Genomic DNA, 72,089 nt, shown 5'->3' on the forward strand with positions numbered 1-72,089 from the left:
CAGACTGGGAGAAATACATTGCCACACATAAATCAGATCAAGGAAATCGTACAAAGACAGAGATCTGATGTAGGAGTGTTTAGGAACACAGTCGAGATTCACCCACGCACAGGCTACATGGCTTCCCAAGTCATGTCCCAGAAATAGGTTAGGTGGTTGATAAGATTTGAGTAATTATTTTCTTCTCTTCTCGGTTTTTCTGAATTTCCCTTTCATTTAGCAAGTTTCAGGAAACCTTAGATTCCACGGTTTTTGTCTCACCAGGTATATTTTAGGTTTAGGGCAGGGAGCAACTGGGAATTTTTGCTTTGTATCACGATACCCCTTACAGAAGTGAGTTCTTAACAGATATTTAAAAACTAAATGCACAAGGATTGGCTAAAACGTGGAGATCCAGTCCGTGTGGGAGATTTGGGCGCTAGCACCTTAGCACCTCGCACTTCTTCGTTCCACAGTTCTCCGTATCCTCTAGCCCAGTGCTATCTGCATAATTCATTGCATCCGGTCAGCCCAAATTACACGCAAGAATTCGTTCCAGACTCGCGCGTCAGCTTTGACTCCGCGTCCGCACGTCCCGGACCAGCACGGGAACGCCCCCGCTCCGCCCCACCCCGCCCCGCCGCTTGTTGTGTTGTCATCACGTGCCCGGGGCGGGCCTTGACGTCAGAGGAGGGGCGGGACTGCGCAGGCGCAGAAAAGGGGGCGGGGGACTCGGCTTGTTGTGTTGCCGCCCGAGAACCGGAGACGCTCTTAGCTGTGGCCGCAGCTCTTCCAGCCGCCCGACAATGTCGTCTCATTTGGTTGAGCCACCGCCGCCCCTGCACAACAACAACAACAAATGCGAGGAAGGGGAACAGGCGTTGCCTCCGCCAGCCGGCCTCAACAGTGAGTGCAGGGCCGACGGACTCGGTGGAGGGATGGGGGAGGAGGAGCTGCTCCGGCCGCGGCTGCCTGCGCCGCGCGGGGGGCGGGAGGAGAAGGCCTCCCATTGGTCCAGGTTGAGGATGTTAGGGTGACTGACAGCTTCCGTCTCCTGTCAGGAGGAGGCGCTCGGGTCTTCCTCTCGGCCTGTGGGTCTCCCTCCCGTGGTCTTGGGCTGGGGCTGCTGGAGGCCACAGTCGCGGGGCGAGCTGACAGGGGTCGCCTAGACCCCGAGTGCCGGCCCTGAAGTGGAGCTTGCGGGGCGGGGAGGGGGCGGACCGTGGGGGCGGAGCGGGCCGCTGGGGGACGTGGGCCGGGCTGGGGACGTGCAGCGGGGACGCCGGGGGATGGACGCGGCTGGCGGGCGGAGCGCGGGCGGCCGGGACGTGCAGCCGAGCAGGTGTGCGGGGCCAGTCGGCCCTCCCGCGCGGCGGGGCTCGGGGCCGCGACCTGAGCCCGCGGGCGGCGTCCCTTTGTTGCCACACGCGGGTCAGGAAAACCATTTGGTAATTCAGTGGTTACTGGAGTCACGTGTGGCGCTGAGGAGGCCCTGCTCCTGCTTTTTCTTTTTTCCTTTTTGAGCTTTCCCCCAAGTTGCCTAAGTGATTTTATTCTTGTTTCAAACGGTGGGTTGTGTACTCAGCAACCTGTTTAAGAACATCCTTGTGACCACCCAAGGTTGCACCCATCACGGAGTCTGGACAGTGGATTTTTAGAAACGGAATTTTCGTGGGCAGGATGGAGTGTCCACCGACTACAGTTGTTTTCCCTAACATTCTGGCGCTCAGACGTCCTGTCCTAACAGTGTTCCTGGTTGTCGTGAGAGCGCCTACTCTTGGAAGGTCTTGCCCACACTTTCTGTAATTCCTCTCTTATGAAAGAGGTAGCATGGGGCCAGGCGGAATTGTTCAGAAAGCACTTGGGTGCTTAAAGGTCATGCAGGCAGTTGTTTTCATAAGAGGAAGGTGCTTCAAACATGGCCTAACCATTTAGGGAAGAGAGTTCCTGTTCTCACAGGGTGGCGGCAGAATTGGGATATTTTAAGATGCTTTCATTATTTATTTCTGCTGCACCCTCCTTTGATGAAATTATTCCCTAAATGTTGACTTGTCAAAAAAAGCTTAAGTATCTGTGTTTTAGAATAAGATATTCTTACTGTTTGACACAGTAAATAAGAGTCGATTTGTGTATCTTTAAATGTTACTTGTATTACGTATTAATGTGGGACTTTACCCATTTTTAGCATACTTTTCTTAGGTGTATTTTAGAATGAGAAGAGACTTAAGAGATAAATGTCCCTGTTATTTACTAGTAAAGATACAAAGGTCTTTCCCAAGTCCAGAGGTGGGAGCCCTGTTCCCACTTTGATCCAATCTGGTGCTCTTTCCTGGACACATCTCTTAAATAGGCCTGAGTGTGTATTTTATTCTTTCAGCCTATCATTCTGCCTCATGTACAGAGAGGCCAACCTGTTTTATTTCTTTTAGTATTTTATTTCTTTTCTTTTTCTTTTTTTTTTTTAGAGAGAGAATTTTAATATTTATTTTTTAGTTCTCGGCGAACACAACATCTTTGTTTGTATGTGGTGCTGAGGATCGAACCCGGGCCGCACGCATGCCAGGCGAGCGCGCTACCACTTGAGCCACATCCCCAGCCCAGTATTTTATTTCTTAATTTTGCTCAGTGTTTTCTTGTGAGTTAGGAATTTGGTCAGTACATGTTCATGATTTCACAGAAAGCAAAGGGCTTTTAACTTTCCTTTGACCATTTAACCAAAAAGGGGTGGTGGTAGTGAACTGTATATATGTTTGTTTTGGTGTCTGGCAGACCTGTGAGGTGCTTGATATCTTTGGCCAATCAGTTCCTGCTATGTTTTTGTTAGTTCTTACAGAAGTGGAAGGACACAGCCTGCATGTGATATCTACCAGATGTTGCTTTGGGAAATTTGCTAGGTGAAAATGTTTTATTTGGGATAGGCTGAACTTTCAAAAGTTTCTAAACAGCTTTTTGATAATGCCTTATTTAATTACTGTCTTGTCTTGCCTCTTTGTTTGCTTTTTAAGCTCATTATACAACACTGGACTGAACAAAACAAGAAACCTTATTGATTCCTTAAAGGGATTTTTAGTCACTGGGGAAAACAACTTGTTCCGGCGTCTAATACTATCTGAATTGCTGATAAGTTCTAGTACTTTGCTGGGTAAAGTTGCACAACTGAAAAACAGAAGATGAAACTCCATAGATTGTCTCTGGTTTGGGATTTTATCTTTAGTTCAGGGGTCAAAGCAGAGTTTGAATAGCAAATTATTGAAATATTTGAAATAGTGAAACCTTTCTCTGATTTTTTTTTTTCTTTTCTTTTTTTTGGCCACTCTAGGGGGACTGTTTGCTTTTATTTCAAATTAGAGGGCAAATATCCAGACTATTTCTAAAGTTGAAAGGTCATTTTCAGTTGTTTGTTCTATTCTTAAGAAAGCTACCAAATTCCTTAAGAATATTTGAATAAGACTTTTATATCATAAGAGTCAACATGGCTTATAAGGAAAATTAACATAGGAGTGTAATTCTTACTACTTGAAGGGGAGGAAAACAGCCTTTTTTTTTCTTTTTAAATCTCTTCAACTGCAATGTTCTTGCTCCCCAGGTATGGCAGGAGGGCTCTTAAGACTGTGACACATGACATACCACTGCCTTGTAATAGTGTTTTGAATAAATAAGTCACTGGTGTGTAAGCACCTATTTGTGCAAAAAAGTCAACATATTTTTTAGAAGAATGCCAGTGACTGTTGAAGGCCTGGTCTGGATTCTAGCACCAGATTCCTGAAACAAAGTCTTTGAGGAAAGAAGATAAATATGAAGTATGTTGTCCCTGTTGAAGGTACCAGTTATACACAGCCTCGAAAAGTTGGGGGGAAATGAGGAGAAATACTCTTCCTTCTGTACCTCCCCAACCCTCAAGAGGATTCAACTGGTGATTATGAAATCATAGGAGTGAATGTCATCACAGTTATTGGATCAGCCTTCATGATCTCTCTGAGCAGTTCCCAAGAACTTAAACTAGAAAATGTCATTGTGTCTATGTACAAACTGGCATAAAGGAACAGCTTGTAAATAGTTTTTTAAAATAACAGAGAAAACATCTAGTTCTTATTTTAGAGCTTGCGTATTAGGAAGATAAGTCACTCTGAATTTGTTTTCTACTTGTATTACTTGGACAGCACAATGCTCACATCTTGCCCTGCTTCCTTTCCAAGTGAAAGGGGACTTTGTGAAGGACTGGTAAAGTTAGAACATTAGGAAATTCCTAGGCTGGAAATGGAAATTACCCTCCAAAATGTCTATTGAAGCCCCAGTTACAATAATAAATATTAAAAAGAATTATTTGGGTAATGGTTACCCATTGCCATTGGATAGTGGTTAAAATATGATGCATTTTTATAATAGGTGAGGTGCAATGCATTGGTCAGAATGGTGAATGTCCACAAGTATTGATATTGGAAGACATCTCCAAAGTTTTAGGTGAAAAACGTTACTTACAGAAATGTCCATATAGTACAATTCTATTTGTTTATAAATACAAAGACAAGCCAGGCAAGGTGGCACACGTCTGTAATCCCAGCCACTTGTGAGACTGAGGCAGGAGGATAAGTTTGAGGCCAGCCCTTGCAACTTATTGAGACCTTGTCTCAAAAAATATAAAGGACTAGGAATGTAGCTCCGTGGTAGGGCACCCCTGGATTCACTCCCTAGGGCCAAAACAAAAAGTCTTTCAACAACTGTATTTCAAAAAACTTCAGAAGTCTCCCTTTAAAACCAGTTTGCATGTTTTCCTTTGGGAGTAGGAACAGGAGATTTTGAGGAGAAGCATTAATTCTTTCATTTTATACTGATGTTTATATTTTCCAAGAACACATTTTTTTTACAATCAGAAATTATTTAAAAAGAAACAGAATATAATTATTGTAGCGACATGTACATAGTACTTACAGGGATCCTTATCTTTCTATTCACTTTATTCAATAATCCTAACTACTCTGTGAGGCAGATACTACTATTATCCCTATTTTACTGAGGAAACTGAGACACAAAGAGGTTAAGAAACTGGTCCAGGGGGTGAAAGCACTGAGTGATAAGTGGGGATCTGGCTTGGTCTGTTTTAACCACTGTCCTAACATTTGCCACATAAAAACAGTCTGCCTTAAGCAGAAGTGCTGTGAGTGCTCTCCAGAGTATTAAGGCCACCGTGCATTACTTTCCCTAAACTTTTCTAGCTGGGTCTCTCCAAGGTCCCTAAAACAAATGCTATATTAATAATGGCTTATGTATTTTTAGTGCAGAAAATATGATTCACATATTGGTTTGGAAGTTCTTTGGAAAGTAAGGGCCAGAAAACTTGGCACTATTGCTGCCTTTTTTTCCCTTTGATCAGATGTACATCAAGTACAGAGTAATTGTGTTTTAGGGAAGACCGACTTCCATACAGACCCATCTGGAACTACTGGGTCCTTAGTTCTGTTTCTGCAGGAGGTAGCTCTGGGCTTTTGTTTATTTTACACATTGGGCTTCTGTACAAGAAGAACTGTTTTTATTGGTTTCAAAAGAAGTTTGAAAATTCTAGAAGCAATGGGAATAGGAAAAAGTTTGTTTAGTATATACCAGTTTCTCCATCTCTAGTGTATGTCTGTCTCTCTATCTCTCTTTATCTCTTTCTCTCCCCCTCCTTCCCAAAAATATTTTGCAGAGCTCTAAATTTTAAGGGACTCCAAATATTCAATTATCTCTCAGCTTTGCAACTTGTGTTTGTTACTCTTGTTTGGTGGCATTGTCCTGGGTGATGAATCTGGGACTGTGATTGCTTCTGGGGCTGCCTTTGATGGAAAGGACAGGCTAACTTTATTTAGCAAACACTGTTCTGAGAACATACTTTATAGATTCAAACTCTTTTTCCCTAGCATGTGCATGAGCTTCTGTTTACTAGGCACCTTATATTACTATGGTAGTCCTCCAGGCAGCTCATGGAGGTGGGTCCTAGGCAGTGTTACCTCTGGGAGGAAGCTGAAGGCAGAAAGGAAGGTTGTACACAGAGGGTGGGAGGTAGGGTCAGACTTCCAGCCAGCCAGGTATGCCTGAGCTCTCCTTTCTCTTGTAAGGAGGATAGTGAACTCACCCTCCATCAGGTATAGTCATGGCCTTATTTAGAGTGTATTTTAGGTTTTGACTTGTTTTAGTGACTATTCTGATTGATGGAACTCTGCATTTAGCCCCGAGAGTCTTCAGCACTTCTGTGGGGAGTTCAGAGGAATGGCCCTACCAACCTGCTGGGTTATATTTTCTAAAACAAAGTTTATTGTAAGGAAGGGAAGTTATGAAAACACTCTTCTCTTTTTGTTGTAACGTTGGTTTATTGGGTACTGTTATCGATTCTTATTAAAATTCAAGCACTAATAGTTCTGCAGACTCATTGGGGTAGTAAAAACTTTTCAGGACCTATGCAGATTACAAGTGCCTCTCCTCCCCTTTTCGTAAGGCTCCACCCTCTTTGACTAATTACCCCCCACAAATCCACCATCTCTAGCCCTGTGCAGTGGCTTCTGCTTCCAAACCAGCAGGGCTTAATGAAAACCCTAGAAAGTAGGAACTTGTGGGAGAGAAAAGAGAGAGTCACATTCACCAGGTATGTTTGATACATAAAAAAGAAGACAGAATAAAAGAGGAAAGGAAGAAACAAATATAGGGACTAGAGCTAAAACTTTTTTCCTCCCAGAATTTTTTGTCATTTTCACCTGATTTTGTTAAGAACCAGCTGCATTATTTTTATGCTCTAAATTTGTACATAAATTAAAATTTTTTCTTTTCTTTTTAAAAAATATTTATTTTTTAGTTGTAGTTGGACACAGTACCTTTATTTGTTTTTATATGGTGCTGAGGATTGAACCCAGGGCCTCGAACTTGCTAGGCGAGTGAACTACCACTGAGCCACAACGCCAGCCCCCAAATTTTTCCTTGAATATAGATTTCTTCTGTAGCAGCTTCATTATTGTTTGTGGTAGTTAGTTGTTAAACCTATTTTGGTGAACTGTATGACTTTTCTAAGTCATATATTTATTATTTAATTTGTGATGCAGATACTAAATAACTGAGGCAGGCTAAGAAGATTGTGTGTGTGTGTGTGTGTGTGTGTGAGAGAGAGAGAGAGAGAGAAACTAAAATATTAAAGGCAAGTAGCCTGTCTAGTAATGAAGTAGCTATTTATTTTTTGAAAAGCAGCTTCTTTTTTTCAGGAAATTGTTGATTGTGTGTAGACCAAACTGTAAGCAGGGTGAAAATTATTTTTAGAAAACTTGTTTTCTAAAAAGTTAGTTTTAGATTTCCAGCTTCTTCTAAATTAGTCATTTGCAATTAACCAATTGCATTTGCTGCTTCAGGAACAGAACAATATAGATTTTGACTTTATTGCACATTGTTTACTTTCTTCAGAATACTTTTGCATTCGCTTTAAAGCAAGTCAGAATTCTTATCTGAATTCGCCATATTAGCATCCGTGCACATGACGGATTTCAGTCTTGCTGTGGTTAACTTATCTGACTTGTCCAACAGGTTCCTGGGTGGAGCTACCCATGAATAGCAGCAATGGCAATGATAATGGCAATGGGAAGAATGGGGGGCTGGAACATGTACCTTCTTCCTCTTCCATCCACAATGGAGACATGGAAAAGATTCTTTTGGATGCACAGCATGAATCAGGACAGAGCAGTTCAAGAGGCAGTTCTCACTGTGACAGGTAAGTGAGATCCATATTTTGATGTAATTCAGGAGACAGGTGGGTTACAGGGCTAATTCCCATGAGAAAAAATTTATTTGCTTAAATGTTCAATTAACAAAATATACCTCCGTATGTATTTAAATCAAAGAGCTAATAGACAGTCATTTGAGGGCCCTCTGGTTTTCTCCAGATTCAGTAATTTTTATTATTTAGATTTTTTTTCATTTTATTAATTTTTTTGGTACTGGAGATTGACTCAGGGGCACTTGGCCGCTGAGCCACATCCCCAACCCTATTTTGTATTTTATTTAGAGACAGGCTCTCACTGAGTTGCTTAGCGCCTTGCTTTTGCTGAGACTGGCTTTGAACTAGCGATTCTCCTGCCTCAGCCTCCTGAGCCACTGGGATTACAGGTGTGCGCCACCCCACCCGGCGCCCCAATTATTTTATTTCTACATGTTTATCAGTTTAAAATTCAATAGCATAAATGTTAATTTGTAAAATAAATCTAACTTCCTCCCAGTTTCCTTTGCCCTGTGTCCTTTCCCCAAGTTGCATTGTGCTTGACTTGCCTCTGTAGAAGTCTGTCTCCCCATAGGAGGGTCACATGGCTCTTCCTTGCACCCTTGTCAGTAAGGATGCTGGCATGCAGCAGACACTCATAAATGATTGACTCACAGGATCTGCAAGTCGGTTCAGGTTCTGGCAATATTTGCACAGTGGAAGCACTAACCTCTGTCTGTAAAGAAAGTTCATTTTGAAGACCTTCTGTTCCTCAGGAGAAGTTTTACTTCAGATTTCATTTTTCTGTGTTTTATGTGGGGAAGCGAATTCCACTGATTAAGGATTGCTTGTGGTGACAGAGTAAGCATTGAGAGAGGTGTATGAGTGGAATGAAATCAAGTTATTAGTTTGACACCTCTCTGAGCTTTTCCTTTCCAGAGGGACTAAGTATTAAATGATATGTAAAGATTCTTTTTTTTTTTTTTTTTTAACTAGGCATTAAACCAGAAGCACTTTACCTCTTAGCCACATCCCCACCCCTTTTTTATTTTTTATTTTTAGATAGGATTTCACTAAGTTGCCAAGGCTGGCCTCAAACTTGGCAGTCCTCCTGCCTCAGCCTCTCAAATATTTAAAACCTCTTAGTGCAGTGGCAGCACACTGTTAGCATTCTGGAGTACTGGATAATTTTCTGGTTAATTAATAGTTAACTAATACTAAGCATGTCCAAAATGCAGACGCACAGGAGGAGGAATAAGGGAACATTTAAAAATATAAACAGTGACTTTCTTCAGAGGACAGAATTATGGATGTTTTTCCTAACATTTTTGTATCTTATAGAAATTGTGTATATAGCACCTATTAGTGTTTATCAGGAAAACATGTCAAAAAAGAGAGAAATGAATTAAATCTGCTAGACCTTCCTGCACATCTTATGATCCACTCATGTTAGCAAGGCACCAGCGGGCAGGCTTATTGACCGTGCAGCACACTGAGCACCCACTTTGTCCCTGCATCGTCTCTGACTTGTCCCCATGATTCTTAGAGCCAGGGATGTCTCTTGTCATAAGCAGAACAAGAGCACATTCTGAGCAGTTTGTCACTGATTCCAGTAGCAATAGTATTAGTCTGTCTTTCAGAATGAAGATTTATGTTATGGAATTTGTTGAAGGATTTCTAAAGTTTTCTGTTTAGATTTGTGAAGGTTTCTGCTTAATATGGCCTATTTTACTATATCTTCAAGTACATGAACCTTGAATAGTGATACCACTGTCTCCATTAATCTGTTGTTCACATGGTTCAGGGAAAAATCACCTGCTTATTTGTCTGGTAATCTTCTTTCATTTTGTTTGCAGTTATACATATGATGGAATATGAATACATTTTCCCAAGGTTGTATTTAAAGTTTAGGTTTCTAAATATGTGAAAAGAGGTACGGCGTATGCTTTTGAACACTTTCTTATTACTTAGCTTGCATACTCCAGGCTCTGGGTTACTGTCATCTGACAAAGGAGGCCTAGTACTTTAGCTCAGTAATATCTTACTCACTTGGCTGTTTAAAAACATTTCAAAATTAATGTCATTTGAATTGACATGCAACTCTATGTTTGAAGTTGTTGGGAAATGTTTCTTATAGGTGAAAGAGTTAGGATTGTAGAATATTAGTCCCAGAGCTGATTTGTATTTATAAATTATTCTGAAGATATATTTTTGTCCCTAACAGTGGTTGTTAGAAGAAAACCCCTGTATATATTGCTTTTTCTCCACCCAATTATAGAGACTTTTAAGCTTAACTACTTACTAAATTCATCAGGGCTCTTTTAAAAATACCAGTGCAAAACCCCATCCTTAGAGCTGCTGATTCAGTTGTAAGGGGTGAGGCAGAGATTTGGGATATTTTACAACCTCCCAGCTTCTCCATAGGGGCTATGGTTGAAGCCTTATTGTATTCCAAATTGTTAGGAGTAGCAAACAGTTGACCAGGGGAGAGCTAGTATTTCTGGGAGCGAGATTGGTGCTTGTGGGAGCAGTGCAGAGGTAGAGTGGTGCTGCAGTAGGATTCCTGCCTTGTCACTCTGCCTGTCTTGATTTGGTCCCAGCTATATGTAAAGATGGCCCCTAACTTGATGCCAACATTGTTATAAGAACAAATACAGTAAACTGAGGACAAGAATACCTCATTCTGTTTGTTTCCTGTGCTATTGCTGACATTTCTTATTTAAGAGAAAAGTTTTTTAAGTTTATGTGATATGTTTGTTTGACATAGAACCATCTTTTTTCCTTTTCCTATCATTTAAGAATTTCCTATGTTGACTGTACTGGTCTTAAGATACCTAGGCCTAATAAGTCATTTCTGGTGGTCTTATTTTTCTTTTTAGAAAAAGGAAAAAGAAGGTTTATGGCTTTGCTAGCAAAAGAGAAACCCAGGGGACTCCTTTCCCAAAGTCTTTGACTCTCTCAGTAGGGACAGGGGGGCTTTATTTATTTATTTATTTATTTATTTATTTATTTTTGTGATTGCGTAATTATTATTATTTTTATTTGTTTTACTTAGTTACACTCAACAGTATAATGATCTTGACATATCATACATTTGAATCAAATGGGTTATAATTTCTCATTTTTCTGAGTGTACAGGTTGCAGAATTGCATTGGTCATGCAGTCATGTATATACTCACAGTAATAATAATGTCTATTTTATTCTGCTGTCCTTCCATTCCCCACTTCCTCTCCCCTCCCCTCCCATCACTTCTCTCTACCCAATCTAATGTGACCCACCTCTTTTTATTTTTTTCCCTCACATCGTCATATCTGTATTCTGTATGACAAAGGGGGGTCTTGGTCTCCTTCCCTCTTCCATGCAATTCCCTTTCTCTCTCCCTTTCCCTCCCATCTCTCTTCCCTGTCTAGAGGTAATCTTCTCATGCTCTTCCTCCCTACCCCATTTTGAGTCACTTCCCTTATATCAGAGAAGACATTCGGCATTTGTTTTTTGGGATTGGCTAACTTCACTTAGCATAATATGCTCTAATGCCATCCATTTTGAAGGGGTTTTTAAAGGAACTTCAAGGGTTATATTCCAGGTGTGCTCCGGTAGGAAGCCCCCTGATGGCATGTTAGGATTCACTTGTTAATTTGGGAAATATTCACTTCCCAGATCCTCAGCAGGCCTCTCTTATGTGTAGTTTGTGTGTTCCAAGGCAGTTAACTAGGGAAAGAAAAGATAACACTGTCTCCCCAATCTTGTTAGGGAGGGGGAGAGGGGAGAAGAGAGGAAAAATCTTTTTTTTTTTTTTTTTTTAAATAAGCCTTAGCACAATGAGTGCTACATTCAGAAGGTGAAGGTAATACTGTTTTATTTCCCCACTGTCAATTTCTACCTTCCATTTCTATGGAAAACTGGGAGATGACATCTCCAAGTTATTTCCTGCTGAGAGAGGGCGAAGTTGGAGGGAAGTGACCTAGAGTTCTTGTTTTCTGTCAGGAGGGGCATGGACAGTTATGGGTATTCAGCATCACAGCAGTCCAGAGGAACATGGTGGGAGTTGGCAGGTGACTGGACAAGGTATATATAGGGCAAGGTTTATGCTGGGACAACAATAAACAAGACAGCAAAGCATTACTTTTTTGATAAACACTTAACATGAAAACAATTAGTATTTTAACCAGTCTCTAGAATGCAGGACAGCCTGTGTCTCTAGAGTCCTTTGTGATAGTTAAATATTAGGCACTCTCTTGAGTACCCTTCCTTTACAGTCTCCAGCTTTACTTTTGTTAGGGCTGACACAAGTGTACGTCTTAAATTATATTAAAAAAAATTTTTTTCCCCCTTTTAAATGTCCATGTAGGACTGTGCTCAGGCTGTACTCTCCTGCCAGGTGTTTAAGACCAAGCTGGTCAAAACTGACCTTGTTCCTATATAGTCTTAGGAGTCAGCTGATGTTCCTCAGAGATCACTCTTGGGGACATGTGTGAAGCCTCCTGGCTCCTTCAGGTTTCCTCTATCAGTGGTGCCATGTGCCAGGATGGGTCAGGTCAGGGTCTTGATGACCACATATGTGGCTTCTCTTGGAAGCTTTCTCACTAACATCTCCGTACAGTGACCTTATACACAATGCCCTTGGTGACTTTAGTAGTTAATGTCTGTTCCTTTGAGCAAGGTAACAGTCTATTTTTCACCTCTATTTTATTTGAGTGTTTTTTTTTTTTGTTTGTTTGTTTTTTTGGTACTAGGGTTCAAATCCAGGACCTTGCCCATGCTAGGAAGTGCTCTACCACTGAGATACACCTTCAGACCTGTTTTATTTTTCATGGGATGGGAACACAATGTGTCTATTGAAAATTCCGGTGGCTCATTGTAGTTACACAGTATCATTGATAAAACTAAGAAATGGACTTAGCACATTATATTCATCAATTGTAACAAGTATACTTTGTGATCATGTGTTTTGCCTAAGAATTCATGTGTAGATTTTGTAGTTCTGGGAATATATTTTGTACTAGCATAAAGGTTTGTGTTCAGATATAAGTTTATATGGTTCACTCTGAAATATCTCAGAGCATGTATTTTTGAAATAAATAGAATAATGTTTCTTAAACCTTTCAGTTTCTGTTACATTCTGAAGAATTATTAGAGATGCCAAAGAGCTTTTGCATCTAGATTGTATATTTGGATATTTACTGTTTTAGAAATTTACAAATGGGGCTGGTGGTGAAGCTCAGTGGTAGAGCACAATTGAGAGCCTAAATCCAATCCTCTCACCACCTCCCCCTGAAAAAGAAATTAGGACAAAATTTAGAATATGTAGTTATTCATTGAAAAAATAATAAATTTATTACATTTGAACATAAGTAACTTTTTGAGTAAAAAATAGCTTTATCATAACAAAAATTAGTAAGAAATAGTGACAATTGTCTTATATTTCACAAATTTAATATCTGGCTTATTAGAGAATAGGTGGATCCTCACCTGATTTTATATCCAGTCTGCTGTAATATTACACATCAGGTAGAATTTTCTGCTATAATTTTATGAGATAATGACAATGGAAATAGCAAATAAATCCTAATAATATTGTGAAAGAAAACTTAACCTTGAAGACCCTATGAAGTAGTCCTTCAGAACTACTCTTCATACTTAGAGAACTGCTGGGAGCAAATTATTTAATGATGAAAAAACTTTGAAAGAACCCCAAGCTAGGATTCTGACTTTGAAGAGCATTTTGCTTTCTGACTTTGAAGATCATTTTGCTTTTATTGAAAAAAAAAAAAAAAAAAAGAATAAAACGAGAATGTGACATTATTTGCTTTATTAAATTGCAGATTTAGCATTGTAAAGGAATTCATCACCACTGGTGAAGTCTGGAACAATTTGTAAGAGCCCTTGATTTTATTTAGTCACTTTCTTTTTTTTTTTTTTTGAATTTTTAATATTTATTTTTTAGTTCTCGGCGGACACAACATCTTTGTTGGTATGTGGTGCTGAGGATCGAACCCGGGCCGCACGCATGCCAGGCGAGCGCGCTACCGCTTGAGCCACATCCCCAGCCCCAATTTAGTCACTTTCTATCACATGAAATTTGCTTGTTTAGGATTATGATATACTTTTGGATTAACTGCTTTTGTATAGTCATCTTGCTGTAATTTGATTTTCTAATTTCATGTAAAGACTAATTCATTTGATAAGAAGAGGGGTAAAGCTAATAGCTCAGTTCTTTCTCTCCTAGCCCTTCACCTCAAGAAGATGGGCAGATCATGTTTGATGTGGAGATGCATACCAGCAGGGACCATAGTTCTCAGGTGTGTGTGTTTATTATTCTCATTTATAGTAAAGTAAGCAGTTAGGAGTGATGAAAGTTCTCTAAGTCTTTTGCTGAAGTGTATTGAGAAAGAAGACTATTCAGAAATCTTAACAATAGTTTGAAGCTGTTCTAAGTTACTCAATTTCCAATTTTGGTGTTATTTAGGATAATATTTGTTCTTGTTGCACTTCTTTAGATCTAAGAATTTGGGGCCCTTTAAAGTGTTGGAAAATTTTTGTCTATGATGTAACATTCCTAATATTCCAGGCTACTTTTTGACTTTATAAATAGAAAAACTGAGATGTCTTATTTAAGATTGCAATAAATTCAAATGAAGGCTGTGTTAGAATCGAGTGTGAAAACTTTGCCTGTATCTGAAATCAAAGCAGCGACTTCCAAGGTGAATTTGCAGCAAGAGAGAAACATTCTTCTAAATTTTGGCAAGACTCCTTGAATTAAAGAAGATAAATAATTCACTAGAAATTGATATGGTTGGAAGTATAGTATTAAAAGAAAAAAGAAAAAAATTAAATCTTACAGAGGTTTGCATCAAAAAACATAAAATATGGTGAGTGTATAATTGTTGCTAATGACTTAGAACATTCATGGTCTGCCCTTAATCTTACGTAGGTGTCAGATCAACTTTTATCTTTTTTTTTTTTTTTTTTTGGTACTGGGGATTGAACCCAGGGGCACTTTAGCACTGAGACACATCCTTAGCTCATTTTGTTTTTTTATTTTGAGATAGAATCTCACTGAGTTGCTGAGGCCGGTCTTGAACTTTTGGTTCTCCTGCCTCAGTCTCTCAAGTTGCTGGGATTATAGGTGTGTCCCACTACACCTGACTAGAGTGCAGATTCTTGAGGGCAAAAACCATCTTCTTTTTATCCTGTGTTTAGGCGCTTGAAAAATATTGAATGAATGTTTACATGAGTTATTTTTTTTAAAGAGAGAGAGAGAGAGAATTTTAATATTTATTCTTTAGTTTTCGTCGGACACAACATCTTTGTTTGTATGTGATGCTGAGGATCGAACCCGGGCTGCACGCATGCCAGGCGAGTGTGCTACCACTTGAGCCACACCCCCAGCCCAACATGAGTTATTTTTTTAAAAACCCTTGTTTTGCAGTGTTCTCACTATACATGATCCTTGGCCCCTTTGCAATAGAAATAGTTTTCCTGTTACTTGATTTGCCCAGTAATCCATTTCAAAAAGCTGCACAGTTTCTCCATATTTGGGCTGTGCTCTATTTTTGCCATTCTCTGAAACCTAGAAAATCTACAGATTGAATACCATGTATTTTATGATGGGCCATATTCTGTAGAGAAGTTTATAGCAAATGGCAAAGCTTTTGTGTAGTGAAGTGATCTGATGAGAATTGTTGATTCTCTGGCTAATGTATGTCAGTTTGGCCCCATACAGTAAACTGTAACTAATGTTTACAAAAGTACTTGTCCCCATTGCAGGAAGTATGGCAAAGATCCGAGAGAGAGAGAGAGAGAGAGAGAGAGAGAGATAGATATGAAATTAAATCTGTGTTATAGCCTTTCCTGAAGAAGTAGTCTTCATTCAGTATCAGCTTCTATATACAGACTGAAGATCTAGATTGGCGTTTTCCAAAATGTGTCTGAGGAATATTTGCTCAATGGGAAGCTCCATAAAACAGTTCTGAAGTCAGATTAGTGGAAAATAATATAGTCTGACTCCTCAGCAGTAGTCACCAAAGGTAGTAGCTGTGAAAATTCCTGCATTAAAGAAATCCAGTTTCACTAAACCAAATGTTTCTCTAGCTTATTTGACCTTACACCTTCCCCTCTTCATACATACTTCCCCCCTTACTATCTTAATAATCCCGTGGAATACTTTGATCAGTACTTTCCTGGGTTATGGATTGGCAGCTATACCATTAGGCTTACCTGATCATTGAGTTGACATGGAATTCTAGAGCTGAATACATCCACTTTAGAATTTCAGAGGAATTTGTGAAGTTCAGGAGTTCACTGTGTCAGATTCTAGTAGGATTACCAGTGGATCCCTAATCAGAAACAAGTACCTAAAAGAGCATTGACTCTCCTCAGGCAAAGGAAAAGCCACATTGACAGATCAGCCCGTTGAAACAAGGGTAAGTTTTGGCAGAAGCAGTCCCTAACTCTTGTAAGAAAAACATTGCTGAGTAAGACTGTTAATAAGGTAGATATGAATAGGGATCATTTATTTAAACTTTGAAAAAGCCTTTTGCATTGTTTTTCTTTTTAAATTGAAGAAACAATTTAAAATTAATTATTTTGGGATTTGGAAAAATTACTTTTTTTCATGAATGGGAAGAAAGTTTAGGGTTAAGAAACACTTAAAAACAGTAAACAAAGGACTGTTAGTATGCTTCATCACATGGGATATTTTCATGTGTGTCTGTCTATAAAGGATGGATGACATTTTCAAGCTTCTCTAGGAGGAGCAAGGAGAGGAGGCACTAACATTTACCAGGAGTGTGCTAGGAGCTAAATTTATTTTTAAAAATACTTCTCACTTTTAATGTTCTCAGTCCAGTGAAAGAGGTGATATCATCCCCTTGGACAAATGGGGAAAATGAAGCTTTGCCCCAATTAAGTTACTTATTTAAGACAACAAAGCAAGTTTATGTTAGAGCTATAATTGAAAATGGGTCTTTCTGGGACTGGGGTTGTGGCTCAGTGGTAGAGCGCTCACGTAGCACGTGCAAGGCCCTGGGTTCGATCCTCAGTACCACATAAAAATAAATAAATAAATATATTGAGTACAACTACAACTAAAACATAATTTTTTTTTTTAAAAAAGGAAAGAAAACGGGTCTTTCTAAGCTGTGCATGATCCCTGTTCTTTCTACTGAAATTAGCCACTGAATGGAATTGGTCACAGGAGAGCTCATAGGGCTTGCGAATGAACTAACAGGTCTGATGAGTTATGAGTATGGGGACTGCTAAGGTAATACATTTAGGGAAAAGATAGTTAAAACTACTTTTAGGATAGTAGTACTCAAGTCTTCATTTTCAACCATTTTGTATCAGGAAATGGACCACAGGTGATCTCAAGACATTTTTGCATTGTATTTCAGGACCAAAGAGTGTTGGGTATCATTGGAAGATGATTCAAACTGGAAATAACCTTCTCTGTCTTGTAAAACTGGTCTGTTCATGGATCACAGTATATAGTTTAATATTCACTTTAGAGACCTAAGAGAACAGGATTGGCCAGAGAAGGAAAATCTAACTGTGAAGATAAGGGGCTCCCACACAAGAACAGTCTGAAATGCCCGACTCTTCTTTGAATAGATGTAAGTGCAGAGAGAAGATCATTGATTCATTTAAAAGCATGAATCTCATATAATTAGATCAAGTGCACTTTTACCATTTTTTGGCCATTCCAAGAAGTGGAAGACAATTTAAAACCTGAAAATTAAATTTAAGATAAATGAAAGGAAGCTCAGAGCAGTGCTAAAGAATATCATTCTTTATGTAAACATTAGAATAAGAAATTTCTTTAGCTTTTTAAAATGCTATTCCAGAGAAAACTTTGCTTTACTCAGCTGAGAGAATCCCACCATGTTAGGGGGGGAAAAAAGCATAAGCTCTTACTGCATGTTCCCTCTGTTGGAAAGTGCAAAATACTGACTTATTCAAAATTCAGAGCTAAATCTGTGAGCAGTTTTAGATAGGAGGCCACAGGAGACAACTTCAGAAGCTATCTGCAGTATGTTGAGGAGTCAGATGTTGTATGCACACAAACTAGTCTGTATGCAAATTGTAACAATTTATTGTTTTTGGTGTAGGATGATTTCAGTGCCACTCCAAAGAGCCAACTCATGATTCTGAGTAATCTCCAATACCCAATGGAAAAAGCTCAGTTCTAAATGCTGCATTGTGTGTCATTCATTGGGATTTGCCAAGTTCAGCAGAACTAGATAAGAGTGATACTGACGAGTAGCAAGAATCCACAGGGATTTGCTCTGGTTTTGTTGGGGAAAAGGATTGTATAGAGATCCAGTCTCAAGCTCTCTTCCTTGGGCAGCCATAAACTAGACCTGTCAGAGCTGAAGGCTGTGAACATGCCAGGCTTTGCCTTGCAACTGTCTCCTGAACAGAATGAAAGCTGTGGTGAGAGAGACAATCCTACGCAAACAAAATGAGAACACTTTGTAGCTTTGAGATCTTTTGGTTTGGGGTCATAGTGTTGCATTCCTTAAAATTGAAGAAATAATACTGAGGAATTTCTTAGTCCTGTGGGTTCTGTTAAAGGGAAGCTTTTGGAAACTTTAATTGTTTTTGGCTCATATCTTGGCCTGAAACTTCAGGTTGTCATTAGCAATAAAAATTTCTTTTTCATTTATTTGATAGAGTAAGTGTTAAATTCTTGACTCAGTTTAAAACAGATTATTCCAAAAAACTTTTTGCTAACATGGTGTCAAAACCTTGGGAAATATTTGGATAGTGATTTATCTAAAAATTGTTATCTACTTCCAGAGAGTAAAACCTGTTGCTTAAGAGCAGGTGTGTTAAAGTTTGCCTGGATTGCATGCTTGCCCTGTCACTTCCTAACCGTGGAAGTTTAGGCAGGGTACAAAATGCTGTGTCTCAGTTTCCCTATCTAGAAAGTAGGTTTTAACAGTCTTATTTTATTGGGTTGATACAAGTGAAAATTGATGAATATAAAGCCTCTAGAGCGGTGGTCGTCTAAATGCTAAGACAATTATTTATTTCCTTATCATATTTCCCACTTGATTTGCTTTTCAGCACTTGTATTTTTGTTATATCTTTTTTGGTATGTTTGCGTTTATTTATTTTTTTCTATGAAAATCTAAATGCATATAAAAATAAGGAAAATAATGTAATGGATATTCATCTGCACTGGATTGAATAATTATCTAGATTTTCCAAACTTTAATTATCATTGTATCCTCAAATAGTTTTGAAGTTCATAGTTTATACTTCACTGTACCAACAGTCAAGCTCACTGAGTTCATTTTAGGATACTCTTAGGTCATTTTGTCAGCTTTTTAGAAAAATAGCCTTTTTCTATTATGAAAATGGGGCAGAAACTTCTGAGTATAGTTCTTAATTTTCTGTCCACAGATTTGTTTTTGTATTAGAAGGAATTGTGCGTTTTTTAAAAATTCTTTGTTGAAAGTTGAATTCTTCTTTATAGTCAGAAGAGGAAGTGGTAGAAGGAGAGAAGGAAGTTGAGGCTTTGAAGAAAAGTGCAGACTGGGTATCCGACTGGTCCAGTAGACCTGAAAATGTTCCACCCAAGTAAGTTCTTTGCGTCTCCCTGTGGGTTCTGCAGGGGGCTTGGAGACCCCTGAGATATGTCCAGCAAATGCATCTCTGACTCCATCTCTGGATTCCCCTCTCAGGGAGTTCCACTTCAGACACCCCAAGCGCTCTGTGTCTCTAAGCATGAGGAAAAGTGGAGCCATGAAGAAAGGTGGTATTTTTTCTGCAGAATTTCTGAAGGTGTTCATTCCATCTCTCTTCCTTTCTCATGTTTTGGCTTTGGGGCTAGGGTAAGTACCATTAAACTCTTATTAAAATTTTTTCCATTCATTTCATCCTCATACTTTTTGTTGAGATGTAAGAAATGCATGGGAAAACAGTTTGTATTGCTTTGCTTTTTTTTCTTTTTTTCTTTTTTTAATTTTTAAAATATTGTAGTTGTAGATGGACACAATACCTTTATTTTGTTTATTTTTACGTCGTGCTGAGGATCAGACCCAGTGCTTCACATGTGCCAGGCAAGTGCTCTACCACTGAGTCACAGCCCCAGCCCCATATTGGTTTGCTTTTAATGTTTTAGTTCTAGTAAAGTAAATTTTAGTTTTAAATAAAGTAAACTTAACAATGATTAAACTGGGCACAGTGGCATATACCTGTAATCCCAGCAGCTCGGGAGGCTGAGGCAGGAAGATCTTAGTTTCAAGGCCTTGACAGCTTAGCAAAACCCTGTCTCAAAATAAAAAGATAAAAATGATTGGGGATGTGGCTTAATGGTAAAGTGCCCCTTGGTTTGATCCCCAGTACCAAAAAAAAAAAAAAAATGGATAAGTTAAATTTGATACATGATTTGATTGGTCTACCTATAGGCCAGTTGGGGTTGTTTTTGTTTTTTAGTTGTAGATGAACACAATACCTTTATTTTTAAATTTTTATGTGATGTTTAAGATTGAACGTGTGTTTCACATGTGTTAGACAAGTGCTCTACCTCTGAGCCGCAACCCCAACCCAAGGCAGTTTTAATAATAGGTTTTTCCCTTCATTTGGAAATAAGATATTCATCTTTTTAAAAATTTTAGTACTTTTTTTTTATTTTTTAGTTTTCATTGGACACAGCATCTTTATTTTATTTTTATTTGGTTCTGAGGATCGAACCCAGCGCCCTGAGCATGCCAGGCCAGCACGCTACCACTTGAGCCACATCCCCAGCCCAAGATATTCATCTTAATCCACTAAGTGAAATTTTAATTTTAGACTTTGTTTTTGTTTTGCTATTGAGAATCGAACCCATGGGCAGTTTACCACTGAGCTACATCTCCAGCCATTCTTTTTTTTGGGGGGGCGCATACCAGGGATTAACTCAGGGGCAGTCAACTCTGAGCCATATCCCTAGCCCTGTTTCATATTTTAATTAAGAGAAAGGGTCTCACTGAGTTGCTTAGCACCTTGCTTTTGCTGGGGCTGGCTTCTGGGTCATTAGGATTATAGGCATGTGCCACCACACCTGGCTTGTTTTGTTTTTATTTTTTAAAGACGTGTTATGCTCTTTAAGCATGCCCAGTGGATCATTTTTCATGTATAATCCTCAAAAGATGGATAATCCCTTACCTCCCCCATAAGGAGCTCAGCATCACAGAGGCAGATCCCAGTAACATTCCATACCCTTTGTCTCTCCTGATGCTTGGTCTGCCTGAGTGAGGCAGTAAGGGTGATCAAAAGCATCAGAAAGAGAGGTGCTTAAGGAGGAAGGGAGGGTATGGACCCTGAGGCACGGGTTAGATTTTAGTAAGTTATAAGGGCTCAGTAGTTCATTTGCCCTAAAGAGGTGGTTTTTTGACCTTGCAGTATTTCTTGCTTTTGTAAATCTTAAGACTCTTCTTGCCTCAAGTGTAGCTGTTGACATAGATGAATGTTAAGAAAAGGGCTTAAAAACATTAAGTTGCTTTTATTGCACTGGGGGTAGAGGTAGTTGTTTATTTTCCTTAATTTCCCTTTGCTTGTGTTATTAAGAGGTCAAGTACTTGCTTGGAATGGAAAAGTCACATTGGGACCCTAATCCTTTATAGAGTTGTAGTAAGTAAGAGCCTTTTTTTTTTTTTTTTTTTGACTTGGTATTTTTATTTATTTCTAATCAGTAAGAGCCATCTTAAAGGCACTGGTAGCTCTAATTTTTTGCCTAAACCTAGCACCCAAATAATTTCACACACATTTTTTTTTTTTTTTACCTGAAGTAGCAATAGAACTTTTTGTCCACAAAAAGAAACATCTCAAAGGAGAAGAAGACCTCTTCTCTTTGGCTGTTCAGTCCTGAGTTAATGAGTAAACAGAATCAGATAAAACCAGATCTGCAGGGCTGGTGACTGGTTTGCCTGCCTGTAATCCCAGGTACCAAGGAGGCTAAGGCAAGGGGATCCCAAGTTCCAGGCCAGCCTCAGTTACTTAGTGAGATTCAGTCTCAAAGTAAAAAATTAAAAGGATTGGGGATATAGCTGAGGAATAGAGTGTTCCTGGGATCTATCCCTAGCACACCCCCAAAATTCAAATAAATAAAATTTTTTAAAAAGTCAGTGGACTGAGGATGTGGCTCAGTGGGAGAGCACTAATATGGCACATGTGAGGCCCTGAGTTCCATCCCCAGCACCACAGAAATATATAATAAATAAAAGAAAGTGGTAGCTCCAGGGAGTCAGAATTGAGAACTGTGTGTGTATACTGTTGGAGCCTTTTGCAAGAACTGGAAAGCTTATAGTTCTTCAGTAGGAATCGTCCTGTGGACAAGCTGGTATAGAGATGTAGAAACAAGTAAGACATGATCGCTCTGCTTCCTTTCAGCATCTATATTGGAAAACGACTGAGCACACCTTCTGCCAGCACCTACTGAGGGAAGGAAAAGCCCCTGGAGATGCGTGTGGCCTGTGAAGTGGTGTATTGTCACAGTAGTTTATTTGAACTTGAGACCATTGTAAGCATGACCAACCTTCCTCCCTATTTTTACATATCCAGTCCAGTAACTCTCAATTCCAGTATTTTATTCAAACTTGGTTGAGTCATTTTACTAACTTTATTCCCTTTTTGGCCTGTAAGACACTTTAGAATTTCCTAACAGAATTTACTGTTGTTTAGAAATTTGCAAGGGCTTTTTTTCCGCAAATGCCACCAGCAGATTATAATTTTGTCAACAATGCTGTTGTCTCCTGTTAGTACCACCAGAATTAGACCTGCATCACTCATGGTAGGAATTTTACTCTGGCAGTGTAACTACCGTCTCTCTTGAAATGAGATCAGGTTAGCAAATGATATAAGATGCTTTGTTGTTTAGTTTTTGTTTTGTTTTCCAAGACAGTCAAGCTCTTCCCAAAGCTTGAATTTATAGTTATTAAAAAGAAAGCGAAAACAAAACAAAACAAATAAAAAAAAAAACCAATGACGATAAAAAGCAAGACACAAGAAAAAATATCCTGGGCAATAAAAAATTATTTTAAACCAGCTTTGGAGCCACTTTTTTTCTAAGCCTCCTAATAGCGTCTTTTAGTTTTTAGGAGGCGGGTTGTGTAAATGATAGGTAGGAAATAGAGTAAGAACTAAGATACATCAGCAGATTTTATTACTAGTATGCTGTAATGCTGTCTTTTCTATGATGTGGAATCTTTATTTCTGATAAGGAAGTCTCAGGCCTAGTCATGCAAATTGCTTTTGAGTTTTTTGTGTATTTGGTATTTCTGTGTAGTAGCTGCATGTGAATTTTTCATGACTTTACTTTTTTTTTTTTCTTCATTTTTTTTCCTTTAAGAAGAGACTTGAGTGAGTCCATTTTTGTTGTTAACATAGGCTTCTTGTTTTAGGAAGCTTCACTTATACTCTGAAGCCTTTAAACTCTGAAGAAAATTGCTTCAGAATTATTCCAAGCACTTGTGCAACTTTGAAAAGCAGACTTGGGTTGTGGGAACAGTTGGCAAAGTTCTGGAAAGATGCCATTCGTTTCCTTCTGGTCCCTCCCTTGCTGGTGTTTACTGTGCGTCTTCCCAAGGTGGCCCCTGGGATTCCATGGGCGTTGGTGATTTTCTCATGTAATAGTCTTTTCAATTATGTTAAACTCTTGACGTTTCAGTACACTCAGCAGATCCCTTCAACAACGTGCTTTTTCGTTTGTTTCTAAAATGTGAAGCTTTTAGGACCAAATTGTTAGAAAGCATCAGGATTGCCAGTTATTTCAAGTAGATTTTATTGGATTTCAGAACATACAGCATGACTCTGAAGGATACTACTGTATGTTTTATATATAAAAACTATTACTGTTTATGATGTAGACATTGCTGTTGAATATTTAGAGAACCAATTGTTAAAATTGTTAAAATTTAAAGCTAGCAATCTATAAAATGCATCAGGTTGACTTGAATAAAAACACTATGACAACCAGGTTTGCCAGTTTGCAGAAACTAACTCTTCTTTCTTGAATCAAGGTTGGTAAAAATGATATATTACAGTGGGAAGTAACACAGGTTCAACAAAAAATTATTTTCTGCTTTTTTTTGAGAACATAACTGGCTATCTTTAAGAAAGGTGATATATCCAAAATAGTTTCCTGAATTATTTTCTTTTTTCTTTCTAGCATTTGATATCTAAATAATTTTGGACATCTTTTTTTATTATAACTTGTTTCTGTCTTACTGGTAGCATTTGATTTGCCTTCTAACCTATTTATTTCAAGTCTTTGTTTCAGTTTCTTTGGGAAGAAAGTATATCTGATGGTCCACTGTTGTTGTTTGTTTGTTTGTTTGTTTTTGAAGAGCCTGAATAAAATTGAAAAGGCTGATAAAGAGAACTAAACTGCTATAACAGTACAATTTGTATTATAATTGGTGGCATGGGAGAGAAGAAGAAAATTGTACTTTAAGAGCAACTTTTTATAGGCAATACATTGCCCTCTTTCTAAATTCAGTAGCAGTTTATCAGTAGTGCCATTGGATTTTGGGTATATTTGTGATTTTTTTTTTCCAGCATTGAAAATAAGTTCAGTGTTGCCCTTTTTGAAGTCATGGAAAATGATTTCAGACATGAATACCTTATCACAGTAGAACTCACCACACGAGGAGCTCATGCAGTATTTATCTATAGCCCTTAACATGTGGGATGAATGTTTATGTTCCTCCTAGACTTTTGTTGAATGAAAACACACTGTCTGATTGGGAAGGAGAATTCAACGATTAACAGTTGAAATTCTGAGATTAATGTTTAAAAAGCTTTACACCTGTTTACAAATTGGGGCTGAAAAGGCAGGTTTCATTTTCTTATGTTTGATGAAAACTGGCTTAAAATATTTGTAAATAACATCGAGCAAAACTGCACAACCTTGCACATTGAAAAGTGTAGCAAGTTACCTTGATTGCAGTAAAATTATTTACTAGACTAAAAAAAAAGAAAAGAAAATTAAAGACTTAGCCAGCTAGATGAATTTATAAAAAAAACAGATATTGAAATTATTGGATTTAACTGAGCCAAAGTGAATATGCATTCTTCATCTATTTAGTTAGCATTTTGTATCATTAAATACAGTTTACAATACATGTATAACTTGTAGCTATAAACATTTTGTGCCATTAAAGCTCTCACAAAACTTTTTCTGTCAGTATATTATTTTGTACTGCGTGTATTGCCTGGGAGTTCAGAGGTCACAAGGCCTCCTCTGTTTACGTAAAACTTGCCATGGTGCCTGGCTATTCTGGGAGAGTCGGGTGGCGCTGCTGCCCTCCGGGCTTCCTCTTCTCAGAGCAGTGGTCCCTACATAGTGCTCATGGAGCACTGCAGCTGCTATGTGTGAAGCCTGGTGGGTCTGGAGCCTTCAGAGCATTCCACCAGCCGAGGGGATGTTGTTCACAGAGGAGACGGTAGAGCGAAAGCCAGGAGACCAGCCAGTGTTCAACAAGTGCAAATGCTCACAAGGAAATCAGGTGTGCCCAAGAAGAAGCTGGAGGGCAGCTCAGTGGGGTGTGCGCTCTGAGTGCACAAGGTCCTGAGTTCCGTTTTCAGCATCAGAAACACCCTGTACGGTGGGCTCTGCATCCATGGTTCCACATTTATGGATTCAGTTAACAGTGATTTGAAAATACTTGGGGGAAAAATTGTGTCTACTGAATATGTGCAGAACTTTTTGGGGGGTGGTGGTTTTTCTTTAAACAATACAGTATAACAGCTACTTACACAGCACTTGTATCAGGTGTCATAAGTAATCTAGGAATGATTTAAAGCGTACAGGAGGATTGCAAAGAGTATGTGCAAATTCTTTGCCATTTTCACAAAGGGCTTGATCATTTGCAGATTTGGGTAGCCCCTGAGGTCCTGGACCCATTCCATCAAGGAGAAGAGGGTCAGCTGTACTTGGCTCCGCCTACTTTTCCTGCCTTCCCGGCTTCCTTCAGGCTACCATCTCTCAGAGCTTAGTATGTTTCTCTCAGCATTCATGGTAATTGCTCTAAAATATAAATCTGATACTATCTTGTGTCCCCTGAAATTCTCGAATGGTTGGTCCCCATTGTCTTGGAGATAGTTGTAGTCCCCTCAAATGGCTCAGGTTGGCTTCTCTGAGGCCTTGTCTGCCAGTGGCTCTCCTTTACTCCCATCTTCACTCTTCTAACCCTTGGCCCTTTGAAAGTGTCCTTCCCTCGCCCACCCTTATCCTCACCTGCATGTCTCAGGATCAGTGTAGGTCACACCCCCTGGTAGCTAGGGTAGGTGCTGCCTCTGTAATCTGGCACAGCTGCTGTTTGTCCCCACTGCCCCACCAGTTACCTATTAAAGTTGTTCTGTTTACTTGTCCAGCTCCTTCACAGCCCTTGTAGGTGAGTGCCCGGTCTTTATTTCTCACTGAGTCTCAGAATTGACATAGTGCTAACAATTTCATGCATGTTAAATGTATTTATTCAAAACAAAGTTCAGTAATTTTCAACACCCCCAAACTAGTTTCAAGCTAATACTATTGGAGTTAGCTGAAGTGAGTGGCAAGTTATGTTTTGAGATAACCTAGGAATTGTGAACGGTTGAATTGTAAAGCAAGTTGCATAGAATAGCACAAGGTATTTGAATTTTTTCATTTTTGAGAAAAAAAAAGATAATTAGAATCAGACTAGAGCTCATAGAAACCTTGAAGTGACATGCATTGAACTGATGGATTAAAATTCTGCGTGAACCCGAGATGTCTTCCTTTCCTAGAGACATGCTTTATTTACAAATAGTGGTCTTATCATCTGTTGAGGTTTTTATTTGTTTTTCTAGTTGTAGATTTATTTATTTTTATGTGGTGCTGAGGATCGAACCCAGTGCCTCACGCATGCTAGGCAAGTGATCTACTTCTGAGCCGCAACTCCAGCCCCTCAGTTAAGGGTTTTTTTGGGGGGTGGGGAGTGTACCAGGGATTGAACTTGGGCACTTGTCCCCTGAGCCACATCCCCAGCCCTATTTTGTATTTTATTTAGAGACAGGGTCTCACTGAGTTGTTTAATGCCTTGCTTTTGCTGAGGCTGGATTTGAACTCGAAATCCTCCTGCCTCAACCTCCCGAGCTGCTGGGATTAACAGGTGTGTGCCACCAAGCCCTTCCCTTCTATTGAGTTTTGACTGACTACTGTTGAGTTTTGACTGATGTTGGTGTGTGGTCACACACAATGGGATGCTACTTTCACACTGCAGCCCCTCTTTCTAGAGCAAGCATCTGAAAGTGTCTTTATTTTTATATAACAATTCTGAAGTAGCGATTTATATCCATAAAATCACAGCTTCTAATCAACACATTACTACAATAATTCATGTTCTTAGAAAATGCTTGTCAGCAGTTCCATGGGAGACCTGGGATTAGCACTAGGCAGTGTTGTCACTGGGGTTTATTTTATTCTATGCAAATGGCAACGCTAATAATCCTGGTGTGAAGACAGATTTTGAGCTTTCACGATACCCATTTGGGCATCACTAGGTTCAGCATTAGGAATAAATTTGAAAAAGAAAAAAGTCTAAGCATTTCAACTGTCTGAAAGTTAATTTTCATAGCATCTGTGCTTTTTATAAATAAAGTGCTATAAAGTTCCTGCCAAAGAATCTGTACTTTGGGTGGGGTGTAAGTGTGAGAATAGCATGAAAAAACTGCTGCCGGTTTCTTAAACATTTCTGTGTTAGCCCTACAGGTTAATAAAACACAGATTTGAGTGAGAAGAAGAGGGCCAAAATTAATGATGGAAACACTGAAGGAGCACATACCACGAGCCTGACTCTGGACTTTGAGCTCTAATTCTCATAGCACCGATTTGAGGCAGTTACTATTTGGGTTTTACAGAAGAGAAATGTCATGTTCTGTAGTGAACCATCCCTGTGTGCTTTCTTCCATTGGGGCTTCAGCCTGTGGCCAGTAGCCCTAACTCATTGCACAGCTGTCCCTCGCAGAAGGCACTCTCCCTGGTTGCTAGTCAACTTTATTTTTGGATATGCCCTCCCCTCATTGGAAAAGAAGTCATGTATTACTGTGCGGTGAGCACAACTTGAAAGGAATTTCCAATATCAACTGATAATGGTGTTTTCCACTGGTTTTACTTTTGTGAATTTTTTTTTTTGCCATTTACATGTAAATGGATGTGAGTTTTGGGAATTAATTATATGTAAGGATAAGGAATCTAGTCCACACAAGCACCCACGACTCCTGTGTTGGATACATTCTGTTAACCAGCACCTGTTTGTCGTGTCCATACTGGCTCCATGTCAGGGACTCTGCCAGGACACCAGATCCATCTTCTGTATTGGACAACTCGGGGAGATTCTGGTGTAGTCCACCAGTATGCACAGTATGGTCTGTCAGAAGGTCACAAGCTGCCAGGGGCACCGAGGGCTGGGGTGGCACTCAGCAGCACGATGGGAACTGCTACACGGTTACTGCCTGCTCATTTCTACCCAAGAACCTCCCCATACCCAGCTGCATCAGCCCCAGGAGCCCACCTTGCACCCACTGCCACCACTACTGCCCAAAGGAGAGAAATGGATTTCTCAGCCCTTTCCTCCAGGGTCACCAGGTCTTGAGTCAATCCTTTTACTGACGCCTGATTGAGGAATTGCTTGTGTTCTACCTGCCAGAGAGGCTGGGAAGGTGAGCGGAGGTACCTTCACCACCAGGATTCATGGAGTGATTGATGTTTCCAGGATAGAACCTGCATGCTTAGCATGTGCAAGGCCGTGGGTTCAACCAGCAACCTGCCTGAAAAAGGGGGGGGGGGGAGTTCAGATGCTGGGCAGTCAAAAGGAAAGATAAATGTCATCTATGACTGGACAACAGACATGGGAATTTTTCATCTAACAGGAAGTAAATAATTGTACAAGTTGTTAGGATGTGTTAGGGGAGAGAACACTGGGAGAATCTATATACATGAGCGTTCTCAGGGAAGAGATTGTGGATAAAACCTAGTTTGTGATGAAGATGGGGATTTGAAAACTATCCAGAAAATAAAATTGAGTAATAGTATATGTCACCAAAAATGTCCAAGGTCACTCCTAGGTTGCTTCTCGATGATGGGCCCATTTCTGAAGGACAGCCAGTTATTGAACAACCCAGGTGAAGTGTTAAATGGGCCATTGGATACATGTGTCTGGAACTCAGAAGGAGAAGTACAGGTTTGGGGCACAGTCAGCAAACAGGCGGTGGGTGAAGCCATAGCATGGGTGACATGACCTAGGGGGAGAGAAAAAGAAGAAAGAAGGCCCAGGAAGATCTCCATAGACCTGCAGCACTGAGAGATTTGGACAGAGGAGAAGAGCTAGAGCTTGGGAGAAAACCAGGCCGCACAAACCGAGCCGTGAGTTTCTCACCATCAGTGTTAATGAGGGAGAATGGTGCATTTGTTGGTTTCGTCCACATGGATACCACTGACCTTCACTCGGCCATTTTGAGGACAGCTGGGGATGGGATCCAGATTAGAGTGCTTTGCCAGTGAGGAGGTACAGAAGGGGAGACAGCCCCTGGAAGATGTGGCCTTAAAGAGAGTGTGAGAAGTGGGTGGGCCGGGGGCTTGAGGAAGGACTTTTTAAAGATGGAATAGACTTAAAAGCATATTTAAATACAAATGGGAAGACTGTATTAGGGTGTTGCAGAGAAGCAGACCAACAAAATGTATAAAGAGGAATTTATTATAAAGATTGTCTCCTGTGACTACAGAGGCTGGCAAGTCCAAAATCTGCAGAGCAGGCTGGCAGGTGGGAGACCCAGGGAAGAGCCCAGGGGGCGGTTTACCTCCAAAAGCCATCTGCTGGCAGAATTCCTCTTGCTCCCTGTTGTCCTTTGGAGGCCTTCAACTTATTGAGGGGATGAGGCCCACTCATATGATGAATATCAAACTCATGCAAAGACACCATCATAGGAACATCCAGAAGATGTTTGACTAAATATTGGCACCAGAGCCCAGCTTAGGTGACGCCTGAAATTAGTCATCACAGAGATGCTGAAGATCAAGGAGAGGGATGGAGGGAGAGGGTAGGGTTTTGTTTAGTTTTTGCCAAAGATCTACTGCTTCATGAGGCAGATGGACAGTGCCAGCTGGGGCACTTCTGCACACAATGACGTGCTCACTGACAACACCATTTAAATCAATAAGCATTGCTCAGAAAGTGATTTTTTAACGGATATTTGCAACTCTATCCAGCAGTTGTTAGGATCACGCTGGTGTGTGAGTTGGAGAACAAAAGCCCAAAGGGCACCAAGCTGTAGGCAGGGAATTTGAGGCTGAGAGAGAGGTCGGGTTCCAACAGGAGGAAGACAGAGGCTGCAGGCACTGGGGCTGACCAAGATTTGGGAAGGGTGATTGCTCTTCCTTTCTCCCAGATAGAAGGAACCCCAGGGCCAATGTTTATCTGTCCGGAGAGGGGAGTGGATTATCTGCAGACACTCCAAGAAACTGAATTTCACAACACAGTGAAAACTGTGACTTGCAGGCACCACATGAAAAACCCGCACCTACTGTTTTTCCCCCATTAAAAAAGAAATTAGGTTTTAATGAAGTAAAATTTATCCTTTAGTAGACAGCTCTGCAAGTTTTGACAGATGTATAGTCTTACTACTGTCCCTGACCCAGAAAGCCATCTGCTCCCAGGGGCCCCCATCCTCATGTAGTAGTCCAGCTACATGGGTGGCTGAAGTGGGGGGATTGTTTGAGCCCAGGGGTTCAAGGTCAGCCTGGAAAATACAGCAAGATCCCATCTAAAAAAAGAGGAAAAAACCTAAATGGAGAACTGGACACAAACTTCTATCCATGGCAGTTTTAGATGCTTCTAGCAGCTGCCTGACAAAATTGTTTTTTAAAAAGGAGGAGGAAACAAACTTTGTCATGTGGCATGGGGGCGGAGCAGGGGGGAAAAAACACTTATTGGTTATACCATAATTGCAAGTATTGAATTCAATTGTGAACACACCTTTAAAAGTTAACTCTGTAGACAATATTTATCTGTTTAAATGGTGGTACAAGAAACTCTTCAGCCAGTTCTAAGCAAAAGTAATGAGAAATTTTTTCTTTAAATGTTTGAAGAGGGATAAGCAATCACCACTCTCCCAATGAGATGAATATCTCCCCAGAGCAGCAGGAGCAAATAACCAGGACCTAAGTGGAAAGCATCTACTAGAGGAGACTTTTTATTATTATTTGTCAAGTGGTAATATAAAGAGATTGAAGGCAAAACCACTCCTGCTTTCCTGAGACAGACAATGTTTAACTGTGACTTTTAAAACACATGTTGCTGGATTCACAGGTGCTCAGTGAGGCTCCGGGCTGTTCTCAACTCATTAGCTTTTGCTACCCCAAGATCAGGGAGCCCAGATTTTCCCACCAAGAGAGATTCACTACACGCCTCAAATTGCAGGGTTCGCTTCCACTTTCAAAGCACAAGTTTCAGGGCCAGAGATGTGGCTCAGTGGTAGAGCACTTGCCTAGCATGCATCAGACCCTGGGTTTGGTCCCCAGCACCACAAAACAAAGCCCCACAAGATCTTTATAGCTTCTAGGGCAACTTGCTCCCTGAAAAACTAGGCTCTTATCCTGAATCATGATGACACGCAAGTGCACTCAGAATCAAAGCTTTAGAAAAACAGTTTTGATCACATCCATCTCTCCCTCTTGAGAGCTTACAAAAATTAAAGCGCCCTAAGAGGGTACCCATTAATAATTATGTAAGAGTTTGGGAGGGAGCATCCGCAGACAGATTTCAGCCCGTTATGGAAGAATGTCCTCATTTTTTACAATTATATCTCACTGCCTGAACTTCTCCCTGTCTTTGGTTCTTCAACACAGGCTGCTTGGGTACCAGCACCTGTTGGGGAGCCTCGAGCCCCAGGCAAAGTCTCGTTGTCTTCCTGTGTCTGGGAGGAGGTTCATTGCTGCGGCCTAGCAGATAGATGCACAGGGAAGATGGGCAGGGGCCACTACAGGGAAGGCAGGGAGAGGAGAAAGCGCTTCACTGAAAGAGGGAGGGGAGGGAGGAGACCCAGTGGGGCACGGGACAGATGGGTGTTCCACAGCTGAAGGTCTTAGATAAACCCATAAAGCTATGAAATAAGTCCTTTCAGTTTTTTTTTAAGTGGATATAATCGGTCAAGTAATCAAGTTTTAATTTTTTTTAAAGATAATACTTGATGGGCTGGGGATGTGGCTCAAGCGGTAGCGCGCTCGCCTGGCATGTGTGCGGCCCGGGTTCGATCCTCAGCACCACATACCAACAAAGATGTTGTGTCCGCCGAGAACTAAAAAATAAATATTAAAAAAAATTAAAAAAGATAATACTTGATTTTGTTGAAATCACATCTGCAAACATAAATTTATAAATCTTTTTTTTTCATGAAAGTCAAATTCAGAGTGCCTCAAATTGATGCAGTTTGATCAGTCCCTCTGGGATCCCAGGATAAGAGCCTAGTTTGTCAGGGAGCAAGTTGCCCTGGAAGCTATAAAGATCTTGTGCTGTTGTTTGTTTTTAAAATTGTGGTAAAACATGTAACAGATTTATCATCTTAATGTGCGGATCAGTAGCCTTTGATTAGCTGGGGTTCTGCAGAGACAGAACCAATAGGATATATAGAGAGATGATAGATAAATGATAGGGGATTTAGTAGGGGACTAGGCCCACCCACATCATGAAGCTGAGGGGTTCCACCATAGCCCAGCTGCAGGCTGAAGACCCTGGGATGTCAGTGGTCGGGCTCCATCTAACTCCGGAGGCCTCAGAACCAGGGAAGCTATGCAGTGACTCTTAGCGTGAGGCCCAATGCCTGAGAAACTGGGTAGCAGCCCAATATGAGTCCCAGAGCCCAAAGCCCGAAGATGCCAAACTTCTGATGTCCAAGTGCAGTAGAAGAGGGGTGTCCAAGAAAGAAAGGAAATCCCCCTTTTTGTTCCATCTAGACCCCCAGCCTTTTGGATGGTGCCCAACCACCCTGAGCAGATCCCCCCGCATCCAAATCACATCCATCTCCTCTGGAGCCTGACAGACATGCCCAGAGATAATTCTTTCTTAGCTCTCTAGGTAATCCTTAATCCAGTCAAATTGACACCTTAAACTAACCAGCACAAGGATTAACCTAAACACATTATGGATAAAGGGCTCTCTAGAATCTTTCATCTTGCAAAACTCTAGATCCATTGATTGAATAATAACTCTCCGTCCCCTCTTCATGCCAGCTGCTAGGAATCACTATTCTATTTTATATTTCTAAGGTTTTTTTTACTATTTTAGGTATCTCATATAGGAACAATATAGATTTTTTTGATTGGTTTGCAATCACTTTATTTTGCTTAATTTCATTGAAGTTCATCCGTGTTGCAGCATATGAAGGGGTTTCTTCCTTTTTAAAGGCTGACTAGTGTTCCATTGCATGTGTACATAGGTTGAGCATCCCCAATCCAAAGTGCTCTAAAACCTGAATCTTTTTGGAAGACATTATACTCGAAAGGTTTCAGATTTTGGAACATTTTAGATTTTCTGAAGGATGCTCAACCAGTAAAGTCGATGCAAAATATTCCAAAATCAAACAAAATTCTCAAATCTGAAACAGTTCTGGTCCCAAGCATTTTGTTTAAGGGAACTCAACATTTTGTTTATCCATATGTCAGTGGGTTGTTTCTCCCTCCTGGCTGTTGTGGCCTGTGCAGCAATAAGCACGGGTGTGCAGGCATCTCTCTGCGTCCTGCCTTCCGTTCCTCAGAGTGGGGCTACCAGATCATGCGGTAAGTCTATGTTAATTTTTTCTCTGGGCAGTTCTCTGCAGCAGCGGGCCGAACCATTTCACTTCCCCACGAGTTGTGAAAAGGGTTCCATTTCTCCACATCCTCACCCTACCATGTTAATTTTCTGTTTTTTTCCCCCCTCATTTTTATTTCTTTTGTTTTAGGTTTTGGATAGTGGTCATGAATGGAAAGTGATGATCAAGATCTAAATTTATAATTTTGACCCAGAAATGAATTTACAGCAAGTAGATATACATCCTAGTTAAAAGCTGTGGTGTGTGTGCTTGTGCGCATGCGTGCGTGCACAGGCGCGAAAAGGAGGAAGTACGTTTTTGTCAATGAGCCCTGAGGATACAGTCAGAATGCTTTGGGGATGAAGAACTCGCAATGTGATGGAGACAGGGAATCTGACGGGCTCTGCCACTCACCTGAGCCACATCCCCAGCCCTATTTTGTATTTTATTTAGAAACAAGGTCTCACTGAGTTGCTTAGCACCTTGCTTTTGCTGAGGCTGGATTCCAACTCATGATTTTCTGTCTCAGCCTCGTGAGCTGCTGGGATTACAGGTGTGCGTCGCCATGCCTGGCATCACCTGTTGGATTTTTGTGAGTGATCGTGTAACTTCTCTGGGTCTCAGTCTCTTCCTAGTGAGAGAATAAAAGAAATATGCACCTAAGAGAGTTGGGGCTGGGCTGGGGGCATAGCTCAGTGACAGCGCACTGGTCTGGCAGGCCAGCAGGTCCTGGGTTCCATCCCCAGCAATGCAAAAAATAAAAAAATAAACAGGGGCTTGCAGGCGTCAGACACTTAATAACAATTGTAAGCTGGAATAAATCAAGAGAGATGAGGGGGCAGGGGTGGGTATCGGCCAACTGGGCACAGCTGAGTTTGTTCGCAGTAGGGTGGTGCTGGGCTGCGGGGGGTTCTCTATTTTGAAATCCACTTTCACAGCAGATATGTTGGAGATACTGTGGGGAACTGTTTTTTGATAAAGTAAATGAAGATGTAAATGCTTCTGGGTACCTCTACCTATACCCATGACGGAGTTAATCTAACTTAATAATTGCTCAGTACACATTTCCATAGATATCTCCTTCCCTCCCTCTCTCTTCCATTCATTTTCTTTCCCACTCCCTCCCAAAGTGACTTGACATGCTGTGTTAAAAATGGGTACAAGATTAAAAGATAGAAACCAAAAAAGGGCGGGGGGGAGAGGGATAGAAACAAGATTAAAAGATAAATTGAAAAAGAAAATAATGTAGAAGAAAGGGAAAGTCGGACCAAACATTAATTCCTTTAACACAAACTTTATGCAGATGCACTTTTTGTTAAAGGAAGAGAAAAAATATTGTTCTGAGAATCTTGAGTTTCTGGTGTGAAGGAGAAATGCACCCCAATACACTCACACAGTCCAAAAGAAAAAAAGCCAATTGCATATTTTGATTCATGATTAGTGATACTGGAAAGATTATTTTTCTCCTGAGAGGTGTTTTTTTTTTTTTTTTTTTTTTTTTTTTGCGGGGGGAGGGAAGGGCACCAGGGATTGAACTCAGGGGGACTCGACCTCTGAGCCACATCTGCAGCCCTTTTTTGTATTTTATTTAGAGACAGAGTCTCAGTTGCTTAGCACCTCTCCATTGCTGAGGCTGACTTTGAACTCACAATCCTCCTGCCTCAGCCTCTCGAGCCGCTGGGATTACAGGAGTGCATCACCATGCTCGCCCTGAGAGGTGTTTTTTAAAAAAGGACACGATGTCCTATAAATCCTGCATCCTCAGCAATATCCCTAAAATGAAAACAACACTGAATTCAACAACAATCATCAGTGAAGGCCATGGACTGGCCACTGCAGGAGCCAGAACCCTTTTCCAAGACATGCAGGTCCCACCTGGCCATTGGGAGTTCTGGATCTCGTGTGGTCCTCAGAATCAATTCACAAAGAGCCAAGAAAAAGGGTCTCTGTTGAACACTGGGGACTCAGTGGTTAAAATCTCAAAAATCCTAAGGAAAGTATTTGATAACTTAAATGTGATTGCTGAAAAACTGGTATAAAAAACACTATGAAAGATAAATGACAGACAGGGAAAGGTTTTTTCAACACATGGGATGAAGTCCTAATTTGCCTCATTTTCAACCCCCGCCCCACCAAGTGGCTACATGTGGGAAGGCGGGAACCTGGTGTGGAAGGGCCTCTGCAGAACCAACATACTGTAGTGTGATATTTCGGCATTTCTCGGAATCGGCCTCATCTAGGGACAGTGCCCCACTTTCATGACTGTGGGACGCCGTGAAGCCTGTAGCTGCTCCATGCTTGGGCAGCCAGTGACTTCCGCCTTAATTGCTGTAACTCAAGGATCCAGCAGTCATGCTGAGGTGGGTCCTGGGTGGCCTTAATGTCCTACTCAGACAGTCGCATCTCTATTGTAGGTTTTGGCTTCTAGTTCTGACCTTCTGTAGATGATTCCACATGCCTGCTGCCTCTTGGGACTTGTCCAGGAGGATGTCTCACAGTCCTTCAAACTCAGCATGCTAAGATGGAACTAGTTAGCAGTAGAGTCAGATCCCAAGGAAGAGCCAACTCATGCTAAGCCATAGGCTTGGCTTCTGTTCCTTCAACCACCCAAAACTCCTTTTTTTTTTTTTTTTTTTACAAAAACAAAAGATCAACTGTGAATGCTTGGCTGCCTTGTACCAACTAGATGGCAAGAATTGATCCCTGGTAAGGAAGGAGACAGAAACCATAAAACAATGAAACATGCTGAGATGTTCCAAGTTTTATCCTGTGCTATTCTGCTTTGTGTTGCTGTAACAAAATACCTGACTCTGGATAATGTATAAAGGAAAAAGGTATATCTGGATCACAGTTCCAGTGGCTGGAAAGTCCAGACAGCATGGTGCCCCACCTGGCCGCATCACAACATGGCAGTGAAGTGAAGGGGACCAGGCTGTGTGCTGAAGGGGCACATGCAGGAACAAAGAAGCAAGACGGGGAGCTAAGGAAGCCCAGCTTGTTTGATAACAACACCTTCTGGCAGGAAGTAACCCAGTCCTATTGGATTCACTAAATCCCTTCTAAAAATGGTGTCTCCCTGACCTAATAACCTCCCATAGTTCCCACCTCCTAAAGATCCACTACCTCTCAAGACATCGGGAACCAAGTTTCTACATGAACTTTGGGGGACAAACCACAGGATGTCTTTACTGTTTCTCTCTCTCAGATGAGCAATACCCCTGACTTATGTGTTTGTTTAAACCATTGTCTTTTGACTGATAGGTGTAAATAAATCTTTTGCATAAATGAGGAACGTGTGCTGGTTACAATTACAGTACGGGACCTGGCACTGGGCAGAGCTCAAAGTTGATGTTTAGTAAGTCATTAACTCAGTTTTCATCTGGAGAGGACTTCAGGGGGCATACTACCAAATGTAGTGTTCAAGGAGTTGGGGTGGTTGAGTGTTTTGCTCAGATTCATACAATTTAGTGGTGGAGACCCAAGTGCCCAAGCCATTACTTACTATGATAACAAGTCAGTGTGTCTTAAACCCTCACCATGAGACCCTGTTCTAGGTTATTTTTTTGTGTTACTGCACATAATAACATGCAGCCCCTGATTTGACAAATGAGGACACTGAGGCAGGGCCACATGGGGGCACAGCCAGGAATCCAGTGCATATTGGTGGCTCCGGCACTCAACTATGGACCACCCTGCTAGAGAATCTGATGGCTGTGCCTGGTCAGTGTTTTAAAGGCAGGATTTTTCCCTAGGTCCCCTTTTTTTAAATAATTATTTTTTAGTTTTAAGTGGACATGAAATCTTTTATTTCTGTGTGGTATTGAGGATCGAACCTAGTGCCTCCAGCATGCTAGGCAAGCGCTCTGCCACTGAGCCACAACCCTAGCCCCTCACTAGGTCCTCTTGATTGGAACTTTAGTGGCTGCTTTGGGCTGGATGAGTTTACTTGCTTTGGCCACTGTAGCCACCTTTGAATTATTGACAGATCAATCTAGACTCTAAAAGGGAAGGACCACATTCATTATTGGAGCTTCATCATCCCTCACTTCTTTATATTTTGCAGTACTGGGAATTAAACCCAGGGATGCTCTACCACTGAGTTCCATTCTCAGCCCTTTTTATTTTTCTCTATTTTGAGGGAGGGCTTCCTTAAATTGCTAAGGCTGGCCCAGAACTTTCTTACTATCCTCCTAACTGAGCCTCCCAAATTTCTAAGATTATAGATATGTACTACCATTTCCTTTTTATGTAGCATTGAAGAGAAGTACTCGAATAGAGGGTATTCCTACTTACACAAGTCAGGTAATTCATTGACCAGAGGTAGTCAGGGAGATAGGAATGATTCTTATTTTGGAAACTCTCAAGCTTCCCATAATGCATTTTGACTGTGGCCCATCACATGAGGTCAGGTGTGAAATTTTCCACTTCACAGCAGCACGCAACAAGTTTCAGATTTTGCAGTGTTTCAGATTTTCAGATTAGGAATGCTCAACACATACAGGGTTCCTAAAGTTATAAAACCCTTGTTTTAATGGAAAAAAAGACATGGATTTGGCAATAATTTCTTGGATATGATCCAGAAAGCATAAATGAAAAAAGAAAAAAGAAATAAATAAAAATTTGCTTCATCAGAATCAAAAGCTTTTGTGAGTCAAAGGACACTATCAACAGAATGAGAGAAGAGAACTTGCAAATTGTGTGTCTAGTAAGGGGTTAATTTCTAAAATGACTCAACCACCCAAACCCCAAAAACCCAATGCAAATATAGGCTAAGGGTTTGAACAGATGTTTCTTCAAAGAAGACATACAATGGCCAACAAGTTCATGAAAAAAATGCTTCATGCCACTCATCGCTCTGGAGGTGCAATATCAAAACCACAATGATAGCCCATTTAACACCCATTAGGAACTTTCTCATCAACAGACAAAATAACAAGTGTAAGTGAGAAATTAGAAATCTAGCACACTGTCAGGCATGGAGGTGCCTGCCTACAATGCCAGCTACCTGGGAGGCTGAGGCAGGAGGACAATAAGTTTAAGGCCAGCTCAGAGACCCTCAGCGGCTTAGTGAGATCTTGTCTCAAAATAAATTTAAAAAATAAAAGGAACTTGCAATGTAGCTCAGTGGTAAAGCACCCCTGGATTTTAAAAAATAAAATAAAAATCTTGTGTGTTGTTCATTGCTGGTGGGATCGTAAAACAGTATGGGGATTCTTCAAAAAATCAAATGCAGAATCTCCAACAATTTCAATTTGAGGTATATGTCCAAAAGAATTGAAATCAGAGACTCAAAACAGATGTTTGTTTTCATTCATTTCTTCCTTCATTCATAAATAACATTGTTCCCCTACTATATGCCATGTCCTGTCCCCTGTGCCCAGGATATGAGAGCAAACAAAAGGACTAAATCTCTACCCTGGTTGTACTCACATTCTAGTTCAGGGAGAAAGCAAAATAAGATACTATGAAAAATATAGTATTTTATGTTGTATGTATGTGACACACACCATACACATATATTATACACGTGTGTGTGTGTGTGTATATATATATATATATATATATATATATATATATATATATATATATATAATCATAAATGTGCATGTTAATCCCTTTCTATTTGCAATGCCCTCCACAGGTACACAGGCAGATGCTCAGCAAGAGTATAACAGAAACCTGGAACAGAAATGTGGAAACTTGAGCCTCATTCTGAGCCAACCAAATTCACCCCTGTGTCCTGGGTGACACGATCGAATTTGTGCCAAATGCTGAAGAGAAAAGGCGAAGGGGCTAATTCGGGGAAGGCATGAATTTGGCTGTGACTTGGGGTGGGTGGGGAGACTGGGGATTAAACCTAGGCAGAGGGAAGTGCTCTACCAACGACTACCCTACACCCCTCCGCCCTTATTTTTTAAGACAGGGTCTAGCAAAATTGCTAACTGGCTTGCCACAGCCTGGCTTGGCACAATTCACAAGCCACTTGTCAAGCAGAAATGAACTTTATTTTTAGAACACACGCAGCACCACAGGAGCTCTTCAGGAATTCCCCCAGGGCCCAACTGCCACCACCAGCTTCCACCAAGCCTCTCAACCCCCACTCCTCCCACTCTTGAGGCCAATTGGCTGGGTCGCGTGGGCGGAGCCAAGAGTCCTCCAATGAGCAGCTCTGTGGTCTGAAAGGGCGGGGAAACAGCCCGATGAACACCGCAGAGGAGCCAATCAGCTGGAAGTTTGCTGGGGCCGTGGTGAGCCAATCAGCTGGAAGTTGGCTGGGGCCGCCTTGGCTGTGGCTCTCAACATCTTCCCCTCTCTGTTTAATTAAACAACAAGCATGTGGCTTAGGGACCGTGCCTGTCTTAGGTTGTCCAATACTACATATGGTTCTTACCCGTCATTGGATGAGCTGACCTCAAGGCGTCAGCCTCCTGTCTTAGGTTGGTACCATTGCAATTGGATCTTACCTGTCATTGACTACCAGTCCAGCATACAGCCACACCTGTGGATAGGCCTTTGTACTAGTGTGGGGGGGTGAGGTTCTTTGCCTCACCTCTGTTGGCCCCCAAATTTTAGCTGAACGACCATCACAAGCAGAAGGGAGGAGGATACACCAAGCCAATTGACGGCTCCTTTTGGAAAAATTGTACCACTGATGACACCATCAGCAAAAATACCCCAGCACTACCAAAAGTCGTTGCACCAACAGATAGTTCACAATGCATACAAGTGATACATAGTCCAGGCAAGTTCTGTAAGCAGTTCAGTGATAGCTATTGCAGAAGCTGTAGTTTGGTTTTATCTTTGTCTTCACCGGCACTGGGATGAAGATAGGAATTCTGGCAATAATGGCTAAAGAAAAAATTATGTAACATTCCAGCAGGCACTAAAAGAAAACAATTTTCTGAACAATTTACATTATCCTGAACAGAATTATTAAATATAATGAAAAGGAAAGGTGAAAGTAAACAAACAGATCTGTTAACCTCCTTTTTTATTAAAACAATCCTCAACAGCTGTTTACCCAATTTAAATTAAACCATTTATATCACGTGAATAAGAAAAAAAATTTGGATCCATTTTTTCATGAGCGCTTGTCATATATGATATATGGACATATGCACATACAAACATATAACACAAAACACAAGTGTGCACACATAATACATACAACACATAACATAAAAATAAAGAACTTGTAACTTTTTACAGGTGAAATCTCCATTGCAATGTTTAAAAACTCTATAGTCAAAAAATAGAACTGATCAGCAAAACATTAACCTAAGTCTGTATGAGCTCAAAAAATAAAATAAAACTTCATGATGTGGGAAAGGGCAATAATAAAATAGATATTGAAAAAAAATCCTGGTTTCATTAGCCTCCAGGTGCGGAAGAACCACTATTGCAGATGTAAGGATAGCCAAATTGGAGTTCTGGATATCAGCTGTTATGGATTTGAGCCAAATCATCTTCTTTTTGGTCTGTAGAAATCGCTTTAGTTAATCTTTCTGGAATCCAAATCGGCTGCTGTTCTCCCTGTGGAAACACACAAACAGACCCCCGACTCCAGACAATCACTGGGTCAGGACCTTAGTTAATCTCTCTGGAATCCAAATCGGCTGCTGTTCTCCCTGTGGAAACACACAAACAGACCCCTGACTCCAGACAATCACTGGGTCAGGACCTTTCCATTGTCTTGTTAGAATATCCTTCCAAAGTACCTTGGGTTTATGTACATTTTTGGACACATATGCCTTTCCACAACACTAAGCCCTGATGAATCCAAATTTAAAAAGTTTAGAGTAAAAAGGGTTATTTTAAGTTTATCTTTGGGGGATACATACCCCTTCCCAATTCCCTCTTTTTGCTTTAATAAGTACATTTTAATATTTTGATGAGCTCTTTCAACTATGCCTTGTCCCTGTGGATTGTATGGGATTCCTGTTATATGAGTAATGCCAAATGATGAGCAAAATTGTTTCAAAGAGGTATAAGTATAGCCAGGACCATTATCTGTTTTTAACTGTTTTGGAACGCCTACAGTGGCAAAATTTTGTAAGCAATGAGCTATAATATCTTTAATTTTTTTCTCCAGTATGAAGGGAGCCCATCAAAAATCTGGAAGAAGTATTAACTGTAACATGCAAATATTTTAATTTTCCAAATTCTGGCAAGTGTGTGATGTCCATCTGCCAAATATGGTTAGGTATCAGTCCTCTAGGATTGACTCCAAGATTAACTTGTGGTAAAAAGGTCACATGGTATTCTACTCCTTTGATACCTAGTTTTGTTAAACCCTCCTTCTATGGGGCAATTCCTTTTAAAATGTCCTGTTTGTTTACAACTGTAGCATGTTTTTGGCCTGGCATTTAAAGCCTGTTGTACTGCAGCTGCCAAGACTTGCTCTTGTTCATTAATGTCTCTACATAATTTAATATATGTGTTTAAATCTTCATGTTTCCATGGTCTAATGACCTCTCTGCACCAACGATTTGCTTGCTCATAAGCCAGTTGTTTTATTAATGGCATTGCTTGTTCTGTATTCCCCAAAACTCTGGTAGCTGTTTGAATAAGCCTATCTACAAATTCAGTGTAAGGTTCATTAGCTCCTTGTATTACCTTAGATAATCGACCTTGTAAACCTCCATGTCCTTGTAAAGTCTTCCATGCTCTAACCGCATTTACAGCAATTTGTGAGTTTATGGCAGGATCATATGCAATTTGTTGCTGCTGACCCTCATAAGGTCCCTTTCCTAACAACATATCTAGATTTCTCTGAGGATAACCGGCTGCTGCATATCGCCTAGCTGTCTCCGTGCAAAATTCCTCACTGGCAACCTTCCATAACAGGTATTGTCTTCCATTTAGCACAGCTTTACACATACTAGTCCAATCTGCTGGCGTCATGCTCAAATTGGTAATGGATTCAACCATGTTTACAGTGAAGGGTGCTTGAGGACCATAGGTTGTTACAGCCTCTTTTTGCTGCTTCACTGTTTTGAAATCTAAAACATGGTGAATTCGCTTCCCTCCTGCCTGTTCAAATACAGGGCATGCTGATCTTTGAGGTCCTGTCTCAGGATCCCATCTATCAACTATGGGGGTTGGGGGCCTCCCAGCATATGGAGGTGGAGCTGTTGGTTGGACACTTACGTCCTCTGGTAATAGAAAGGTGTTAGTAGCAGCCTCCTGGTGTAACTTCTCCCCTGATGGCTTTTCCTCCTTTAAATTTTCTTCCTCTGTCTGACTAGCTCGAGAGACCTTCTCTTTTAATTGATCTAACATGTCTTCTACCATAGTCTGAACTGAAGGCTTTGGACTAGGCAAACAAAATCGTATCATCATCCACAATGGCAATGTGCCAACTTGCAGAGTTCCTGGGTTTTTCCTTTTCCTTTAAATCTTCACCATGATGGTCCCATTGTGATATATTCAACAACTCCTCCTTAAAAAGCCACGGGCTACATTTTTGTATTATATCAACGTATGCCCTGACTGCTCTTGATTTTACTGGGGTGCCTCCTTCCTCGAACAATTTACTTAACAGTCTTTCGGTTTGTTTTTTACTAATTTCTGATCCCATATTTCTACTGTAACTATAATACAACCCAACAAGATAACGCCAAACAAAACCGAAACAGAATGAAACAAAAATGGAACAACAAAGAATCATTATATCAGCCTTTCTACCCTCCTGGAATGTCCATCCGTCCTTTCTCCCTATCTATTCCTCAAACGCAAGTAGTTTTTCCTCAGCCGTGAGTGGTTTTTCTTCCGTTTCACCCATCTCCAGGGACAGACAACTTAAAACAAAAGTGAAGCAAAAGGAAAGAAGAATCTTAAAATGGCTATCCATCCTCTCGCCCTGCCCTCAAGGGCCAGCAGTTTACCTTATCACTGACCCTCAGTCGTTCCCTGTGTGGGCCACCAAATGCCGCAGCATGGCGGGGCACAATTCACAAGCCATTTGTCAAACAAAAACGAACTTTATTTTTAAAACACGCTGAACCACAAGAGCTCTTCAGGAATTCCCTCAGAGCCCAACTGCCACCGTGGCTTTCACCAAGCCTCTCAACCGCAAGTGCTCCTGCTCCTGAGGCCGATTGGCTGAATCACATGGGTGGAGCCAAAAGAGTCCCCCAATGAGCAGATCGGGTTTGAAAGGGCCGGGAAACAACCCAATGAGCATCACGGGGCAGAGGAGCCAATCAGCTGGAAGTTTGCTGGGGCCATGGTGAGCCAATCAGCTGGAAGTTTGCTGCAGTGCTTTGGCTGTGGCTCTCAACACTGGCTTTCAACTTGTGATCCTCCTGCCCGCAGCCTGACTGGAAGCTGGACCCAGATGGGTCTGCTACTTAAAAACCTCCCATGGAGGACGGCCTCCCTGGGAAGGGTCCGTGGAGTAGAGAACCGAAGGAGGTGGGGGCTCTGCAGATAAAAGACCGTGACAGACTGGAGACCCTTGGTAGCCCAAGCGAGGGCTTGGGGCTCGGCAGCTGCAGGAGCCCAGTGAGCAGGGCGGGGCAGCCGCGGGAAGCGGACTCATTTTTTTGCAGTCCCTTTGTTTGAGGTGTGTCCCGCAGCCCCCCGAGGCTGACATGGGGCGCCCGATGCCCGGAGCTTGGTGCTCCCAGGTGCCGGCCTGGGTCCAGCCGGCCCATCGCGGCTGTTTTAACGCTTGGCTTTCTTTCAGAAGCGCAGACCCCCCCTCCTCTGCTTTCTCAGCCAGGCTCGTCAGGGAAGGTGAAGGTCCAAGGTGACCTCTGGGATCCTCTCCCAGCGACAGTCTCCAGCGGCCTCAGCGGCCTTCCCTAAGCCCCGCCCCACGCCCCCGCCCTCGGCGGTCTTCCCTTCCCGCACCTCGGAACTGCCCGCGGTGCAGGCCCGCGGGTCCGAAGCGGGCGGGCGCGAACCGCCACCGACGCCGCGGAGTCCAGCTGAGCTGGGGGCCACGACCCCGCGACCCAGTGCAGCCGGGGACCTTGGGCGGGTCCTTTCTCTCGCCTCGCTCTCCTCGCCATCAGCCCTTGGCGGGGGAGTAGTCTGGTGGCCGAGAGCTTGTGGAGCCAGAGCCCTGGGTCTCATCCCCAGCGTCTCAGAAAACAAAACCCCCATAAAATCACGCCCCATTGGCTTTTAAAATAATATTAAAAATCGCACATATTTCTGGGGCACCATACGCTGCTTCGCTAGCTGTAGGCACCGTGTGATCCCGGGGTGGTTTGTGCCCCCCTAGAAGTGAGGTCACTTCTAGGAAAGCTCATTGTACATTGTAAAGGGCTGCACACGTGAGTGGTCTCCACCTGGCCGATTTCCGAGAGGTGACTTATGTGGGTCCCCGCCCCCCGTCTTCCATTCGGCTCGGAGGCGCCCGGAATCGTCCTGGCGCGGTCACCACCCACTCGGGTCTCGATCCTGCTCTCCGGCGCCGGGCTCCTGGGAGGCAGTCGGGCGCTGCCGAGAGGCCCCATTGGCTGCGTGGGAGGTGGGACCAGCGGTGACGCGCAGCTCCAGGGGCCGCGGGGCCGGGAAGGGGTGGGGGGAGGGGGAGGGGTGGGACCCGAGACCGAGGAGCCGCACCGCGGGCAGGGTCTCCGCGGGAGCGAGAAAGGGGCGGGGTGGGGAGGAAGGCTGGGCCGCTGAGTAGGACCGGGGGAGACCGGCGGCGGGCGGGAGGGGCAGGGGCGGAGACGGATGTCCCTGATGATGAAGATTCCTGTCCCCAGAGAAGACGAGGTAGCCCCAGCTCGGGGGACGGTGTCGGGAAGGGCCGAGAGCTCTCCGCGCCGAGGAGGGTTTCCAGCCGCCCCAGCCTGGGCTCCGGGCTGGTCGCCGCTCCCAGGTTACGGGTCACAGCGCATTTCGGGGTATTTCGGTCCTTCCCCCGCCCCCACACCAGCCCCAGGAGCTCCCTAAGGTGCAGGAGCTGCGCGGCCGAGGGGTGGGGAGTCGGGAGGGAGCCACGGGAACTTGTGGTCGGAGTCCAACGGAGCACACACTGGCATGGCTGCCTCCAGCCTCCGGTGCTCAGCCCTTTCCAGGCTCGATGTGCGGTGCGACTGGGTGTCAACTTGTCGATTCTTTGTTAGGGATCCGTTATCCAGCAGAGAGGATTTACTAATCTCAATTGTATCAGAACGGACCAGCTGGTCCTTTGTAGGAGATAGAACCATCCTCAGTCAGAACTGCTGAATTTGCAAGTCTTGCTGCGCTCAACTTTAGTGGCCAAATTGTATCAGGGCCTAAGAAGCAGGCAGCACCCACTTCAGAGCTTCAGGCAAAACTGATGGCCCTGGCCAGCCCCCAAGTCCACCTCACAGCACGTGAATTGGGCTTGGTGGAATTTTGACCTGGCTGAGTCACTGAAGTGTGGAGAATATCCTGGTCACTGTCCTGCCTCAGTTTTTCCATATGTAAATAGGGAGCTAGGACACTGGCTGTTTTACTTTCCTTAGGGTATGTAATCTTAAATAGCCCCTCCCAACGCAGTTGGAGGATGCATGAACTGTCATTTCTAAGGAATGGAATGAGTGTCGCCCCCACAAACCTGCCAAACAACAGGGAGGAGCCAGAAGGCAACCTGTCAGGGAGGGTGGTATCTTCCAAAGGGAGGGCAGGAGGAAGGCCTGAGAGATGTGTCAGCTCTTCCCTGAGGGAGACTTGGTGACCTTCAGGGTTCCCCCTCCTGGGCAGAGTGTAGCAAGGCTCTAAATGCATCAGAGACTGGTGGCAGGTGAGAAAAGGTAGCACTGTGATTTAGCAGGTAGCCTGACAGATGGAATAGTCAGGACTTGGCTGCAGGGTGACCACAAATGTGGCTTTCTAGACCATCCACAGTCATTCCACACACTTATCTATGATCTTGAATTACCTATGATCTGGAACCTCCTGATGGCAGAGACACTCTGATATCTCTTTGTATTCCTACAGCACCTAAAACAACACTGAATGATTTCTGGTGCTCACCCAGTACTTAGGGGTGTAGCTGAGGTAGGCTCAATTCATTTACTTCTTCCCCACTCTCTTCCTGAGATGGACCATTGATCTCCCCCCTTCTCCTGGGGCCCAGTGTCGTGGGCCCAGCCAAACCAGACTAACAGACAGGGTCTTGATAAGATGCAGAAAAGGGGTGGAGCCTCTAGTTGTCTATAACCCAGAGGCAGCTAAGAAAAGGGGCTGTCTTTAGCAGGTGTTTTAGTTATCTTCCCAGCCTAGCAACTCCCATCCCCCAAACCACAACTAATTATTTGCTCACAAAACTACTCTCTGGGCTGGACTTGGGTGTATGGCTTTGTGGCATGTTCTTTCCAGATGGGACCTCTGCAGCAGAGGCCAACAGGGCCTCAATCCCATGCTTGGAAGTGGGTGCTGGTCCTCAGCTGTCCTCTGCAGAGCCTCTTAGTCCTTTTGTAGGTCAGGCCACTTCCCCCAGTCTTGCTGCTGGGTTCCAAGTAGGGAAAAAACCCAATATCATAAGGCCTTCTATTGCTAAGGCTCAGGAGTCACAGGGTCATTTCTGCTGTATTCTGTAGATTCAAGCAAGCCATAGGCCAGCAAGGATGCAGCCCATTGATTTACAGAAGGAGTAAAAGAGTCATACTGTAACAAGGCATGTGGTTCTCATGGCTGGTCTTTGAACCAAAACTACTTCATCAAGAGAGGTATGTTGGAGCTCAGTGGAAGAGCTCTTGCATGATGTGTGAGGCACTGGGTTTGATCCTCAGCACGACATAAAAATAAATAAATACAATAAAGGTATTGTGTCCATCTGCAACTAAAAATATTAAATATATATACAGTTTCCCCTCTGCTCTCAGCTGCTGTCTGTTCTTCTCTACTGATACCGTGTGTGGGTTTTCTCCTGCAAAGGCTGGCTCTCCAGCTCAGTTTCAGATTCAGCTCAGTTCTGACACTACCTGAAGTTGCTGCAGATCCGAAAGTCAAGGGCTTGGTCTTACCAGACTGCCTTACTTCAGACACCAGTCACAAGTTCAAGTTCTGACCTGTGCTTCTGACAGAAGGGCTACAAATCTCAGGTCCTAAGGCCCCAACAAAATTCAGGGGAGCACTTTGGTGTTTTCCAATGCTGAGATCAAACCCAGGGCATCACACATGCAAAGCATGCGCTCTACCACTGAGCTACACCCCCAGCTTGGGGAAGTACTTGATTTGCCCATGTATTTTAAAGGCTACAACTCCCGAACAGTCATGTGGAAGAGACACATGTGGTGAGGTTGGGAAGGGGTGCCATACTTTCTGGGTGCCACCCTGCCAGCACCTCCTTGTGTTCGGCAACCCCGAGCTGCAGGAAACCCATGCTCTGGGGAGGTCTCATTACCTAGGCATGATTCATGAAATCGTTGACCATTTGAGACTGAGCTTCTTCAGCAGCCCTTCCCTCCTACCCACGATCAAGGGTGGGGCTGGAAGCCAATCCTCTAATCACACAGCTAGCTCTGGGCATCAGCCTCATCCTCCAAGTGTCACCTCATTAGCATGAACTACAGCTGAAGCAACTTAAGAAATTCCAAGCATTTTAGGAGCTCTCTGCCAGGAATGCGGATAAAGGATATATTTCTTATTATAAATCATAATATCACAAAATGCAAAATGGTTACTTGACACTTTTCAGGAAGAAAAGGGAAGCATTATCTGTTATTGTAAAACCTCATAATTAGAAAATTAAAGTATTAGGTGCCACAGAGGTGCCTAGCCCCTCCCACACAGTCTTCTGCAGTCTTCTGAGCCCCAGCTCCTGGCTCCTCATCTTGAGCCCCTATGGGAAGACACACCGTTTTTCCCAGCAGCCTCACCAAACTGTTTAGCTACCTCTGAAGTGGCCTCTGGAGTAGCCCAGGAGGCTGTGATACTGCACAGTGCCAGGAATTTCTCTTTCCCCAGCTGAGGAAGCAGAGAGCACAGTAGTTTCTGTGTTGGCTGATTGAACGGCTCATGGGCTCCAGGGTTTCCTCAGGTGAAAACACTCATCAGCACATACTGTCCACCTGCTCTGTGGTTTGCCAACCGTGGCAGGAAAGGGTCTGGCCATTATCCTTCCATCCCTGCTGGGAAGCGTGAGCAACCATAGTGGTCTCAAGTTCATGACTAACAGCCTTCATGTGGTGTGGACTTTGGGGGTCCTCCTGCCCTTTAAGTGGTACCTTGTTGTCCTTTCCCACAGCCCCTCAGGGCCAGAGTGAGGCTGCTTCCTTGCTTCGAGGAACACATTCCATGCCATGTGCAGATGGCTGTTAGGCACGTGACTCAGGTCTTCTATGTGCTATGCACACACTACTGTGGACGTTACTTACATATTTCCACAATCAGCAGATATGGCCTGTGCTAGGGACGTGACGACTGAAGGAGGATGAGAAAGTCAGGTCTAGACACAAATAATTTGAGGCACTGCTGGTTTGACCCATTCCATCCAGGGGGTGCTTCTGCTGGCGTTGTTACTGTAGTGTTTTGTGATGCGCCTGTGTCTTCCTCACTCTGCTCCAAGATGAACCGTGTGGGGCAGGAAGAGGACAAGAGGAGCCGAGGCTATTCTCGAGCAAGGACATGCTCCATGATTGATGAGACATTTCAGAAGGACATGGAAACCACCTGCAAGGACTCCCGCCCAGCCTACCTGCCCAGGCCAGAGCAGATTGTCTTCAGGAAGAAGGAACACTACCCACCATCGGTGGACAGCTTGGTTTCTGGACTTATATTTGAGTCCTACTACTTATTAGTTAGTTGGCCTTGGACCTGTGTTTGTCAGTTTTTTGTTGCTGAGACCAAAATACATGACAAAAACAGCTTAGAGGAGGAAAAGCTTATTATGGGCTCACAGTTTCAGAGGTTCACTCCATGGTCGGCCAACTCTATCACTCTGGGCCCGAGACGAACATCATGGTGGAAGGGGGTGGCCCAGGAAAGGTACTCACGGCAGCCAGGAAGCTAGCTAGGATTCAGCACGAAATATAATCCCCTAAAGAACGCTCCCAGTGACCTACTGCCTCTAGCCACGCCCCACCTGCCTTCAGTTACCACCTAGTAATTCATCAGACTATTAATCCATTAAATGGTGTAATCCACTGAGGAGGTTACAGTTCTCACAATCTAATCATTTCACCTCTGAACATTGCTGCATGAACACGTGAGCTTTTCAGGGGACACCTCATATCCAGACCCATAATAGACACCACTCTTTTTTTAAAAAAAGAAACAGTTTAAAACTTACAAAAAAATGTTGCAAGGAGAGGTAGATGTAGCTGTGCACACCTGTAGTTCGAGCTACTGGGGAGGCTGAGTAGATTGAAAGTTCCAGACCAACCTCTAAAACCTAGAAAGACCCTGTTTCAAAATAAAATGAAAAGTGTATGCCAGGTGCAGTGGTGCATGCCTGTAATCACAACAGCTGGGGAGGCTGAGGCAGGAGGATCATGAGTTCAAAGCCAGCCTCAGCAAAAGCCAGGCGCTTAAGCACCTCAGTGAGATCCTGTCTCTAAGTAAAATGCAAAATCGGGCTGGGGATGAGGTTCAGTGGTTAAGTGCCCCTGAGTTCAATCCCCTGTAACCCCCCCCCCCAATAAAATAAATTACATTAAAAGTGTGAGGCCCTGGGTGCCATTCCTAGTACTAAATCAATTGCTCAATCAATCAGTCAATCAATCAAGTAAAACAAAAATGCTTTTTCCTTCCCTGAGCCTTTTGAGAGTAATTTGCTGACCTGATACAGCCTTGTGACCTTGTGCTTTTATTTAGCATACATTTTCCACAAAAAAAGGACTTCTGCAGGTGCACAAGAAAGCCATCAAAATTCAGAAGTCAGGGCTGGGCACGGTGGCACATGCCTGTAATCCCAGCAGCTCAGGAGGCTGAGGCAGGAGGATTACCTCAGCAACAGCAAGACCTGGTCTCTAAATAAAATGCAAAATAGGGCTGGGATATGGCTCAGGGGTTGATGCCCCTGAATTCAATCCCAAGTACCAAAATAAATAAATAAATAAAATTGAAAAAAATCAGAAGTCAGTGTGGATTTCTGAGGGTATCTCACCTCAGGCTGGAGACGCCACTTGTCCCAGTGTGCAAAGGAGTGACGGGGATCACACCTTGCCTGTGTTCTCATATCCTCTTCTCCAGCCCTTCCTTGACTTGTAACGTGGACACTTTTCAGCATGACGTCACAGCTGTTTTATCAAATGGCCCTCGGTTTGCTTGTGCCTGTTTCCCCATGATTAGGTTCACATTACACGTGTTTGAGTGGGTCTCATTACTGAGAGGTTCGATTTTGTCATTTGATTAAGGTGCTGCCTGCCAGAACCCTCCACTCTGAAGTCACCCTGGTTCCTTCCTAATTCTGGCATGTTTTGTGGAGAGGTTCTTTGAAATTATCTACATGTCTGTTCCTCAGGGGAATTTCAGTTTATTTATTTACTTCTGGGTGCAATCACAAATCCTTATTTTATTCAAAAGGTTGTAGACTGCCGCAGTCTTGGCTGGGCACAGAATCACGAGCCACTCACAGCTTTGTAGATTCAAACAGCAATCTTTATTCCCGAACTCACACCGGCCTCTACACATGTTCTGGGGAAATCCTAGTTCTGCCGCCTTCCAATTCACCTACTCCTCGAGGCTTTCTTTTCCAATACTTTTTGAATCTCACGAGAACTCAACGGGAACTCAAGGATCTGGCGTGCCTGAGGCAGCAGGATACACCCTATTCCCCCCACAGGGTACACCTTAAACCTGGAACTTCCCTAAACCCAAGATTGTCTTAAACCGGGAACGCCTTAAACCCAAATTATCCTAAACCGAGATACTTCCTAAAACCTGCAGGATACACCCTAAACCTGGATCCACCCTCGTCCTTGAGCAGGGTCACCTTTCTCAAACACACATGCAATGTTACAGCGAATTTCCAAGGCAAGTCCATTTAACATGGGGTACGCTGGCAAGGAAATTTCGATGTGTCATTCCTATTTGGCAATGGCCCTCAGCAGTAGACCATTACTTCCTACAGGTTTTTGTTTTGTTTTGATACTAAAGTTGTCCCCAATGTGGCCAGGTGGTGGCACATGCCTGAAATCCCAGCGGCTTGGGAGGCTGAGGCAGGAGGATCACGAGTTCAGAGCTAGCTTCAGCAGAATAAGCGAGGCACTAAGCAACTCCATGAGACCCTGTCCTTAATAAAATACAAAATAGAGCTGGGATGTGGCTTAGTGGCTGAGTGCCCCTGAGATCAATCCCTGGTACCAAAAAAAAAAAAAAAAAAAAAAGAAAAGAAATTAATTGTCTCTGATATGGCCAGTGGAAACCCCTTTAACCAGGCTCTATGCCCTTTGGAAATGTCCTTATGAATCTTTGCACACTTGCTTACTTACTGTAAGAACACTATAAGAGTCAGAATAGGAGAGACATTATAGTAGACACAGCTCGTTCTCTCCGTACCCCAGCCGTTTGTCCAAGGAGCACTGACTGGTTATTTCTAGTAGAAAATGGACTTAGAAGCTGAGGTTTGGTTGGTAGATGGGTCCTTGCGGCTGGGTATCTCCAGGTCCTCATGCAGCTAGGGAGATGCTTGAAGATACACCCCTGTGTTTACACCTGTGCAGTGACGGTCATTTCTCTGTCCACCTGTGCTATTGGAAAGAATGAGCTTCTCCAGTTCTAATTAAGGGTGGGAGGATTCATTCTGGTTCCCTCCCTTTCTGTCGTTCTCCCACCTGGCCGGCATGATCTGCAGGTGGCCCCTTTTCGATGGCTCCTTGTGTGTAAGCACTTCTGGTTATTGGAACCCCTCCCCGTGTGACAGCATCCCAAGGGATGGGCTCCAGCGCCTCATCCTCTTGGGGTCTGGCACTGGTGCCACCCCACTTCCTGCCCAGCTTCTACCTGGCTTTGCTTGGGCTCTGCACCCCCACACTCACCAGGGGCCCTCCTCCTATGGCTCAGGGCCTGACACTCCACAGTGAGTCCCCCCCCCCAGGCTGAGCATCCCTTCTGCCCTCATCCAAACATCCTCTTTGCCCTGCTTGGGGTGAGGCAGGGTGCTGACACCCACTCTCGAGGCCCATCTGTGGGCACACTTCCTTTCCAGGCCTCACCAAGCGGGTGTAGGACTGAGTTCTTCAGGAAGAGCAACAGGTGGCCACATCTGAGTCTCAGCTTCCTCCCCAGTCACTCTGGCACAAGGGTGGGAGTTGCCAGGACTCCAAGGATCATGTGTGGAAACCGCTTCCTCGTCAGTGTCTCCCACGGAGCCGGGTCAACTGGCATTGTCATTATGAGAAGCATACATTGAGATTTGCGCTGTGTCATCTGGCAGGAGCACCTGAGACCCAGAGAGCGTGCAGGAGAGGGCAGGGCTGCCGAGGTGTCAGGCACTGAAGCCTCTTCCTTAAGAGTGAAGACCTCCTCATTATGCAGACTCAGTTAAAATATGTAGACACAGAGCAACAACTAGATGGAAGCAATCTCGAACATTAACAGTGGTCATCTCTTTTAGTGGGATTATGTGGTTAAAAATGGGCTTTCTAAAAGTTATGAAATAAGTATTCATTATTCCAACTTAAAACGTTGATTTCAAAAGGACCCTGGTTAACCAACATAACTCATTGAAAATAGCTCCTTGAGCCTGATGCAGTGGCCTGTAAATCTAGCTACCAAGGAGGCTGAGGCAGGAGGATCTCAAGTTCAAAGACAGCCTGGGCAATTTAGCCAGGCCCTGACTCAAAAACAAAACAAAGAAAGCTGGGGATGTGGCTCCTTGGTAGCGCACTTGCCTGGATGTGCAAAGCTTGGGTTCCATCTCCAGTAGCAAAGGGAAGGAAAAAAAAGGAAGAAAGAAAAACTGCTCTTCGCTTGAGTGGCTGGCCACGGCCTTTTCCTTCTGCCGGTGGGTTCGGGGTGGAGCGCTGGAGGTAAACTCTGGCTCTGCTCTTCACCAGCTAAGTGACCAGGGTGAATTCATTGGCTTCTCTGTACCTTTGTTATTCTGGGAAATGGGGCACCTACAGGGCGTAATTCAGGCTTATTTAACAATTCAGCGCCATATTGCTTATGAAGCCCCTGGCACAGGGTGAGCGCCAACAATATCAGTTACTGGAGTACTTACTGTCACTGCCCGGGAGCACCTGGCATGAGGCGAGTGCACCTCAGGTGACTGGGGAGCTTGTCTGTGCCTTCCCTGGTCCCCACCTGGTTAGTCACCCAGGAATGGCAGGCAACTGCCTCCCCGTGGGGCAGGAATCTGAGGCAAGGGTGACAAACCAGGGCAGGGCAGTGTTTGTTGTGCTCATTTCCTGGACAGGATCCAGAGGGATTAGTTGCTTCACTGACTCAGTGGCCTGGCATGAGGAGACTGTGACTGGCACCCACAGGACAAGAGACATTGCTCTGTCCCTGAGTCTATCCAATGTGGAATTTACTCTCTCATTCATTCCTTCATGCATACATTTGGCTTCTAATTTCACATGCCTTTATTAAATGGCTGCCACGAGTCAGGTGCTGTTGTACCCAGTGAGATACCATCATTCAAATGTAATTAATAAGGGAATTGAACAGGTAATTGTATACCACGTTCATCGCAGCAGTGCTCACTGTAGCCAAAAGGAGGAGGCTACCCAAGTTCCATCAGTGGATGAATGGGTTGACAAAGCATGGTCCATACATACAGAAGAATATTACTCAGCCTCCAGAGTCTTACACAGAGGCCTCCCTTCACCTGGATTCTTGCAATCATGACAGAAGCATTTCAGACATGTGGCTCAGAGTAACAGGCATGAGTTCATTAGGAGGGATCGGAAAGGGGGAAAGGAGGAGAGTGTAGGTCCTCTCAGAGAGGAAAGGGCCAGCATGCCTCTCCGGTCTCCAGTTTTCTTGGGGGTCCCAGGGAAGTTTCCAGAGTCCTGCCCAGGTCCACCTCTTGACTTTTGACTGACAGCAGGCTGACAGTAGACTCCAAGTCCCCAGTGTTCACAATAACTCTGGTAACTGGCCCATGCATGTTCTAATTGAAACCTGTTCTTAAGGGTTTGTGGTTAGGGAGAATGATGCTTATGTCCCTGAGTTCTGGGCTCTGGACTATGTAAGGGACACAAAAGATGTCCCCAACAACTTGTGTTGTTCTTATTGGCCTTTCTCCTACAGATAACAGTAGTTTGCTGAGGAATCTAACCATCCTGTGGACTTAAGCCAGGCAGGGCTGCTTTTTAAAACAGAAAGCATGTGGGGGTCAGCACAGTGGGCCCAGTTTATAGAATTATTTTCTTAACCTCACGTTCCACCACTCATGTGTATCTGTCCCCGTCACAAAAGGAAGGGGATTCTTACACATTCCGCAGTGTAATTGAAACTTTAGGACTTTACACTAGGGGCAACGCACCAGTCACAGATGAGCAAACACTGCATGATTCTGCTTACTGAGGTAGTCAAATTCATAGATGCAGAAAGTCAAATGGGGTTGGGGGGGCCTGGGGGAGGGGTGGGGAGCGAGTGTTTAATGTGTACAGTTTCAGTTGGGAATGATGGAAGGATGGTGAAGGGCCACACAAGGTGTGGGGTCTGTAGGAGACCAGAGGATGCCACCCCAAATTATGTTCTTTTCACATGAGGATTGTCTTGAACTGATTATTTCAAGAAACTTGACCCAGGAGAAGGTCTGAGAACAGAGCTTTTTGTAAGGGAAATTTATATCTACAAAGGAAATTTATGTCTACATTTGTAAAGGTGTCTCAGCTCCAGGACGAGAGGCCAGGACTTCTCATTTCCCTGGAGAAGGCATGGGGATTTATTTATTTTTTAAAGTAATTTTTAAAAATTTATTTGTTTATTTATATGGGATCTCTCTCTGTTTCCCAGGCTGGTCTTGAACTTGTGAGCTCAAGAGTTCCTCCTGGGAACTTTGGATGGGCCAAGGGGAAGGAGGGGAGGGGAAGGGAGGGGCATGGGGGTAGGAAAGATGGTGGAATGAGGTGAACATCATTACCTAGGTACATGTATGATTGCATGAATGGTGGGACCCTACTTCATGTACAACCAGAGAAATGAATAGTTGTGCTCCATTTGTGTACAATGAATCAAAGAGCATTCTGCTCTCATGTATAACTGATTAGAACAAATAAATTAAAAAGAAAAAAAGAGTTCCTCCTGACCAGGGGCAGTGGCTCATGCCTGCAATCCCAGTGGCATGGGAGGATGAGACAGGAGGATTGGGAGTTCAAAGCCAGCCTCAGCAATGGTGAGGTGCTTAGCAAGTCATTGAGACCTTGCCTATAAATAAAGTACAAACTAGGGCTGGGGATGTGGCTCAAGAGTTGAGTGCACCTGAGTTCAATCCCCTGTACCAAAAAAAGAAAAAAAAAAAAAGAGTTTCTCCTGCCTCAGCCTTCCAAGAAGCTGGGACTACAGGCATGAGATAGTGCTCCATCCCTCCCCTCACTGAAGGCAGAGATTAAAATCTGCAGGACAAACTTCACCCTTGTTTGCTGTGCATTCCCTGGGCATCTCCCCACAGCAGCCTTGCTTACACTCTTCTCCATCTAGGGCAGATGGTATTTGGGCCTGATTTTCTAAACCATCTCTTTGAGATTTATCTATTTCTCTGGCCTCTCCCATTTATACATAAAGCACATGTTATTAAACTTGCTTTTTGTGTACGTGTGTGTGTGTGTGTGTGTGTGTGTGTGCATGTGCTACCCCTGCTTTTTGTTACAAAGGTCTATCCCAGCTAAGAACTATGACGTTTGAATACAAACTTTTTTCCTCTTCTCCTTTAGTTCTTAACATCACTGAACTATACGCTTAAGCACAGTTAAAATGGTAATTTTGTTTTTTGTCTGCGTGGTGTGTGTGTGTGGGGGCGTGGTGAGGGGGTACTAGGGACTGAAATCCACTGAGCTACATTCCCAGTCCTTTTTATTTTGAAATAAGCCCTCTCTAAATTGCCCAGGCTAGCTTCAAACTTGTGATCCTCCTGCTTTGGTCTCCCAAGTAGCTGGAATGATAGCAGTACACCACCACATCTGGCACTAAAATGGTAAATTTTATGTCGCATATATTTATCATCATTTTTTACATATGAGTTCATAAAAAAAAGAAATTAAGTTCTTGAAAATAAATTTACATCATAGAATTAGCTTTTACAATTTGTTTTCTTTTAAAACTTCTTTTGAGTAGGCACTTCATTAAATGAGGTTTATAAGCACATGACAAGATGCTTAGCCTCATGAGTCACTAGGAAAACACAACTGAAAACCATCACGAGACACCATCGCACACCTTGCCTGTGTCCAATATTCCTGGAGTCCTAGGTCAGAGATCTTATTCTGGGGGTTCCTAGCAGACAATGTTCAGCTGCTCACCCCCTCAAAACAGACAGGAAATGTGATGGCAGGAAAGGAATTTATTCAGTAGACATCCTGGGAAGGACCAGGGGGACCACGTGCCCTCAGCTAACAAGGCTCTGGATCATCGAGGAGAATGAGAGCAAGGGTCAGGAAGCCCGTAGTCAAGCTGTCTTGGTCAAACTGTGGTTTGGTTGATCATTATCTCAGGGTGACCATGCAGAGCCTTGACCTTGATAAGAAAGTTGTTGTCGACTGGGGGTAGTTTTCGATTTCTGTCACAGCATGTTTATCTGTCAGACCTGTGATCCTGGAATCCAAGGGCTGCCGGAGAGAATGACTCTCGGTGGAAACAAGTTGGAAGGCAGATGGAGTCAGAAGAGTGGCTGAGTTCTTCAGGTCTAGGGCAATGGCTAGAGACTCCCGGGTGTCATTCTGATGGTCTGGATAGTACGTTGTCAAAGCAGGAAGTTGACAATCTGTTGATTATATTGTCCCTGCAATTCTTGGAAGTATCTTAGTTACTCTTATCTTGGTGTTTACTTATTAGCCTTGAAGGGGGAGGATTTCTAGTTCTAGATGAACATTCCTTACATGACTAATGTGTTTATGTGAAGAACTCATCATGAGTCTGACCTTAAATTTAAGGTCAAAGGAGATAGATGCAAAATAAAAGCAGAGATACCAAAGTGTTATCCTGCGTTTAGTTATCCATCAGGCAACCATTGGTAGACCTAAATAAAGTACAAAATAGGGCTGGGGATGTGGCTCAGGGGTTGAGTGCACCTTTTTAAAAAAGCAAGCTTAATGTTCCCGTTACATTTACAAGAATGTAGAGCAAGTGGTATTCTCCTACACTACTGGTAAGAATATAACAAGATGCAACCACCTTGAGAAATAGCCTGGCGGTTAGTTAAAAAGTTAAACATAGGGGCTGGGATTGTGGCTCAGCGGTAGAGCACTTGCCTAGCATGGGTGGGACCCGGGTTCAATCCTCAGCACCACATAAAAATAAAGGCATTGTGTTGAGTCCGTCTATACCCCCCAAAAAATATTTTTAAAAAAGTTAAACATATACTGCCATGTGATCCAGCCATTGCATTCCTAGACATTTACCCAGGAGAAATGAAAACATATGTTCATACAAAGAGGAGGCAACACAAACGTCTATCAACAAGTAAGTGGATAAACAAACTTTGGTAATATTCATGCAGTACAATATCATTCAACAATAAAAACAACAATGAACTGTTAATACTCCATGGAGAAATCTCAAAATTATGCTGAGTTAAAAAAATAGCTAGTCAAAAAAGAGTATGCATTTAATGCGAACTAACGATATATATGGTGGTAGAGAGCCAACCAATGATTGCCTGGAAATGAGAGCAAAGTAGGGGAAGGAAGGAAGGAAGGAAGGAAGGAAGGAAGGAAGGAAGGAAGGAAGGAAGGAAGGAAGGAAGGAAGGAAGGAAGGAAGGAAGGGCTAACCAAGGGGCTCAGAGAATTTTGGGGGGTTATAGATGAATTCATTGTCTTGATTGTGGTGATTCTTTCATGGTTATGTGCATGTCAATACTCATCAAAATGTTCACTTATATGTATTTTTTGTGTGGAATACATACTAAGAAAACAATTAAAACAAACAAACAAACATTTGAATGTACACAAAAAAGTACAGTTAATAAGGCCCAGGAAAACAAAAACCACTGGGTTACTGTGGAGCATAAGGTAGGACTGTGGGGATAGGTGATGGGGTCAGGCAAGGCTCTATACAAGAAGTGACCAGAAGACAAATAAGTATTTCCAGGCAGGAAATGGTGAGGGATGGGGTGGGGAGTTCCACACGGAGGAAGAAATGTGCACACAGTCTCCACAGGAGAGGACCCAGGATGGGAGGTCGGTGGGGCAGGAACTCAGGGCAGACAGGGTAGTAGAAAGACCCAAGGCCAAGCCATCAGTGAGGAACTAGTCATGAATGTCGATTTTGTCCTAAATTCAAAGGAGAGTGACTAGAGGCCAGCAGAGTGTCAAAAGACAAAATCACAACAAATGGAGTTATAGATCTAATTAGCTTTTATTTGTGACTCATGAATGGAGGCAGCCTCCATGCTACAAAACAGAGTGAGAAGGCCCAATGGGCAGTAGCAGAAAAGTGGTTTTGAAGGTGGGGCCCAGAAAACAGAACAACAGGGAACAGCTGATTGGTGAACATAGGTTACTTCAGGTTACTTTTTCCGTTAAGAGTCAAAGCAGAGGAGACTTCCTTATCACACCTGTGTGGGAATCTGGCCATTATCTCTCTCTCTCTGTGTCCTGATTTTTTGCAAGGTCAGATAAACAACTTAGTTTCTGTGCTTGGACACAAAGCTTCTATGTTAGATTGGTCTGTTGAGCCTCATGCAGGAGCTGAGTCCAAACCATTGGCTTCCTATAAATTTTATTTAACATTGGGGTCATTTCACGAGCATCTTAGAAAGATGCTCTGACTGCGACCCAGAAGATGAGCTGGAGAGAAAGTAAGGCCGGCCTGGATTCAGGCCAATTCAGGTTACATGGTGACATGTAGATGAGGAGAGACAGGACTGGCGCAGTCCAGAGCAGCCTGGTTGAGGTCTCCTCCAATCTCCTTCCCTTTGTCCTTTTGACACCCTAGAGAGTTAGGAAATTTGAACCCTAATAGAGAGGAAAGAGAAACTCAGAACTGTTTAGGCAGTAAGGTGAGCTCGGTTGGTTTTCAGCCCTCTGGTTCACATCTACAAGTGGCTCTTAATTTACATAAAAGGCATCTGGGATGTGCCTCCCTTCTCCTGGTGCCTGAAGTTTCTTCCCTTCTCTGTGGTTTGTTCCATGACCCTCTTCCCTGGGGAAGAGGCCCAGGACCATGGGCGTGCCCACTGAGGATGTAAGGTCCTCTCCTGGAGGAAGGGGCATTCACTGAGACCTATGGAAGGGAAGAGAAATTTCCCTTCTGCTTTCTGAAGGCTCACTGGGGAATTAAAGAGTAATAGACTAAACAGGAGAAAAGACCTACAAATTTATTAGTGTCAAAAGGAAGACGGCGATGGAGCCCAGTGAGACAGAACACTACCTAGCACGCCCAGGGCCCTGTACCAAGCATTCCCAGTACCACAATAAAACAGGAAGAAGTTGAAGTACAGGATAGAAACACAGAGGTGAGATGACCAACTAGCCCACATGGTCCAGAAACATGGGTACCCTTTTTCAATGGGGGGGGGGTGGAGAATGCAGAATATCAGGGGCAGTCAATGATTTTGGGGGAACTCAGTGGGCTTGGAAACCATACATACAATGGCCTAGGACAAAGTCCACGAGGCCCACAGGACCGACAATGGATGGTAAATGATTCTCTGTGGGACCAAAACAGAGGACAAGGTTGTATGACAAAAGTCTGTTCAGGGATATGGATAGACTTCCGTCTTCTCCCGATGACTTGAGTTTAATTTTCTCTGATGAACAAAATTCTACGAGGAAGACTGTGTCCTATTTTGGGTAGATCCAGTCAGGTAGGTAAGGGACATTGCAGAGGCCTCTCCCTGCCCTGGAGCCAGAGAAACAGGGACCGTCAGAGGGAGCTGGACCTCAGGTAGGTTCTAAGGCCTCTGAGTGCGTGAAAGCAGCTGTCTTTGGGGTGTCATTTTCTGAGCCTCAGCAGCTCTGAAGAATGTGGAGGAAGGGAGGGGCTCACAAGGCTGGGGAGGGCGAGAAGAAGGACTGTCACTCCTGAGTGGGGAGAAGGGCAGGAGAGGCTGCAGGAGCAGAGGCAGGAAGAGCTGAGCTTCGGGGTTGCCTGGTGGCAAGGAGAGCTGCGGGGACAGGCAGAGGTTTGACACGGAGGCTTCCCTCTCTGTGTGGCAGCTTAGAGGCCGGAGTGGGTGGGAGGGAGGCCGGCACTGTGAGCTCTGCTGGTCTGGTGGTGAGCAGCTGCCTGCCAGGCATCAGCTTGTTGCGGTTACCATGGAAACCTTAGACTGCAGACCTAGAAGCACCAGGTCCAGCCCCTCTCATTAAAGATGATGAGACTAAGGGCTACACAGGAAGAGACTGCTTCCTCTCCTACGGCATCCTGGAAGCCTTTCTTTAAAAAAAAAATATTGTAGTGAAACATCACATAAAACGAACCATTTACATTTGAAATGCTTTTGAGTGGACCGTTCAGTACATAGGACCAACACCTCCATCCCTCTTCAGAACCCAAACTGAAGCTCTAGACCCACTAAATACTTCCCCTGCCCCAGCTCCTGGGAGCCCCCATTCTACTCTCTGTCTCTGTGAGTCTCACTACTCTGGGTGCCCCATGTAAGTGGGACCCCTCGCTGCTGTCCTTCCATGACCGGCTTCTTTGGCTTAGCACAAAGTCCTCAGAATTGCCTTCCTTCCCGAGCCTGGATAACACGGATGGGCACATTTTGCTCATCTACGCATCTGCAGGTGGACCTTGCGCTGCTCCCATCCTTTGGCCATTGTGAATGATGCTGCGGTGGAGGGGGCGCATGCAAAGCTCCTTCAAGACACCAGTTGTGCGCACTCAGTGAAGAACAAGATGTTTGCTGACATATTTTGAATGAGAAGAAAGGAGAATAGAGAAGAATGATGTTTCTTCCTAAAAACCAATCGGAAGCAGTCTTTGTGCTGGATGCTCACAGGACACTCCAGGTGACACTTTCTTTGCGCCTGTTGTGATGGGACTGTGGAGGCTGCATCAGCTTCCAGCTCGGGGTGGGCTGACATGTGGCAGAGCAGCTACTGTGCACAAGGCACGCATTCGCATTCGCCCTGGGAAGCCTTTCCCGGGGCGTCTCTAGGTTTCTAGGAACTCTGCCCAAAGGCCAGCTGCTCTGCTCTGCCATTTATAGGAACTCAGGCTCCATCATGGCCAGGATGGTCATCTATTTTATTGACTTGTGAGTCACCAGCACCTGGAGCACTGCCTGCCTCGCAGAAAAAACAAAAACAAAAAACCCTGTTGAATGAATGAAATCCTTTCTACTGACCGAACACTCACGTGGTCCAAGATAATTCTCCTCTCGGGAAAAGGAGAACCTGGGGGAGGAGCAGCACACTTGGGAGGTTACCTGAGTTCTGGTCCCAACATGCCGCATGATCTGGGCCTGTCATTTGCCCTTCCTGTTTTCTCTCTGCTCAGCTGGGGGCAATGACACCTGCTTGAGCTGACCGCACCAGCGGTCAGGAGCAGGAGCATTCTGAGGGCTCATGTAAATCAAAGTGCTCTGTGAGTGGATGTCACTATTGCCCTGGTCCCTGACTCTCTCCTGGGCACCAGCCCTGCGTCTGTGAGGAACCTTCACCTGTAGGTACCCATCAGGTCTCAGTAGCAACCTCAAGAAGGCATCCCTGCTGACCGCCTAGTCTTCAGCTTCTGTCATTATTTTCTCAGACTTTTGTGCTTGAAGCTTGAGTCATGTCTGTCCCTTCCCTTTGTCTCTCCTTCCCTTTCCTATCCTGACTACTTCTTTCCTTGTGGGACCTCCATTTCCTCTGGCACTACCCTAGTCAGGAGTCCCCCCACTTCTGTGGGACATTACCAAAGCCTCAACCATCTCCTGCCTCTGGACTTGTTGCCAGCAAGATGGCCCAGAGTGCAGCTCAGATGCCACCATGGCCCTACTAAAAAATGACTGATGGGTGAGTGATCTACCTCTCATTTCCTCTCCTGGCTCAAGGTCATCCCAACCTGGTCTCTCTGACCTGATACTGCCTGATACTGGGCTCTGTGCTCTTCCTCGGTGTGGGGTTGGGGCGGGGGGGTCGACTGCTTGCCTGACCTGGATGTGTGCCCAACACTCTGGTCTAAGCCTCTGGCTGCAAATCCCCAACCCTGTGCTCTGTCCAAACACTTCCTCTGCTTTCAAATCCAGCTCAAGTGCCCCCCTGTGCTATTTCTGTACACAGCACAGACTCCCTCTACTCTACATCCATATTGGCTCCTAAGTGCTTGTTTGCATTCCTTCCCGGGCTCCCCACCAGCCTGAATTCCTGAGGGAGGCGAGAGGGTGTCTGGCTTCTGCTCCCAGGACAGTCTGCTTCCAGCAGCAGTGGCTGCTGCTGGTTTGAGGCGACACCTTGCTCTCCTGTGACCGCTATTTCTGAGTCTCTGTCCCGCCTTGCCTGGGCCATCTGAACTGACCTTCGAAGGTTTATTCTTGCATGTTGCTCAATGTGTTCCCCAGTGTGTGGCTTGGAGGGGGTGCCCAGTATTCAATGGTCATAAAATGGATGAGAATCCATAACCAAAAGCTTCGTTCCCTCCCTTCCTGATGGGACAGAGCCCTGATGGACAGAGCCCTTCTTTTTCCCGCCCTCTGTGAATTACAAACTCTGGGTCAAGGCCATCCTACTGTCTCAGCATTTCTTTGTTCTGTAGCAAATGCAGTTGCCAAGACTGTAGAGGAAGGGGAGATGTCTCGGCCACCATGCCACAACTGCACTTGTTGCTCTAGGGCCACCAGCCAAAGGCCTTTTCAGTTAGGCCAGTCTTTGGCTCTGGGATACCTTGGCTGCCTGTCACCTTGGACTCTCAGTTTAACATCTCAGCTGGATTTGGCTGAGTGGAGATGGCAAGGGATGTGCACGGTGCTGTCCTGTGTGGGTGCCCTTCCGCAGCCCTGGCAGCCTCTCCTCCTTTGCCTTCTCCTTGGACGCGCCTCCGTGGGGGAGCTGGATCCACCTACTACAAAATGGAAACCAGCCATCGACACATGGAGGAGCAGGCTGACTGAGGTCTGGGTTTTTCTGGACCAGCTCAGATCAGTGTTATGTATTCATTGAAATGGAGATGAATTGCTAAATGTAACCACTAAATGTGATTTAAATTTCACATCTTTGTGAAGTTTTTCATGCAAATTTGCTAACTTAAAAAAATCCTCCTGCAGACATTTGTCCTCATAGTTTTATTACACGAGGCTTGCGGAGACTGGGAGGCAAGAGATTTCTGTCGGGAACAGAGTTTTCTGTTTCTGAGCAATATCGTGCATCACCTTTGGGACACTAGAGAGAAGACATTGGAAGGCTCAGTTCAGCCTTGGTGAGCTGTCATCCAAAGATCTTTGGAAAACCAGCAGGTCCTCATATAACCTTTTTTTTTTTTTTTGCACCAGGGATTGAACCCAGGGGCAATTTACCACTGTGCTACATCCCCAGCTCTTTTCATTCTTAAAATTTTGAGACAGGGTCTTCCAGGTTGGCCTTGAACTTGCAATTATCCTGTTCAGGTTCCTGAGAGTCACTGGGATGATACTGTATTGTTTTGTTTTAATTTTTAATTTATTCTTTTGGTATGGGAGCGGAACCACTGACCACTCTCCTGCCTCAGCCTCCTGAGTCACCAGGATTATAGGAGTGTGCCACAGCCTCTGGCCACATCATTCCCTCTTACTTTCTCATCTTTTTGTTTTGAAATGAACTTTTCTCAATGAATTTCCCCTTAGAGTGAAACAAGAGAAATTGGATCAAAATGGCATACCAAGTACATGGATCTATTTCATCCCCGGTTCCATCCCCAGTTCCAGAAATGACAGAAAATATCTCTTTACTACGAAAGCCCTTGACATTCAGTCCTTTATTTCCCACCACCCATACTAAGAACTCAGATGCTGTTTTTCCCAAAAAGCACTGATTCTTCCTTTGGGCCTGCAGACACTCGATGGATAACTAACAGCCAGAGGAAGGCTTGGCATCTTGGCCTTCATTAGCATCTCTCTCCTCTGCCACCTTAAACGTGGGGTAAGGTTGCTGCTCAGCTCCGCACACAGTCATGTTAATCATTTTTTGAGTACTGTCTGAAGACTGGCATATATTACTTGTGTAGTTCATTAGACCTAAATTCGCCTAATCTCTCTCCTCCTGCTTTAAGATTGAAGACACCAAGGTCAGAATATCCAAGATGAAATTTTCAAGATTCTAGGAACAGCAAGCCTTGTAGGTAGGAATGTCCCATGGTGGGAATCGAGGCTGCCCCCCTAAGCAGGAGTCATCATCTCATGTCCAATTGTCCCTCACACAATAAAAACTTTCCTAGAACTAGCAGAACCTCAAAGGACCAGAACCGAGACAATGATCCACCAAACCGTAGTCGACCAAGGCTGCCTGACTACGCATACTCCACCCCACACCCCAATATTTACTTTTTTCCTTTGTAATCCTGGAACTTTTGTCAGTGTCCTGGAAGACAGGGCTTAGAACACTGGTCCCCTGCTTCCCCATGTGGCCACACTGAATAACAGATTTCTTTCTTGTTTTCTTACCACTCATGTCTCAAATTGGACTCTCAAGGCCACATGTGGCAGAACCTGGTTTGCTGAGGGTCCTCAGAGTCAGGACTATGGCCTGGAACTCTAGTAAAACTCAGGGTAAAGTGTTTATTTTGATTGGCACTACATTTTGTAGAAAAAAGGTGTATTTAAAGTTAAAGAATATCAGTAGAAAAAAGGGATCATATTGTAGGATTTCTGAATCATAGATTAAAAATGCAGTCTGATAGACGTCAGAAAAAAAATAAAGATCAAGAAAGTATGATCATTACAAGACATAAGAGGTAATTAGGGCCAGTGTGGTGGAGAGTGCCTGTAATTCCAGTGACTTAGGAGGTTGAGGAAGGAGGCCCTAAGCAATTTAGTAAGACCCTGTCTCAAAATAAAAAGTAAAAAGGGCTGGGGGTATAGTTAGTTCAGTGGCAATGTCCCTGAGTTCAACCCCCAGTTTGAAAAAAAAAAAAAAGAATTGGGAATAAATCTAAGAACACAATCATGATAAATAAAATGGGTTTAAATATCCTATCAAAAGTCTTTTAGAAATTAAGTTAGGGAAAAAATTTCTCATGTCCAAAAATATACATTTTATTAGAGACTTCCTAAAACAAAATGCTACAAAACAGTTGAAAATACAACATGAAAAAATAATTCCACAGTGTATATATACATACATTGAAGTATCATATTGTACCCTAGGTCACAGTCAAAATGCACATGTGTGCTAAAAATATTGTATAAAATGATCTTCAGGTTATGTGTAATATATATATGAAATATAAATGAATTTATATTTTAAACTTGAGTTGCATCCACAAGATATCTTATTGTATTTATACTACTAGTACAAAAATTCTTTAAAAGTCCCAAATCTGAAACATTCTGGTATCAAGCATTTCAGATGAGGGAGACTCTTGTTTATTAATCTTTATGTTTCCAATAATACAGCTTCAAAATAATAAAGCATAAACTGATAGAAGTATTAGAGGGCAGGCAGACGTGAGAGGTGGGAACATGAGGGAATAATTCTATAAACTGGGCCCTCTGTGCTGACCCCCACAGGCAGTCTCTTTTAAAAAGCAACTTACCTGCAGCCCTGCCAACAAATTATGTCATATTTCTCCACAAACTATCTGTAGTCAGCAAGAGAAGCAGGCCCCAAATGCTGATGATCAAAGAATACATGTTATCCCTTTCACAGACCAGATCCCAGAATTCAGGGGGATAAGCATAATCCCCCTAACCACAAAATCTGAAAGAACAGGTCCCAATTAGAACATGCATGGGCCAATGAGAGTTGTCACGCACACTGGGAACTTCAAAGTCTGATGTCAGCCTGCTGTCAGTCAAAAGTCAAGAGGTGAACCTGGGCGGGAGTCTCCATAAACTTTCCTGGGATCCGCAATAAGACTTGAGGGCAGGAGAGCTATGTCCTTCTCCTCTCTGAGGGGACCCACTCTCTCTCTTGAGATGTCCTTTTCCTCTTCCTATACCTTCAATAAACTCATGGCTGTTGCTCTGAGCTGCTTGCCTGAAATCTTTCTGTCTTGATTGCAAGAATCAGGATGAAGTGGGGGCTTCATGGTGCCTCAGTTTAGCAGAGACCCGCGCCCTGTGCCAACACAAAAATGTATGAGTCCGTAATTATAGTGGTATATTTAAAATATTCATTTCTTTCAGATGTTGACAAATAAAATAAAAATGAAGACTACAGAAGGCATGAGTAAATTAACACCTTTTACAAATAACTACATGGAGAATTTTTTTATTTGTTTGAAGTAGTTATACATGACAGTAGAATGTGTTTTGACACATCATACATAAAAGGAACATAAGTTCTCATTCTTCTAATTGTACATATGTAGAATTACACTGGTCATGTAATTGTATATGCACATAGAGTCATAATGTTATGGAGAATTTTATATTTCCAAAAGAGACTGCATTATTTTCCACACTTAAGATACATGAAAAAAAAATTGGTCAGCAAGCCAGGCATAGTGGCACATGCGTCTAATCCCAGTGGCTCAGGAGGCTGAGACAGGAGGATCACATGTTCAAAACCAGCCTCAGCAATTCAGCCAGGCCCTAAGCAACTCAGTTAGACCTTGTCTTTATCTAAATAAAATACAAAAAATGGGCTGGGGCTGGGGCTTAGTGGTAAGCACCCCTGGGTTCAATCCCAGATGCAAAAAAAAAAAAAAAAAAAAAAAAAAAAATTGGCCAGTAGGTCACAAAGAAAATCTCAACTCCAAAAACGTGGGATGTCTACAACAACAAAAATAACCGTAAGAAAACAGTAATTTAAGAAAGAAACCAAAGCTGTTAATAGTTATTATTTCTGGGGAAGAGAGTTGGAGGTAAGAATGGAATATTTATATTGAAGAGCACGTGTGAGGTTTTTGCTTGATGTTTTTGGTTACCGTATAGTTTTGAATTGTTTAAAGTAACAATTGTCTGAAGTAAAAAATGAATAGACAATAAATTCTCTTCTTTCAGTTAGGAAAAATAAGTTATTTAGAAATAAAGTCACAAAAGTTATTATCTATCAAAACCTGTGCATAAAAGATAAAGCAGTAGCCTGGTACAGGTGTAACCTTAAATTCGCTGATTAGGAAACAATAAATAGAACATAAAAAGAAGCTTTAAAAATCCTCCCAAAATTAAAACAAAGGTCAGTCTAAATACAATGTTCAAACATGGAAGGAAGACCATAATTTGCTTTCTCTATAATTATCTACTGTAAACATCCCAGAGACTCAGCCGAGACACCCTGCAATCCAGTAAATAGGAATAAAATGATGGGATATTTTTGCTCGTCATTTAGACAAAAGTTTCTACTGTTGATAGGGATGCGGCGATAGGCACTGGCTTATAAGGTTATGGATGTAAACGGGTGCATTTTTGAGGACGATTCTGCCACTCTCAGATTCAAGCCCAGGGAATGGCTGATGCGTGACTGTGCTTGCAACTCTTATGCTATGGGAAACTTGCGAAGGAGTTTGTTTGAAATCACAGGAAGTTAGAAGCAATCTAAATGTTTACAAACTTGCAACATAAATTATCATGTATTTAGTCTATGGAATAGCATGTGGAATTAAAAGGAATGATATGGGTGTATGGACAGGACTTTTAAAGACATATGGCTCCTTGAAAACCAATGGGAAAAAAAATAATCTGTTTTGTTGGATGCAGCTATTGGCGGTCCCCAAAGTTATCATCAACTGCCTTCTTGGATACTGTCCCCTCTAGTGGTTGAAAGAGTTAAGTACAGTATTTACCTTTCCAGCTTCCACTGTGTCTTGAGGTGGCCATGAGTGACACACTTGGCGAATGCAATAGAGAAGTTGCTGGTAGGTTTCTGGGACATCTGTGCTTTCCTGATAAAAATGAAAGCTACAGCAGCCCTCCCCTCTTCTTCCTACCTGGGACACACAGATGTCTCAGGTGGACTACAAGAGGTTGCACAGTCATCCTGCAGTTCCACAGTCACAAACATGAATGAAAGTCCCTGAGGATCAGCAAGATAGCAGTGCCACCTGATGTCACCAAACTACTGGATCTACCAACTCTTGGATCTACTCATGTCCAGAATTCATGATTCTGAGTAAAATTAAAAATCACATTTGTAGCTAGGAAAAGTGATGCACCCTGTAATTCCAGCTACTTGGGAGGATAAGGCAGGAGGATACCAAGTTGAAGGCCAGCTTGGGCAACTTAGTGAGACCCTGTCTCAAAATGAAAGATGAACAGGAAGCCTGAAGCGGTAGTACTTGCTTGTAATCCCAGCGGCTCAGGAGGCTGAGGCAGGAGAATCTCGAGTTCAAAACCAGCCTCAGCAACACTGCTAGGCCCTAAGCAACTCAGCAAGGCCCTGTCTCTAAATAAAATATAATAAAGGAAAGTGGCTCAGTGTTTAAGCACCCCTGAGTTCAATCCCCAGTACCAAAAAGACAAAAAGGACTGAAGATGTAACTTGGTGGTAATAGCCCCAGGTTTAGTCCTTGGAACCACAAAAAACCAACAAATAAAAAAAACCCTAAACTAGAAAAAGACAAAAAAAAAACCCTATTTGTTTAAGTCACTTTTAGTAGAAGTTGCTGGATGATGCGATTGCTGACTGATATAACCATGAATTGTTACAGACACATCTCTGTAGATGCATAGAGATTTATAAGATGCACACCAGGTGGTATCTATGGTTACAACTCAGGAATGAAACAGGATTGACTTTTCACTCTAAATACTTTTGTAGCATTCCAAATTTTTTTCCATGAGAAAGTTTTCATGCATTAACTGGGCGATTTAAAAAAAATTTAGGAAACATAAAAATTTAGGAAATACAAAAAATTTTTCATTATTGAAAATTTGGGATTACTGCCAAATATAAACCTACAGGATGTCATCATAATTCCATCACAAAGAAATAAACACTGTTAATTGATGCTCTCTTTGGAGATGGGGTCTCACTATGTTGCCCAGGCTAGTCTCGAACTCCTAGGCTCAAATGATCCTCCCTCCTCATTCTCCAAGTAGTCAGGACTACAGGTGCATGCCACTGTGCCCAATTTCTCTCTCCTTTTATTTAATAGATTTTGCTTTGGAAGGTTTAGATTTATAGGAAAATTGAGCAATTGGGCAGATCGTTCCCAAATACCTCCCCATCTGTTTCTCCTATTTTATTTTTTTGCAGCGCTTGGGATTGAACCCAGGTCCTTACTTGTGCTAGGCTAGTGCTCTACGGCTGAGCTGCATTCCCAGCACAACTCCTATTCTTGTATTGAGACAGGGTCTCGCTATGTTCCCTGGGCTGGTCTCAAACTCCTGGGCTCAAGGGATGCCCCTGAGTAGCTGGAACTCTGGGCTCTTGCCAGTGTCTGGCCTGGCCCTGTTATTAACATGTAAAGTTCACCTGTTACAATTAATGGACTGATAGTGACACACTATTATTAACTAAGTCCATAGTTCACATGAAGGTCACATTGTGTTGTTCTCCAAGTTCTATGGGTCTTGACAAACACATCATGCCATGCACCCACCATGATAGTATCTTACAGAATAGTTTCTCTGCCATAAAAATCCTGTGCTCCCCCAGCAAGGTGGCCATGCACGCATGTGATCCAAGCTACTCTAGAGACTGAGGCAGGAAGATCTCAAGTTCAAGGCCAGGCTGGGGAACTTAGCGAGATCCTATCTCAAAATAAAAATTAAAAAAGGGCTGGGGATGTAGCACCGTGGTAAAATGTCCTGGATTCCATCTCTACAATCTCTGGGGGAAAAAAAATCCTGTGCTGCACCTATTCATTCTTCCTTCCTGCTCCCCCAGCTCCCATCAAATTCCTGGCAGCCACCAGTACTTTTACTGTCTCCTAGTTTTGCCTTTTCCAGAATAACATATAATTAGAATTCTACAGTATGTAGCCTTTCCAGATTGGCTTCTTTTACTTAGTAATATGCAACTAAGCTTCCTCAATGTTTTTCCAAGGCTTGATAATTGAATTTTTTTTTTCTTTGAGGGCTGAATAACATTCCTTTGTCTGAAGTACAATGGTTTATTTATTCACTCACCCTCTGAAGGACATCTCGATGGCTTCCAGGTTTTGGGGGATGACAAATAAAGCTGCTTTAAACACCCATGCGTAGCTTTTTGTATGGGCATAAATTTTCAACTCAATTGGGTAAATATCTAGGAGTGTGACTGCTATGGTTAGACTATATTTAGTTTTTAAAGAAACTGACAAACTGTCTTCCAAAGTGACTGAACCATTTTGCATGCCCATCAGGAACGTAGGAGAGTGCCCGTGTCTCTATCCCCGTGGGGGTATTGTCAGATTTTTGGATGTTGGCCATTCTGATAGGTGAGTAGCGGTACCCCATTGTGGCTTTATTTGCAGTGCCCTAATGACATACAATGTCACACAGCTGTTCATGTATGCATTTGCCATCTGTCACTCTCTTTTCATAAAATGTATAACCCAGGTGACAGCTGGGGTTTTCTAAGTCCCTTGAAAGTCAGATGAAATCTATCAAACGTCTTATTCCAAGCCCGATGCTTCCTTGAGACAAATCTTTTCTGGATTAGACAAGGAAAGACCCACAGAAGCGGGGAGATTCATCGTGCTTTCCATCATCTCCCTGTGTAAGCACGGAGTGTCCTGCTGCGCCCTTTGTTGTGTGGACCTGGTCATAACCTGTCTCAGGGGAACCTGTCATTTCCATTTGAAAAATGAGAGTGGGTGGATGAATGAGCCCCACTCCCAAAACTGAGGGGGTGGAGCTGGCACGCAAACTCAGGTTGTCACCCCCCAAGGTGGGAGCTCTTTCAGCATGCCCAGAGGGTCTTAGTGGAGGACATCGCCTCCTCTCCACACAACCTGTGAGGCTGGGAAACACTGAAGGTCATCAACGTTCCCAAGTCCACACAGCCAGAAAAAAAGTGGCGGCGGACCAAGTTTTATCTTAAGGAATCCAGGGGCTTGGCTGGTGGAGCTGGGGTGTCAGATCTCTCTCATCCCTCCAGGTGGGGCTCTGGAAGTGTCTGGCTTCACTTCGGTTGGTTCAGGATGTAGGGTGTGGGGCCAGGGGTGTTGGTCAGTTCGTGAGTGAATGGGTGCATGAAACGTATTTCTAAAAATCTGATGCTTTGACATCGTGGGTCCTTGCTGACCCTGGAGGGACTGTGCCTCCCAGAGTGATAATGAAGTCCCCCTCAGGAGCTGCCTTTTACATTCCAGCCAGCCAGTCCAGAGCCCACACTCCTGTCACTTCCTTTAGGGGGCTCTTAGAGTCTGGATCACTGTTCTCCTGCCCTGATCACCCAGGACCAAGTACCAAGCTCCACTACCCAGAACTCACTGCACATCTTCCAATCAGTCTGTGCTGAGCCTGGCCTCCTGCCTCTCCTAGTTCCTCCCAGAAACTCCAACAAAGTTCTGGCTGATTATGCTTCCCTGCCTCTCAACCTGCCCTGGTGTTTCTCTGCAAGGTGCTTCTTGGCAGAG

The 72,089-nt window shown here is 43.2% G+C and overlaps 1 protein-coding gene across 5 annotated transcripts; it reads left to right on the forward strand.

Annotated features, from left to right (window-relative positions):
• The first annotated feature begins 685 nt into the window (after positions 1–685).
• On the forward strand, positions 686–22,257 carry BNIP3L (BCL2 interacting protein 3 like). Of its 5 annotated transcripts, none has more exons than XM_081268984.1 (7): positions 1,135–1,321; positions 6,803–6,877; positions 7,519–7,702; positions 13,916–13,988; positions 19,169–19,272; positions 19,377–19,526; positions 22,066–22,257. In XM_081268984.1, exons 2-7 carry the CDS (start codon positions 6,838–6,840, stop codon positions 22,112–22,114), a joined length of 600 nt encoding a protein of 199 aa, XP_081125110.1. In that variant the 5' UTR covers positions 1,135–1,321; positions 6,803–6,837; the 3' UTR covers positions 22,115–22,257. The 5 variants fall into 5 exon arrangements, with proteins under 5 accessions (XP_081125109.1, XP_081125110.1, XP_081125112.1 ...); XM_081268985.1 differs by lacking the exon at positions 1,135–1,321 and adding an exon at positions 2,841–2,873; XM_081268983.1 differs by lacking the exons at positions 1,135–1,321; positions 6,803–6,877 and adding an exon at positions 686–885.
• Positions 22,258–72,089: the final 49,832 nt, after the last annotated feature.

This window comes from Spermophilus citellus (genome assembly GCF_964194105.1).
Source record: "Spermophilus citellus genome assembly, chromosome: 16".
NCBI lineage: Eukaryota > Metazoa > Chordata > Mammalia > Rodentia > Sciuridae > Spermophilus > Spermophilus citellus.

Bases quoted from the DNA above. Each gene is read 5' to 3' on its own strand.
- BNIP3L (XM_081268983.1), top strand. From the start codon at position 786: ATGTCGTCTCATTTGGTTGAGCCACCGCCGCCCCTGCACAACAACAAC. The intron at 886-7,518 runs GTGAGTGCAGGG...CTTGTCCAACAG, and splicing joins TCCGCCAGCCGGCCTCAACA to GTTCCTGGGTGGAGCTACCC. The intron at 7,703-13,915 runs GTAAGTGAGATC...TTTCTCTCCTAG, and splicing joins GGCAGTTCTCACTGTGACAG to CCCTTCACCTCAAGAAGATG.